General features: G+C 44.0%; 1 pseudogene; it reads right to left on the bottom strand.

The window, feature by feature from the left end:
* Nucleotides 1-56,492: 56,492 nt before the first annotated feature.
* LOC137348460 (Ig heavy chain C region, secreted form-like) lies at nt 56,493-68,192 on the bottom strand (annotated as a pseudogene).
* Nucleotides 68,193-72,089: the final 3,897 nt, after the last annotated feature.

Below are 72,089 nucleotides of genomic sequence, written 5' to 3'. Positions count from 1 at the left end.
TAATAGAGAAAGCGGTTAACAGGTGCACTTCTCTCACTCACTGCGGTTTGAAGGTGGGAAACGTGTGGTTATTGAGAGCGAGCAGTCTTGGGCATTCCGCCTCACCTCCCCGTTACTGATTGGTTGTTACTGGACGAGAAGAAAATACGAACGTATGGCACAGAAATAAGAGGAAATCGTTCACCCGCCCACTCTACACTATAACTTTGTTAAGCACTGCGAGATTGAATCTTTTAATGCAACCTATCGTCAATATATCCGATTTTCCAACAGAACCTTCTAAACTCCTCAACTGACCTGCAATTGAGACTGACTGTGCCGAACCTACCTTTTACGAGCAGGAAATTGATAATCATTTCTCTGTAGTCAGTTTATCACTCTTTCTGTGGATGGCTCTCTCGATCTCTGCCTGTTCCTTCCTGCCTCTGTATTCTGAAGATACATTATTCTTCTATAGACACAGGATTTAGCCATTCATCTTGAACTTGCTCCACCATTGAATGAAACCATTGCTGATCTATCCATCAACTTAATTTACCTACCTTGCATCCAAGTCCCTTACTCTACAAAATAGCAGCAACACTGAATAGCAAGTTAATAGGAGTGGGGCTCGAACCCGCGTAAGTCCAACACTTGCACCACTGCGCCGCGTTGTGATCGCTTGCAGGTCATTCATTTCGCTGTGTCAGTGAACTTGATAGGAAGCAGCCCTGCAGTCAACACGAGTCTGTTTTCGTGAAATGCTCTAAAATTCTCTATTTTCAACAGAATTATGAACATTAATTGCGCCTGGCAAGCCAGATGGCTCAGGACTGTTCGAACTTGGCTTCAGCTCATGAAGCCTGCAGTTCACTGATGCTACATGATGGGCACAGTTTCATGGTGCGGGGAAGACGCCGTGCTGAGAATCTGTGTATTTACCTATGTATAGACATTGCATAGTCAAGAAGATAGAAAGCAGGGAAGAATAAAAAAGGGATACTGAAGGCAGACATAAAAACGGAAATATACATGATGAACGCACATTCTGATCGATCCGGTAGCAACGATGGTTGTGAGCTTGATGTTATTTGTCAATTTTTACTTCAAAATTTAAATATCCACCTTTCAGTTTGGGATGCGGAGGGCAATTCAGTTGCAGAAAACTACTTGGCTTTCCAGCGATTCGCCAGACCTTTCAGTGATGGTGATGACGCTGACAATGTTGACTCAAATGGCGATGAGGCTGATGGTGGTAATGACTATTATTTTGCTAAAACATAAGCACGGTGGATTCCACTTCTGACGGTTGCAGAGGAAAGTAATGCCACACTAACTTGCACATTGAAAGCAAGAAATCGTGGACTTTGTGTGTGCTGTTATAGTCAGCACCGCGGTCAAACTCCACAGTTGCACTCAATGGTAGCCCCACTTGGTCTCTAACAGCGAAACCATTCTCCCTACAAAGACAGTGACAAAGACACTGGCAGCCAGCTCACCACCTACCGGTCTTATGGCACCACTGGGGACGCAAGGAAGTGAGATGAAAGCATTCTGATTATTGCGAATGGGGATTAGAAAAGGTGTCTTTAAATATCCAACCCCCCTTTTACAGAGCGGACAGCGACAATGCGGCTACTCGGCATCTGGAATGAAAACAGAAAGTGCCGGAAATACTCAGCAGGTTAGGCAGCATCGGTGGAGAGAGAAGCAGTGTTAATGTTTCACGTCTGTGACCTTTCATCAAAGCTCTGGGTTTGGGGGGGAAGGGGGGCATTTCTGACAGATAATTGCGATTTAAACACATTTAATCCTTTATTTTCCTAAACATTGTTTGACTCTTCATTCTAAACACCTGCATATCTGATCTTTATTTGTTTTATCATGTTCTTCACATCTCAGTTATGGAGATTCTATCACACAACCGCAGTCCTGGGAAGTTAAATTAGAAGGAAGAGTGATGACTTTATACTGTCTCTATAACAGCGCACGGAGCAGCAATTATTTATTCTGGTACCGCCAACACCCAGATACACAAACCGAGTTTATGCTGATGAAATACATATGAGTATGAAGATAAAGCAGATTTGCAACAACCCGTTTCTCCGCACAGCTCGAAATCGGGACTGATTTCACCAGTGTAACTATCTCGGACTTGCAACTAGCAGGCACTTTATTACTGCTCCCTGAGGCTCACAGTGATGGGAACCAGTTAAACCCTCTGACAGAAACTGCCATCGGTCTGGATGCCTCGGCTGCGCCTGTTGAAGCCGGATATAACGGCGGTCAGATGTTGACACAGCGCCAAATGATGCTGCTGTGAGCTGCCATACACTGTGGTAGATCCAGGAGGCAGTGCCGAGTGATGCTGCTGTGAACTGACACACACAAACACTGAGATGGATCCAGGAGGCAGTCACGTGTGTGAACGGACACACACACACAGAGATAGATCCAGGAGGCAGTCCCTTGTGTGAGCTGGCACACACACAGCGATGGAGTCAGGAAGCAGTCCCTTGTGTGAGCTGGCACACACACTGAGATGGACCCTGGAGGCAGTCACTTGTGTGAACGGACACACACACAGCGATAGATCCAGGAGGCAGTCCCTTGTGTGAACTGACACACATTCTGAGATGGACCCAGGAGGCAGCCCCTTGTGTGAGCTGACGCACACACTAAAATGGACCCAGGAAGCAGCTCCTTGCCTGAACTGACACACACACTGAGAGGGACCCTGGATGCAGTCCCTTGTGTGAACTGACACACATTCTGAGATGGACCCAGGAGGCAGCCCCTTGTGTGAGCTGACGCACACACTAAAATGGACCCAGGAAGCAGCTCCTTGCGTGAACTGACACACACACTGAGAGGGACCCAGGATGTAGTCCCTTGTGTGAATTGACACACATTCTGAGATGGACCCAGGAGGCAGCCCCTTGTGTGAGCTGACGCACACACTAAAATGGACCCAGGAAGCAGCTCCTTGCGTGAACTGACACACACACTGAGAGGGACCCAGGATGCAGTCCCTTGGCTGAACTGACACACATTCTGAGATGGACCCAGGAGGCAGCCCCTTATGTGAGCTGACACACACACACAGAGGGAGTCAGGAGGCAGCCGCTTGTGTCAGCTGAAACACACAATGAGATGGATCCAGGAGGCAGCCCCTTGTGTCAGCTGATACACGCAATGAGATGGACCCAGGAGGCAGCCCCTTGTGTCAGCTGATACACACAATGAGATGGACCCAGGAGGCAGCCGCTTGTGTCAGCTGATACACACAATGAGATGGATCCAGAAGGCAGCCGCCTGCGTGAGCTGATACACACAATGAGATGGACCCAGAAGGCAGCCGCTTGTGTGAACTGATACACACAATGAGATGGATCCAGAAGGCAGCCGCCTGCGTGAGCTGATACACACAATGAGATGGACCCAGTAGGCAGCCGCTTGTGTCAGCTGATACACACAATGAGATGGATCCAGAAGGCAGCCGCTTGTGTGAACTGATACACACAATGAGATGGATCCAGAAGGCAGCCGCCTGCGTGAGCTGATACACACAATGAGATGGATCCAGAAGGCAGCCGCTTGTGTGAACTGATACACACAATGAGATGGACCCAGGAGGCAGCCCCTTGCGTGAGCTGATACACACAATGAGATGGACCCAGGAGGCAGCCCCTTGTGTCAGCTGATACACACAATGAGATGGACTCAGGAGGCAGCCCCTTGTGTGAAGGGCTCACAAAAGACTAATTATGTGATGCTCTGGAAACTGTCCCGTGGAGCGAATCAATCAAGCAGGTTGAGTTCCTCGGTCAGTTCCATAGGGCAGAAGCCGGGCGGTTTCTGGTAAAGCAGGTCCAGGTCACTGTGAGAAACTGAGTGACAGCAATCACTGGCATCGCCTCGGATCTAGAATCATCGAAACCTACAGCGCAGAATGAGGCAATTCGCCCCATCGTTTCTGTGCCGTCTGCTAAACGGAGCCGTCCAATTAGTCCCGCACCTTTTCTCATATCCCTGGAATTGTCTCCCCTTCCAATATTTAATGTCAAAATATGAAATGAAGGGTTTACTCAGAAAGACAACGCAAGTAGTTTCTCCCGTTTCATTCGCCACCATTTCCCACCCCATGAGATTACTTTCAGCACCGGGGAATGGCGCCTCTTATTAGTTTCGGGTCGACATTATTCTAACCGGTTTCAGCAGATATTTGGGGAAGCGGTCTCATGTTCCCCGACAATAAATTAGCAACACAGTCTGTTGATGGCGGTAAGACATTTTCTCAATTTGACAAAGACAGGTGTTGAATGTAGATAAAGATGTTCCGTTTATTTCACTTCCCTTCACTAACCAGACCGAGCTGACTGATGGGAGATCGGGTTTGATGAATCTTCTTCTGAGGATGCACAAACGGAAGATTCCTCCCGGTCTCTCTGTGTTAGTTATTTTAAATTGCGAGCAATGATTCTCCTGATAGCGCACAGAGCGTAAACATGAAATGTACGTGAGAATATTTTTTGTCCTTGGACAGCCGCCATACACGGGGAGAAATTAACAATTAGCCAATAAACTGAGCGATTCAGGCCCCTGAAACAAACCCCCAGAGCTCAGTAGGGCTGCAGTTGACCTCATACCGTAGACTGTGCTCACTGAAATAATGATTCCATCAGCAGATACATTATGCTGTGATTCAAAGGACCGCAGGTGACCCAAGACCCTCATTGGAATCCCATTTGAATATCTGGCGGGTTGACTGGAGGTTGCGCCATTGCAGGGGAACAGTGAAACCAGGAAGTGGCGATGAGCCAACAGGAACCTGTGACGGGGTCTGTTCCGGTCCGTGTTTGGGATTTTAAGGGGACCGAGATGTTCGGGCTTGACAGCAGACATGCGAATATTCAGCACCTGGGTTGTGTTTGTGCTGTTTGCTATCGGTAAGAATGGCTCCAATCGTGTGTATTCAAACTAAAATGTTGATTTTCTTTCACTGAAGGCTTTGAATATTCGATCTTATCTTCTTCCTGCACATTTTACAGATCAGAATGATGGCGATTATATTATTCAGCCCCAGTCTTCAGTGAGTAGAAGAGAAGGTGAAACGCTGACCATAAGATGTACCTATAGCACAACTGAAGATATGTATTATTTATATTGGTTCCAGCAGCAACTAAACAAGGAGCCCCAGTTTGTTGTGTGGAGACGGTCTTGGGATGGAGTGGAATGGAAAAGAGCAGGGTTAGGAATCCGTTTCTCTTCAGAACTCACACCCTCACTCTCCTTCGCAAGTTTAACCATTATCGAATTGCAGCTGACTGACGCTGTCGTGTTTTACTGCTCCTTCAGACGCACAGTGATGGAAAGCAGTCTTACCCCTGCACAAAAACTGCCTTTGGACTGTGGGTAGGAACTCCTATCTGCTGGGTTTGTGTTGAATCGCGGGAAGATACAGCCACAATGTGCAGCGCGCCGTCAGGTGCTCAAACACATATCGAGAGGAAACCAAATTAACCTCGCATCAAACTGTCACCCAACTGTTTGCAGGAGCGGCCGAGCAAACAAAGTGCAGAAGTCAATCGGACGGATACATCCGTCACTGAATCAGTCTACCGGTTAAACCATCCTTGCTTCTAATCAATTGTTGATTCCATTACAATCATAGATCAATGTTCAGACCAGCTCCGAGACAGAGGTTGCTGACACTCAAACATCTCTAAAACCTGCATAGACACGTCAACAGACTGCAGCCTGACGACACACCGACTGCAGCTTGACGTCACACCGCATGCAGCCTGACGTCACACAGACTGCAGCCTGACTTCACAAAGAGAGAGATAGTTCAAGGTGAGACTGAATTCAGTGATGCGGAGAGACACCAACAGATGGAGAGAGATGAAGGTGTACATGGAGACATCAACAAGGGGAGATCGATGCAGGTACTCAAAGTAAACACTTTCATTCGGGTTTTGCTGACTGTTTCTCCACTAGAATGGCCCCCGTGCCATTCAATTAGGGAAAAGGATAGGCACCCATCTGTGTAATACAAATGGATAATGGAAGGGCTGATTTGACACAACCTGACTGAAGTTTGGTGATACACATACAGAATGCAGAAAGTATCGTGTCGTCAAGGGACATGAAAATGTGTGGGAATGTAGGAATTGTAAAGGGAATGGGGGAGATAGGGAGAAACACGCATAACAGGTGTGTGACGTGCCTATACAGGTTTGAGAGACGTTTGAGCGTCTCGGTGCTGGTCTGAACATCGATCCATGATTTTAATGCAATAAGCAGTTGATGAGAAACAAGGACGGTTTAAACGATAGACTGGTTCAGTGACGGATGTGTCCGTCCGATTGGATAATGCAGTTTCTTTTCTCTGCCGCTCCTGGGCACTGTTGGGTGACAGTCTGATCCGAGGTTAATTTGGTTTCCTCTCGGTGTGTGATTGAGCGCCTAACAGGGCGCTGCACGTTGTGGCTGCATCTGCCCGCGATTCTACAGAACTCCAACAGACAGGAGTTCCTACCGACAGTCCAAAGGAATGGGATCAAGATGTTGAACAAACAGGTACGTAATAGAAAAAACAAACCGCAGGTAAAATAAAACAATTTTACATATTAAATAGGAGAATGCAGGTGATTGACTAAAAGGACGATGTGATCAATATCCTTGTGCAGGTGAGTGCGGGTTTTCTCTCTGGATCAGCTCTGTGGCAGCCTACACTCAATGGTTAAAATGATATCCCCTGGGAGCAGCCTGTAGACTCAGATCATTGCGGCGGACGCCCCACACTGGCTCAGGAAGAAACCATTCGGGAGACTGCCACATGACAAAAGCCACTACCTGCCCAATTATCAACACGACCACTATCATTCTGGACACAGATAACTTCCCTTGGACTCTTCCAGACCTGGGGGGAGAGGCGGTTGGGGCGGGGTCTGTGATGCAGAAAGCTGTTACTTGGTAGCTGAGGGGCTCTGGAGTGAGCACAGTGACAAGCCTCTGGTATACCAAGGGAATTCAGAGTCACCGAGCTGCAATCAGGTTCGTAAAGGTCTCTGTGCCTTTAAACTCTCAGTCGCACTGCATAGGAATTCAAAATGTATTGCAGGACAGCGGAATGCAAATAGTGGCATTATCTAGGAACATAGAAGCAGGAGTAGGCCATTCAATCCATCGACACTGCCCTGCCATTCAATATGATCATGGCTGATCATCCAGTTCAATCACTTTTTCCCACACTATCCTCATTTCCCCTTATGCATTTGTATTTAGAAATCTGTCAAACTCCACTTTAAACATACTCAATGACTGCGTTTCCAAAGCCCTCTGATGTAGAGAATTTAAAAGATTCACAGTCCTCTGGGCAAAGAAATTTCTCCTCATCTGTCCTAAGTGGTTTCCCCTTATTTTGAAATTGTGTCCCCTGGTTCTAGACGCTCCACCCAGGGGAAACATCTTAGCTGCATCTACCCTGTCTATCCCTTTAAGTATTTTGTAGGTTTCAATGAGATCACCTCTCATTCTTCGAAACTCTAGAGAATACAGGCCCAGTTTCCCCAATCTTTCTTCATAAGACAGTCCCGTCATCCAGGAACAAGGCTGGAGAATCTTCGTTGTATTCCCTCTATGACAATAATATCCTTCCTAAGGTAAGGGGACCAGAACTGTAAGGGGACTAATACTCCAAGTGCGGTCTAACCAAGGTTCTATATAATTGAAGCAAGACTTCACTACTCTTGTACTCAAGTCTTCTTGCAATAAATGTTAACATACCATTAGCCTTCCTAATTGCTTGCTGCACCTGCATGTTAGCTTTCAGTGATTTATTGACAAGGACACCCAGGAACCTTTGTACATCCGCACTTTCTAATACCATTTAAGAAATACTCTGCACATCTATTCCTCCTACCAAAGTGGATAAGTCCACATTTTTCCTTATTATATTTAAACTACCACGTTCCTGCCCACTCACTAAATCTGTCCAAATCCCCTTGAAGCCGCTTTGCATCTTTCTCACAACACACATCCCCACCTAGTTTTGTGTGATCCGCGAACTTGGAAATACTGCATTTGGTCCCCACATCCAAATCATTGATATATATTGTGAACAACTGAGGCCCAAGCACTGATCCATGCGGTATCCCACTAGTCACAGTCTGCCAACGTGAGAATGATCCGTTTGTTCCTACTCTCTGCTTTCTGCCCGTTAACCAATCCTCAAACCATAGCAGTATATTACGTCCTATCCCATGCGCTTTAATTTTGCTAACCAATCTCCTGTGGGAAACTTTATTAAAAGCCTTCCGAAAATCCAAGCATACCACGGCCACCGACACCCCTTTATCTATTCTGTTAGTAACATCGTCAAAAAACTTCAACAGGTTCGTCAAACATAATTTCCCATTCATAAATCCATGTTGACTATGCCCAGTCAGATCATTATTATCGAGGTGTCCATTTATCACATCCTTTAGAATAGATTCTAGCATTTTCCACGACTGATGTAAGGCCTAGTGAAGTAATAACTGAGATCGGGCCTACAGCGATATAAAAGTTGAAAGGTCCAGTGTCACATAAACAGAGCATGATCCAGTCCAGTAATAACAAAGACAGTACTTAATGTAACATAAGCAGAGGCACGTTCTAGTGCAGTAATAATTTATACAGGACCTTGTGTAATATAAACAAAGAGATGTGGGCGAATGCAGTAATGAAAGAGACATATCTAGTGTAATATAAACTGAGACATCGTCTAGTGTAGTCAGAATTTTTTTTTTTTAGAACATTACAGCGCAGTACAGGCCCTTCGGCCCTCGATGTTGCGCCGACCTGTGAAACCATCTGACCTACACTATTCCATTTTCATCCATGTGTCTATCCAATGTCCACTTAAATGCCCTTAAAGTTGGCGAATCTACTACTGCTGCAGGCAGGGCGTTCCACGCCCTTACTACTCTCTGAGTAAAGAAACTACCTCTCACATCTGTCCGATATCTATCACCCCTCAACTTGAAGCTATGTCCCCTCGTGTTTGCCATCACCATCCGAGGAAAAAGACGCTCACTATCCACCCTATCTAACCCTCTGATTATCTTATATGTCTCTATTAAGTCACCTCTCCTCCTCCTTCTCTCCAACGAAAACAACCTCAAGTCCCTCAGCCTTTCCTCGTAAGACCTTCCCTCCATACCAGGCAACATCCTAGTAAATCTCCTCTGCACCCTTTCCATAGCTTCCACATCCTTCCTATAATGCGGTGACCAGAACTGCACGCAATACTCCAGGTGCGGTCTCACCAGAGTTTTGTACAGCTGCAGCATGACCTCGTGGCTCCGAAACTCGACCCCCCTACTAATAAAAGCTAACACACCATATGCCTTCTTAACAGCCCTATTAACCTGGTTAGCAACCTTCAGGGATTTATGCACCTGGACACCAAGATCTCTCTGTTCTTCTACAGTACCAAGAATCCTCCCATTAGCCCAGTACTCTGCATTCCTGTTACTCCTTCCAAAGTGAATCACCTCACACTTTTCCGCATTAAACTCCATTTGCCATCTCTCAGCCCAGCTCTGCAGCCTATCTATGTCTCTCTGTACCCGACAACATCCTTCGGCACTATCCACAACTCCACCGACCTTAGTGTCATCTGCAAATTTACTAACCCACCCTTCTACACCCTCTTCCAGGTCATTTATAAAAATGACAAACAGCAGTGGCCCCAAAACAGATCCTTGCGGTACACCACTAGTAACTAAACTCCAGGATGAACATTTGCCATCAACCACCACCCTCTGTCTTCTTTCAGCTAGCCAATTTCTGATCCTGATCCTGAGCTGGAACGCACACTATACACGTTCGGTTGCTCTCTTAAACCTGCTCATCCTTCGTTATAGAATAAATGAAATCTAAAATCTGTACTCAGAGCTGTTGGGACCTGTCCTGCGGGAATATTCTATCTGAGTAGTATCTGTCCTATTCAGACATTCACGGGGCGGGTAGTCCGGCCACACATTGTTCTATTTACAAACAGTTTGCTGCAGTTTTATTTTCTGTTGGGCGCAGAACTGTGCAGCCGTGGGTTTCAGAGCACAGTAATACACGGCGCTGTCTGATAGCTCCGCCCCACAAACTCTCAGCTGAACGTGCTCTCTTCTGTGCTCAGCTCGGCTGTAAAACGGTGCTTGGCGAAGTCGGCTGAGAATGTGCCTTATTTGGTAATAAGCAACACGTTTCCCCAAGCCCAATGGGGAAGCTGCCGCCACCAGAAAAGATGTGACAGTATCTGTTGCTGTAAAACTACAATTCAACGTCACCGTTTTCACCTTCCCGCACAATCTATTCTTTTCGGTCGCACTCTATTTGTTGCCAGTCACTTGATCAGTGAGCATTAGCAGTTTATCCAGGGGCATCTCGAGATGGAACCATCGTCATTTCCGATCCACAAGCTCCCAGTGCAGTTGAACGGCGCCGCGCACTTCCTGTCCTTACACAGAGTTTTCAATTCACTCAATTTGTTTCTGCAGTAGCCCCGCCCACAGCTTCCGTTTGTTGTTCTCACTCTGACCCGCCTTGCCTGACATGCGTCACTGGAGAGATTTTTGTCGCTATTTCATGTCTGATGTAGGTTGGCTCAGTAGTGCAATGGGGCGGGGATCTGTATTTCGCTTGGACAGAGTTCCCGCACTGCGGAGTTACAGAACCGTCTCGCACCGCTCCTCATCATTATATCACTTCTCAGTAAATATTCTCAACTGATGCAGTCAGCACCCCGGGCTTCCGCCACAGTTTAGGACTTGATTCTCACGACTTCACAGTTCAGAGGAGATTTCATTGTTCTGAAGGCCTATTCAATAGTTATTGAATGCACCCACTCTGTTCAGTTCATTTCCAGCCAAATGGAGCACGAGGTCTGACTGCGACTTAGACGTAACATGAGAAATAGTTTTGTATTTGTTTTACTAAGTTTAGCATTTATGGTGCCCTGGAAATAAACAGAATTTGTAAGAACAGTCCAATCAGGCATCTTATCATGAAATTAACTTCAAGATTACTTGCATTAATAATAAATATTATTCTTGTGCTGTACTGTTAGTTGGACAGCTGTTGATTTGGCTGCTTTTACATAACACTCTCCTGCGATAAATACTGACACTCCGCGTTTCCTCCCACTCTGCCCGCTGCTCCTTTCAACTTGTCACATTGAAGCAGTGCTTTTGCACGAGGTTTCCTCTGGTTCCTGTCACTGTGTCTCTCATCCCGCAGTAATGCATCGCGCAGTCAGACAGCCGAAGATCGCGGATGGTGAAATTCCCCGCACTTTTCGAAGTGTCGAGAGATGCAGAAAATCGATCGCCCACGGCCTCTGCTCTGAAAACAACTCCGTGGTTAGCGATATAGAGGAGGAAGTAGCAGTGGTCGAATAGCTGCAATTAATGATCAAGTCTTCTTCAAATTGCATCGCTGTAACCGGTCCCTGTGAGACCGAGTCTGCACCCTAACACCTGCAGAAATTTAGAAATACAGAACTTTAAGCTTTTATTATGAATTTATTCTAACTGATATCTCATGTGACGGGACACATTGTAAATAAAGAGAAAGCGCAACTAAAATAATGTGAATGATGCTTGTAAAGAAAGATTGTCTAACTTGTAAACTTCACCAGTTAAGAGAGCTGCAGCTGTGAGGAACGAATACAAAGTAACAAGCAGCAGAGTTATACAGGGCCTTGGTGAGACCACATCTGGAGTATTGTGTGCAGTTTTGGTCTCCTTATTCGAGGAAGGATGTTCGTGCCGTGGAGGGAGTGCAAAGAAGATTTCCTAGGCTGATTCCTGGGATGGCAAGATTGGCGTATGGGGAGAGATTGGGCCGACTAGGCCCATATTCACTAGAGTTTAGAAGAATGAGAGGGGATCTCATAGAAACTTATAAAATTCTAACAGGACCAGACAAGCTAGATGCAGGGAGGATGTTCCCGGTGGCTGGGGAGTCCAGAACCAGGGGTCACAGTCTCAGGATACGAGGTATGCCATTTAGAACCAAGGTGAGGTGAACTTATGGAATTCTCTACCGCAGAAGGCAGTGGAGGCCAACTCTTAAATATATTCAAGAAGGAGATAAATATATTTACTAATCCCAAAGCGATCAAGGGATATGTGGAGAAAGCGGGAGCAGGGTACTGAATTATACGATCAGCCATGATCTTTTTTGAATGGCGGAGCAGGCCCGAAGGGCCGAATGGCCTACTCCTGCTCCTATTCTCTATGTTTCTATGCAACATGTTTGCAGAGTGTTGATGGCGGATTTGAACAGACCGGGTTGAATCTGTAATTGTTTCAGTCGAGTTGGCTAGATGTTCATTAACATCCAGTCTCTCTACCGATTGGTTAATTCCTGAAAGTGTCAACAGGTGACGCCCAATCAGCTCGCAGTCTTTTGTTCTCCACTTCATCCAGTCAGCTCAGGCCCTTTGTTCTCCAATCCATTATGTCAGGGCAGGGACCAGGAAATGAGGGGATTTGTTCTGCTAACAACAGGGAACTGGACGAGGATTAAATCCAATGCTGGCCTTTAACAGGATGGAACAGTGAGGGGTAATAGTTAATGTGGTTTTTCTATCATTGTCGGAGTTTGTCATTAAAATGGCAGCTCAGTGACCATGGCAACCACCCCCAACCGATATTAAGAGGGATATCACACAGAATGGCACAGCGTTTACAACACAGAAATATGTCATTCGGCCAAACTGGACTATAGTTTGGTTTCCCGTTCCATTATCTGTCAACCACCCAGGTCCCAGGTCTGATTCGGTGATTGGAGTTGAGTGTCTTCTGCTGATTTTTTTTACGAGCTGACTGAGCCTCTGTAATAGTGTGGGGCTCAGCGCACAGTGATGCACGGCAGAGTCAGAGAGAAGAACTGCGGTGACTTTTAAAGGAACTGTTTTCTTATCTTTGTCCAAGTCAGCAAAGAATCGATCTGGGAAATCTGGAGACTTTTCCCCTTTCCCCGTGCTGTAATTCCTCAGTAAATATCTCGAAGCTTCCCCGGGATACTGGATGTACCAGAAGAGGTCGGAAATGTTACTTGATGCGGAGTAACTGCAGTTCAGTATTATGATCTGTCTTTCCCGAACCATTGATTCAGGCGGATCCTGAGACACTGGGTCTTTACCATTCGTTGCTGCAGTATGAACACAGAAGATGGCAAAAATTTGGGAATAAATGTATGCCATGGAACACACACTGACAAATTAATCAACCATTGCGACCATTATTATGAGTAAGGAACATGCGGAGCACATGGTGTCTGGATTAGATTTCGACAGAAAATAACAGAATGTTTTATTTCTGTTGACCCAACAGTGAACTCAAATCGGGGAGATATCACTTATTATGGGAATGTGTGTATTTCCCCATTAACAGGATTAGCTGGTCTGTCACTTTGTACGAAGTCCGTTCCAATTGTTGATCACCCTCTATGTGACCAACAATCAGTTGATATCAGTCCTAACAGACTGTTTTTTTCTGTCACCTCACATCACTCAAGCTGAAGAAACAGCCTCCTGGTCGCCTCTGCAGTTCCCCCTTGTTTGAAAACCTCCATTGTTGCTTTGCAGCCAGAAAGAAACACAGTGCCCACGATGTTTCTGACCAGAGCTGTGAACGTTTCAGCCAGAACTCCCTCTGACTTGTGTCTTTGTTGGTTCGATGTTAAACATCTGATTGGTGTTGTTGACTTCTCCATTGCGTTCCCTATCCGTGTGGGACGTGATTTCAATGTCTTTATCGTTACTCTCTCTGTCTCTGAGCATCTCTCTCTGTTTCTCTGTCTCTGTCTGTCTCTCGCTGCCGTGTTCCATTAATGTACAGGGTGCAGAAAATCCAATTTCTCCCAGTCTCTCGGTCCAATCAGCTTCCCACATGACGTACGCCATAAATATTGCCAATAATAATGGATAAATAATAATAACTATAGATCAGAGGCAAGTTTAAAACAGCAGTTGCATTAAAATCCCACAATACATCAGATAGACGTGAATCATGAGTCACTTTTAGAACAAAGAACAAAGAACAAAGATAATTACAGCACAGGAACAGGCCCTTCGGCCCTCCAAGCCTGCGCCGATCCAGATCCTCTCTCTAAACATGTCGCCTATTTTCTAAGCTTCTGTATCTCTTTTCTTCCTGCCCATTCATGTATCTGTCTAGATACATCTTAAAAGACTCCATCGTGCCCGCATCTACCACCTCTGCTGGCAATGCGTTCCAGGTGCCCACCACCCTCTGCGTAAAGAACTTTCCACGCATATCCCCCCTAAACTTTTCCCCTTTCACTTTGAACTCGTGTTCTCTAGTAATTGAAACCCCCACTCTGGGAAAAAGCTTCTTGCTATCCACCCTGTCTATACCTCTCATGATTTTGTACACCTCAATCAGGTCCCCCCTCAACCTCCGTCTTTCTAATGAAAATAATCCTAATCTACTCAACCTCTCTTCATAGCTAGCGCCCTCCATACCAGGCAACATCCTGGTGAACCTCCTCTGCACCCTTTCCAAAGCATCCACATCCTTTTGATAATGTGGCGACCAGAACTGTACGCAGTATTCCAAATGTGGCCGAACCAAAGTCCTATACAACTGTAACATGACCTGCCAACTCTTGTACTCAATGCCCCGTCCGATGAAGGAAAGCATGCCGTATGCCTTCTTGACCACTCTATTTACCTGCGTTGCCACCTTCAGGGAACAGTGGACCTGAACACCCAAATCTCTCTGGACATCAATTTTCCCCAGGACTTTTCCATTTACTGTATAGTTCACTCTTGAATTGGATCTTCCAAAATGCATCACCTCGCATTTGCCCTGATTGAACTCCATCTGCCATTTCTCTGCCCAACTCTCCAATCTATTTATATTCTGCTGTATTCTCTGACAGTCCCCTTCACTATCTGCGACTCCACCAATCTTAGTGTCGTCTGCAAATTTGCTAATCAGTCCACCTATACTTTCCTCCAAATCATTAATGTATATCACAAACAACAGTGGTCCCAGCACGGATCCCTGTGGAACACCACTGGTCACACGTCTCCATTTTGAGAAACTCCCTTCTACTGCTACTCTCTGTCTCCTGTTGCCCAGCCAGTTCTTTATCCATCTAGCTAGTACACCTTGGACCCCAAGCGCCTTCACTTTCTCCATCAGCCTGCCATGGGGAACCTTATCAAACGCCTTACTGAAGTCCATGTATATGACATCGACAGCCCTTCCGTCATCAATCAACTTTGTCACTTCCTCAAAGAATTCTATTAAGTTGGTTAGACATGACCTTCCCTGCACAAAACCATGTTGCCTATCACTGATGAGCCCATTTTCTTCCAAATGGGAATAGATCCTATCCCTCAGTATCTTCTCCAGCAGCTTCCCTACCACTGACGTCAGACTCACCGGTCTATAATTTCCTGGATTATCCCTGCTACCCTTCTTAAACAAGGGGACAACATTAGCAATTCTCCAGTCCTCCGGGACCTCACCCGTGTTTAAGGATGCTGCAAAGATATCTGTTAAGGTCCCAGCTATTTCCTCTCTCGCTTCCCTCAGTAACCTGGGATAGATCCCATCCGGACCTGGGGACTTGTCCACCTTAATGCCCTTTAGAATACCCAACACTTCCTCCCTCCTTATGCCGACTTGACCTAGAGTAATCAAACATCTGTTCCTAACCTCAACATCCGTCATGTCCCTCTCCTCGGTGAATACCGATGCAAAGTACTCGTTTAGAATCTCACCCATTTTCTCTGAGTCCAAGCATAACATTCCTCCTTTGTCCTTTAGTGGGCCAATCCTTTCTCTAGATACCCTCTTTCTCCTTATATATGAATAAAAGGCTTTGGGATTTTCCTTAACCCTATTTGCTAAAGATATTTCATGACCCCTTTTAGCCCTCTTAATTCCTCGTTTCAGATTGGTCCTACATTCCCGATATTCTTTCAAAGCTTCGTCTTTCATCAGCCGCCTAGACCTTATGTATGCTTCCTTTTTCCTCTTAGCTAGTCTCACAATTTCACCTGTCATCCATGGTTCCCTAATCTTGCCATTTCTATCCCTCATTTTCACAGGAACATGTCTCTCCTGCACGCTAATCAACCTCTCTTTAAAAGCCTCCCACATATCACATGTGGATTTACCTTCAAACAGCTGCTCCCAATCTACATTTCCCAGCTCCTGCCGAATTTTGGTATAGTTGGCCTTCCCCCAATTTAGCACTCTTCCTTTAGGACCACTCTCGTCTTTGTCCATGAGTATTTTAAAGCTTACGGAATTGTGATCACTATTCCCAAAGTAGTCCCCTACTGAAACTTCAACAACCTGGCCGGGCTCATTCCCCAACACCAGGTCCAGTATGGCCCCTTCCCGAGTTGGACTATTTACATACTGCTCTAGAAAACCCTCCTGGATGCTCCTTACAAATTCTGCTCCATCTGGACCTCTAACATTAAGCGAATCCCAGTCAATGTTGGGAAAATTAAAATCTCCTATCACCACCACCCTGTTGCTCCTACATCTTTCCATAATCTGTTTACATATTTGTACCTCTATCTCACGCTCGCTGTTGGGAGGCCTGTAGTACAGCCCCAACATTGTTACCGCACCCTTCCTATTTCTGAGTTCTGTCCATATTGCCTCACTGCTCGAGTCCTCCATAGTGCCCTCCTTCAGCACAGCTGTGATATCCTCTTTGACCAGTAATGCAACTCCTCCACCCCTTTTACCTCCCTCTTTATCCCGCCTGAAGCATCGATATCCTGGGATATTTAGTTGCCAATCATGCCCTTCCCTCAACCAAGTCTCAGTAATAGCAATAACATCATACTCCCAGGTACTAATCCAAGCCCTAAGTTCATCTGCCTTACCAACTACACTTCTTGCATTAAAACAAATGCACCTCAGACCACCAGTCCCTTTATATTCATCATGTGTATGTGGCAAAATGATCAATTTTACACCATTATGACTGGATATTAAAAACAAAGGGAATCACCAGGATTTAAACTGAGGTAAGCATTAATCTCCTGTGTATATTGATCTGCATTAAATTGTGTTGACATATCAATAATAATAGAAACATAAATAATGCGACATAATCATGCAACAACATCCTTTTAGTTTAGTTTAGAAATACAGCACTGAAACAGGCCCTTCGGCCCACCGAGGCTGTGCCGACCATCAACCACCCATTTATACTAATCCTACACTAATCCCATGTCCCTACCACATCACCACCTGTCCCTCTATTTCCCTACCTCCTACCTATACTAGTGGCAATTTATAATGGTCAATTAACCTATCAACCTGCAAGACTTTGGCATGTGGGAGGAAACCCACGCAGACATAGGGAGAACTTGCAAACTCCACACAGGCAGTACCCAGATTTGAACGTGGGTCGCTGCAGCTGTGAGGCTGCGGTGCTAACCACTGCGCCACTGTGATTCATCGATTCCCCAGTCAATTATTTCACATCGCCACCGTAGGGAGCTCCCTTACAATGTTATAAAAGCAAAATACTGCGGATGCTGGAAATCTGAAATAAAAACAAGAAATGCTGGAACCACTCAGCAGGTCTGGCAGCATCTGTGGAAAGAGAAGCAGAGTTAACGTTTCGGGTCAGTGACCCATATAATGTTTGCAGGTTCACTGCATCAGATCAATTACTGGATCACAAGGCATTGGGGAACCAGGAAGGCCGTTCTTCCGGTGTTTGTGTGTTGCTGGCAACGCCAGCATTTATTGCCCATCCCTGATTACCCTAGAGCAGGTGGTGTTGAGCCGCCTTCTTGAACGGCTGCAGTCCATGCGGTGCAGGTACACCCACAGTACTGTTAGGGAAGGGACGGGAAGGCGTTCTCAGACAGTATTACTGTTTCGAGTCGAGAAATGAGAAATATGGCCACCAAAGACAGTGTCAGTGAGACGAACACGTCAGCATTGGATTGTTGCCTGGCCCTCAGTGAATATACCTAGCAGAAAATAAAATCTTCAATTACACATCAGAATCATCCCAAATTAATATTCCTATCGACCGAACGCAGAATCCAGGAAAACACAACGAAAGAAATTGTAACTTTCATGTTTATTTTTCATTTTAGGTGTTTGTGTAGAAAAGTGTTCGCCGTTAAAACATTTTTTCTCATTTTTTATTTCCCTGTCTCTTTTGCATCGATAGTTATCGGCGGACAGGCTGTGATCATTCAACCACAGCAGATGTTTGTACAAAAAGGAGAATCGATTGAAATCCAATGCCGTGCAACCAGCAGTGGCAGCGACAGTACACACTGGTACAGAGAACTACCAAGCCGTGGCCCCAAATCCATCCTGTCTGCTATCAGAAACAACATCACTGACGGGTGCTTCAGACCTTTATTGATCCAACAAGAAGTTATAACATTGTCAGCACGGCGATATCAGACGCTGGAGTGTATTACTGTGTAGTGAGGCATTGTGAGACAAATACTGAGCGCACCAATACAATATCTGTTGCAGATCCCTATCAATCTCTCCCATCTACTTTTCTCTCTTGCGTTGACTCCCTTATGGGGTGGAGTTCCACAGCCTCCATCCATCCTGTAAGGAAAGGGATATTCAGACTGTTCTGAATTTGTTGTTTCCTTTGTGAGGTACAGTTGCACAGGCTGTATTCATTCGGTAAGGAAAGCATTTTACTGGATTGGAACACCCTGCGCCATGTCTCTCTCCTTCCAGTCATTATCATAAAGCGATGAGAATTCCGTCCACAAGGAGGAGAGGAAGAAGCTGATCATTGGACAACTGACATGTCCAGATATGAACCGCTGGCGAAGGGAGCTGCGGAACAATAAATTACCTTTTTACATCGGGTGAACAATATCCAGTTCCAGCCAATCAAAGAACACGTGACCGAGTCTTTAACTGGGCGTCTAAACTTTAATATGTCGGCATTTCAATGTGTCCATTCATTTCTTGTTCTTCTGGAGCGAACTGTGTGCCATTTTCTTACTGACATTTCAATTACAAGGATGTGTTACTCGGTGAAAGTGCCCGTGATTCTAGCGTTGCTAACATGTAGGTACAGGAACTGAACTCAATAACCCGCTGTGTTTATATTTTTTATTCACGTTACTCTCATGTTTCATGATCTGAATGCTTTTACAGGTCGATGTCACTCGGACCGAGTTTTCCAGTCTATGGCTGTGAAAATAGTCCAGAGTGGAGATTCAGTGAAGGTAAGCTGCAACGATGACACGTCCAGTATTTACGCCATGCATTGGTACAAACGGAAATCCGGTCACGAACTGGAGTGGGTAATAACGCGAATATTGGCTGGAAAGGAGAGAAGCGGGCCATTGAAACTGGATCTTTCCACTGCGGCCAAACAAGACCAATTAGTAATTGAAAGCACAGAGAGCGCGGATACCGCAGTGCATTACTGTGCGATAGAGCCACACATTGGAGAGCAAGGAGAGGACACGAGAAGTCATTGGCGGATAGGATCAGGGAAAACCTTAAGGCTTTCTATAGGTATATCAGGAATAAAAGAATGACTAGAGTTAGATTAGGGCCAATCAAGGATAGTAGTGGGAAGTTGTGTGTGGAATCAGAGGAGATAGGGGAAGCGTTAAATGAATATTTTTCGTCAGTATTTACAGTAGAGAAAGAAAATGTTGTCGAGGAGAATACTGAGATTCAGGCTACTAGGCTAGATGGGATTGAGGTTCACAAGGAGGAGGTGCTAGCAATTTTGGAAAGTGTGAAAATAGATAAGTCCCCTGGGCCAGATGGGATTTATCCTAGGATTCTCTGGGAAGCCAGGGAGGAGATTGCAGAGCCTTTGTCCTTGATCTTTATGTCGTCATTGTCGACAGGAATAGTGCCGGAAGACTGGAGGATAGCAAATGTTGTCCCCTTGTTCAAGAAGGGGAGTAGAGACAGCCCTGGTAATTATAGACCTGTGAGCCATACTTCGGTTGTGGGTAAAATGTTGGAAAAGGTTATAAGAGACAGGATTTATAATCATCTTGAAAAGAATAAGTTCATTAGCGATAGTCAGCACGGTTTTGTGAAGGGTAGGTCGTGCCTCACAAACCTTATTGAGTTTTTCGAGAAGGTGACCGAAGGTAACGAAGACCGAATCAAAATAATTATTTAGAAAATCTTTCATTGCTTAAAATTCATTTACTTAACCAGCTACATTTTTCTTTTAAGAAGCGCATGTTCCCCTGAGCCATCTGCTTTTTCTGATCTTTCTTTGAAAGCGTTTACAGGTGCTCGCCACCAGAGGGAACTAGGAAGCTAGGTTACAAAAACAGAAAGTGCTGGAAACACTCAGCCCAGTCTGGCAGCATCTGTGGAGAGAAGCAGAATTAACGTTTCAGGTCAATGACTTTTCATCAGAACTCTTGTCACTAATCAGACTGAGGTGATTGACGCAGGGCCGACTTTGATTAACCTTATGCTGCGATACCCAAGGTTTCGTCTGTCTGTGGAAATCTCCCCTGAAAGTTGTTTTAGCATAATCGCAAGCTCATTCTTTTAGAATACGTTTATTATTTCATTAGAAATAGGGACCAGAGGAAATCTATCGTACAACGTGGACATTTCAGTGTAAGTACGAATGTGACAGGAGATTGATTTTAATGCGCTCGATGAGACGTCTTCCAGCAAAAATAAACAAACACTCAGTTTCGGCACCGTTGAATATAATCCCACAATAAAGCAATGTTGAAGCTTTCCTCACAACAAAGACTGCATTCACTGAGCGACTAAGTCCGATACTTTATGCTGTGACCATCAGTATCTCTGATCAAACCGGTATCAAATGCCAATTATAGAGACAGACTCTGCAGTAACACTGCCCACCGTAGCCCTGCTCACAGCCTCCGTTTGATGCTCTCACTCTGACCACCCTTGGCCTCCTGGTGTTATTGGAGAGATTGCTGCCGCTGTTCTTGAACTGTCAACAGGAGGCAGATTTTTGTGCAGTGACTGTCGCGCTTATTCTCAGTTACTCGACACTGCGGTATCCGCGCTCTCTGTGCTTTCAATGACCAATTGGCCGCGTTTGAGCGCACTGGAAAGATCCAATTCGTTGAGAGACAGGGAACAATCCAATACTGACGTGTTAGACTCACTGACACGGCCTATGGTGGCGCTATTTCTCATTTCTTGACTCGAAACAGGAATACAGTGAGAACTGGTACAGAAAATCCCTCCCCAACAGCACTATGGGTGTACCTAGACCACATGAATTGCAATGGTTCAAGAAGGTGGCCTACCACCACCTGGTCAAGGGCAATTAGGGATGGGATATCCTGGCATTGCCAGCGACACGCAATATCCACACCAAGCCCCTTAGTTCTGCTCAGAACCGAAAATTATGGGCAACCGATATGGTTCCTTGCTTTGAACACATCAATGGGAAAGTCAACCTAACACAAGGCACATTTCACTTATCCATGAAAACTACAAGATTACGGACAACGCCGTGTATTACTGTGTCCTGAGACCCACGGTGAATGAGGGTCCCTTGGGCCTAATTAGAAAAGGCTACAGCTCGGTAGCTGAAGAGGTGGAGTTTCCAGAAGCTCAGGAAAATATCAGGATTTAACTCCCAGAGAGATTTTACAGAAAGTAAACGGGAAAGTACAGCCTGATCAAACTGATTTCTCCAGCTGAAATCATTGCTGTCAGTACCGTGATCAGTGAAATTCCTCAATCACTGTCGTTTATGATCAACTTCAGACAGTTCCACCCCCAGTGTTAGCACAGACCTTCACATTTCTTGGATGATTAATAGAATCAATTTCTGCAAGTAAATGGGCTGGTTGTTTGTAGATCTGTCAGGTCACATTTTAAAATTGCATCGCAGAGTGATGTTCACTTAATCATGTCCCTCAGGATAGTGACGAGTAATGGCTGCAGCAGGAATGACAAGGATCGAGGCTGATTTCTATTATTTTCCGCTTCGCGTGTGACTGAGGGAGAGAGCGGAGAGAAAGAGAGCGAGGGGTGGGGGGTGGGGGTGTGAGAGAGGCAGCGAGCTGAACAGACAGAGTGAGGCTGCGTTGAGAAGAGAGACACGTAAAGCGAGACACGGAGAGAGACATGGAGAAAGACGCCGAGTTAAACAAAGTGAGTCAGAGGGACACGCACATAGAGAAGCAAAGAGAAACAGAAACCGAGTTAAACATCGAGTGATGCTGAGACATCGAGCCGTACAGAGAGAGAGAGAAAGAGGAAGAGACAGAAAGAGTGAGAGAGAGACTCACTCACACAGCTTGGCAAGGACAGGGTTTGTTGGGAGAGATGAGCAGTTGGTCCACAGCTCACACTGATTGGCGCACGTCTGTTGTCAGTTCTGAGAGACCAGCCAATCCTGTCAATGGGGAAACCCCGCATTCTCACAGTAAGTGAAATCTGAGTTTACGCTCCAATTTCAGACTTGAAGGGTCAACACATTTAAAACATTCTGTTATTTTCGGCGGAACTCTAAACTAGACACCGGGTGCTCCCCATATTCCTTACTGCTAATAATAGTCTTGCTGCCCGGTGAGTCTGTGATAAAGTGATCAGTGTGTGTTCCATGGGTTATTTTACTCCCCAACTTTTGACATGTTCCGTGTTTATGTTGCAGGAATGAATGACAAAGGCTCAGTGTCCCAGACTGCACCTGAATTAACGGTTCAAGAAGGACAGACTATAATACTGAACTGCAGTTACTCCACATCCAGTAACATTCCCTACCTCTTCTGGTACATCCAGTATCCCGGGGATTCTCCGAGATATTTACTGAGGAAATACAACATGGGGCAGGAAGATATGTCTCCAGATTTCGCAGATCGATTCTCTACAGTTTTGAAAAAGGCAAGAAAACTGTTACTTTAAAAGATGTCGGGTCTCTTGTTTCTGATTCTGCCGTGTATCGCTGTGCACTGAGTCCCACATTGTTCCAGAGGCGCAATCAGTCCATACAAAAACCATAAAAGGACTCTTACCTACTCTCACTGGATCATATCTGGGACCTATAATACAGCGTGATGTATTACTGTGGGCTGAAAGGAATAGTGACAGGAACCAGAGATAGCCACGTACAAAAACACTGCCTCAATGTAGGGGTGAAGGGTAGGGTGAAGGAACCTTGGATGACAAGAGATGTGGAACAGCTAGTCAAGAGGAGGAAGGCAGCTTACTTAAGGTTGAGGAAGCAAAGATCAGACAGGGCTCTAGAGGGTTACAAGGTAGCCAGGAAGGAACTGAAGAATGGACTTAGGAGAGCTAGAAGGGAACATGAAAAAGTCTTGGCGGGTAGGATTAAGGAAAATCCCAAGGCGTTCTCCACTTATGTGAGGAACAAGAAGATGGCCAGAGTGAGGGTAGGGCCGATCAGGGATAGTGGAGCGAACTTGTGCCTGGAGTCGGAGGAGGTAGGGGAGGTCCTAAATGAATACTTTGCTTCACTATTCACTAATGAGAGGGACCTTGTCGTTTGTGAGGACAGCGTGAAACAGACTGATATGCTCGAACAGGTTGATGTTAAGAGGGAGGATATGCTGGAAATTATGAAAGACATGAGGATAGATAAGTCCCCGTGGCCAGACGGGATATACCCAAGGTTGTTACGGGAAGCGAGGGAAGAGATCACCGCGCCTTTGGCGATGATCTTTGCTTCCTCACTGTCCACTGGAGTAGTACCGGATGATTGGAGGGTGGCAAATGTTCCCTTGTTCAAGAAAGGGAATAGGGATAACCCTAGGAATTATGGACCAGTCAGTCTTACGGCGGTGGTGGGCAAATTATTGGAGAGGATTCTGAGAGACAGGATTTATGATTATTTGGAAAAGCATAGTTTGATTAGAGATAGTCAGCATGGCTTTGTGAGGGGCACGTCATGCCTGAAAAGCCTTATTGAATTCTTTGAGGATGTGACAAAACACATTGATGAAGGAAGAGCAGTGGATGTGCTGTATATGGATTTTAGCAAGGCGTTTGATAAGGTTCCCCATGGTAGGCTCATTCAGAAAGTAAGGAGGCATGGGATACAGGGAAAGTTGGCTGTCTGGATACAGAATTGGCTGGCCCATAGAAGACAGAGGGTGGTAGTAGATGGAAAGTATTCAGCCTGGAGCTTGGTGACCAGTGGTGTTCCACAGGGATCTGTTCTGGGACGTCTGCTCTTTGTGATTTTTATAAATGACTTGGATGAGGAAGCTGGGTTAGTAAGTTTGCCGATGACACAAAGGTTGCTGGAGTTGTGGATAGTGTGGAGGGCTGTTGTAGGTTGCAACGGGACATTGACAGGATGCAGGGCTGGGCTGAGAAGTGGCAGATGGAGTTCAACCTGGAAAACTGTGAAGTGATTCATTTTGGAAGGTCGAATTTGAATGCAGAAAACAGGCTTAAAGACAGGATTCTTGGCAGTGTGGAGGAACAGAGGGACCTTGGTGTCCACGTCTATAGATCCCTCAAAGTTGCCACCCAAGTTGATAGGGTTGTTAAGAAAGCATATGGTGCATTGGCTTTCATTAACGGGGGATTGAGTTTAAGAGCCGCGAAGATATGCTGCAGCTCTAGAAAGCCGTGGTTAGACCACACTTGGAATATTGTGTTCAGTTCTGGTCGCCTCATTACAGGAAGGATGTGGAAGCTTTAGAGAGGGCGCAGAGGAGATTTACCAGGATGTTGCATGGACTGGAGGGCATGTCTTATGAAGAAAGGTTGAGGGAGCTCGGGCTTTTCTCATTGGAGCGAAGAAGGATGAGAGGTGACTTGATAGAGGTGTACAAGATGATGAGAGGCATAGATAGAGTGGATAGCCAGAGACTTTTTCCCAGGGCGGAAAGGGCTATCACCAAGGGGCATAATTTTAAGGTGATTGGAGGAAGGTTTAGCGGAGTTATCAGAGGTAGTTTCTTTACACAGAGAGTGGTGGGTGCGTGGAATGCACTGTCAGCGGTGGTAGTAGAAGCAGATACATTAGGGACATTTAAGCGACTCTTGGATAGGTACATGGATGATAGCAGAATGAAGGGTATGTAGGTAGGTTTGATCTTAGAGTAGGTTAAAGGGTCGGCACAACATCGTGGGCCGAAGGGCCTGTACTGTGCTGTGCTGTTCTATGTTCCATGTTCCAATGTGACAAGATCAGTGAAGTAGCGGGAAGAATGGGGTGAAAGGTGGAGAGTGTTCGTGTAAAAACAGCAAAATCAGCAGCTGTACAACTTACAGTATGGCAAAGGAATAATGTTTATTATTAATGCAATAATATTGAAGTTAGATTTCATAATAAGATGTCTGATTGGACTGTTCTTGCAATCTCTATTTATTTCCTGGGCACCTTAAATTTAAACCTTATTGAAACAAATATAAAACTCGTTCTCATTCTGTGCCAGAGTCACAATCAGACCTGGCACTTCAGTTGGCTGGACATGAACTGAAAGGAGGGGTTATATTCAGTAAGGACTTAATATACCATACAGAAAAATCCTTCAGAACAATGAAGTCTCCTCTGAACTGCGACACCGTGAGAATCAGATTCTAAACTGTGGCGGAAGCCCGAGGTGCTGACTGTACCAGTTGAGAATATTTCTTGAGAAGTGATAGTAGAAACAGGGAAATGGCAGATAATTTAAACCAATATTTTGCATCGGTCTTCACGGTGGAGGACACTATAAACATGCCAACAATAATAGATGAGCATGATGTTAATGGGAGGAAGGAACTTGCAACAATCTCTATCACGGGGAACACGATATTGGAAGAACTGATGGATCTAAAGGCAGACAAGTCGTCAGGACCTGATGGCCGGCATCCAAGGGTTTTAAAAGAAGTGGCTGCAGAGAAAGTGGAGGCATTGGTCATAATATACCAAAACTCACTGGTTTCCGGTAGTGTACCAGCGGATTGGAAAACCGTTAATGTGACACCCCTATTCGAGAAAGGAGGGAAACAGAAAGCAGGGAACTACAGACCAGTTAGCTTAACATCAGTCATTGGGAAAATGCTAGAGTCCATTTTTAAGGAAGAATTAGCAGGACATTTAGAAAAACATAATGCAATCAAACAGAGTCAACATGGTTTTATGAAAGGGAAATCATGTTTGACAAATTTGTTAGAATTCTTTGAGGATATAACAAGCAGAGTGGATAAAGGGGAACCGTGGATGTAGTGTATTTGGATTTTCAGAAGGCGTTTGGTAAGATGCCACATCAAAGGTTATTGCAAAATAAGAGCTCAGGATATTGGGGGTAATGTGTTGGCTTGGATTGGCTAACACAGAGAAGGCAGAGAGTCAGGATCAATGGGTCTTTTTCAGGTTCGAAAGCCGTAACCAGTGGGGTGCCATAACGATCGGTCCTAAGGCCTCAACTATTTACTATCTATAGTAATAACTTAGAGGAAGGGACAGAGTGTAGTGTATCCAAATTTGCTGACGATACAAAGATAGGTGGGAGGGCATGTTGTGATGAGGACACAAAGACTCTGCAAAGGGATATAGATAGGTTCTGTGAATGGGCAAAAACTTGGCAGATGGTGTTCAAAGTGTGAAAGTGTGAGGTAGGAAGAATAAAAAGGCAGATTATTATTTAGATGGAGAAAGACTACAAAATACAGCAGTCCAGAGGGATCTGGGTGTTCTAGTGCATGAAACACAAAAGGTTAGCATGCAGGTGCAGCAAGTAATTAGGTAGGCAAATGGAATTTTGGCCTTTATTGCTCGGGGGTTAGAGTTTAGAAATAGGGAAGTCTTGTTACAACTGTACAGGGTGTTGGCGAGGCCACACCTGGATTACTGTGTACAGTTTTGGTCCCCGTATTTAAAGAAGGATATACTAGCATTGGAGGCAGTTCAGAAAAGGTTCACTAGGCTAATTTCTGGGATGAAGGGGTTGTCTTATCAAGAATGGCTAAATAGGTTAGGCCTTTATTCATTGGAGTTTAGAAGAATGAGAGGTGATCATATGGAAACATATAAGATTTTAAGGGGGCTCGACAGGGTAGATGTTGAGAAGATGTTTCCACTAGTGGGGGAATCTCGAACTTGGAGACATAGTTACAGAATAAGGGGGCACACATTTAAAACTGAGATGCGAAGGAATTTCTTCTCTCAGAGGGTGATGAACCTCTGGAATTCTCTGCCTCAGAGAGTTTTGGATTCTGGGTCACTAAATGTATTTAAGGAGGTAGATAGATTTTTGAAATCTCTGGGAGTCGAGGGTTAGGCGGAGCAGGCCCGAAAGAGGAGTTGAGGCCTGTGACAGATCAGTCATGATCTGATTGAATGGCGGGGCAGGCTTGAGGGGCTGAATGGCCTACTCCTGCTCTTATTTCTTATGCTCTTATGTGATATGATGATGAGGAGCGGTGCGAGACAGTTCAGTATGATGCCCCCTGAGTCTGTAACTCCGCAGTGCAGGAGCTCTGTCCGAGCAGAAATACAGATCCCCGCCCCACTGCACTACTTCTCCAACCAATACCAAACAGGGAACAGCTGCAGTGAACTCTCCTGTAACACAGGGCAGGCAAGGCGGGTCAGAATGGGAACAGCAGACGGAAGCTATGGGTGGGGAAACCGCAGAAACAAATGGAGTGAATTGAAAACTCTGTAATGGCAGAAAGTGCGCGGCGCCGCTCAGCTGATGCAGCGGAAATGATGAATTTTTGATGCCCCTGGATTAGCTGCTAACTGGATTCACTGATCAAAAATAGAGTGGGAGCGAAAAAGAGATTGTGCAGGAAGGAGAAACAATGACGCTGCATTGTAGTTTTACAGCAACAAATACTGTTGTTCGTCTATTCTGGAGCCGGCATGTTCCCGATCGTGCTTGGGGAAACGTGTTGCTTATCACCAAATAAGGCACGTTCTCAGCCGACTTCGCCAAGCACAGTTTTGCAACAGAGCTGAGCACAGAGGAGAGCATGGTTAAGGTGAGAGCTTGTGGGGCGGAGCTGTCAGACAGCGCCGTGTATTACTGTGTTCTCATACCCACACCTGCACAGTTCTGTGTCCAATAAAAACAAAACTGCAGCAAACTGTGTGTTAATAGAACAATGTGTGGCGGGACTACCCGCCCTGTGAATGTCTGAATAGTACAAATACTGCTCGGATAGAATATTCCCGCAGGACAGGTCCCAATGGCACTGAGTACAAATTTTAGATTTCATTCATTCTATAACGAGGGATGAGCAAGTCAAACCCGCATAGATTTAAGAGGCCAACTGATCGTGTATAGTGTGAGTTCCAGTTCAAGTTTCTCCTCTTCACTGTCGATGCATTGATTTTCCTGTTTCAGGATACTTGAACCAGCACCGAAGTATCCAGCTTTGCAGAGGGTTGGGATTATATTCAAAGGGCTCTAAAGCGTCCCTTTTCTGAGTGTTTGATTTCTGTGGGTGGGTGACGGATCACCGACAGCATTAATTTCATTCTCCTGCAACGTTGGAGTTTACACTGAACAATCCACTCGGTCAGGTAGATTTACTCTGGTCTCTATAGCTAGCGGAATAGTGAACACATTCTAAAATAATGATAAGCTATTCCACTAAACTAGTCAGCAGATGACATTTCCCATTCAGTTTTGGATGTCACAAATAAAGAGAGACCAGATGAAATCTTCCCCTTGTGTTTCCCCAGCAGGAGGCTAATGAAAGCCGAACCACCGCACCGCGCCCCACATCATCAACCACCCCTCTCCCCACCCCCATCAATCAGTTCATTGTGAAATTGTGATTAGTAAGAGTGAGTGAAATAAATTGAACATCGTCATCTACATTCAACACCTGTCATTGTTTCTTTGAGATGACCTTTCTCAGGTCAAGTAAAAAGCAAACTGTTGCACAGTGCGAATACAGGTCAAACTGTCTCTCAGGTCAATTTGAGATCCAGATGAATATTTTTATTGGTCTTTCTCTCTGATGTTAATTTCCCGGTTCTCTGCAAAAGAAGCACACACTTGCGGTTAAGAAAGTGACATCAGATCAGTCGGAGCCAATCCTCTCAGCTATTTCTATTTGATATCCTGCAGGAAGTGACACCAGGCCAGTATCAGCTCTTTTCTGTTCGATGTTCTGCAGGTTCCCGAGGCACCAAAACGTCCCTCGAATTCCGGAGCAGCAGCAATGCGGCTCCCCATTCTCATTGTGATTTGGGTGACATTCACATTCGGTAAGAAATTTAAATTTTTTGAAAGGGATTAATTTCCAAAGGAATAAATTTGAAAAAAAAAGAAACTTCATGTTAAATTTGTATCGAACCTTGGTTAGACCACACTTAGGTTATTTTGAGCAGTTCTGGTCTTTATATTGCACAAGGAAATAGAGGTACACGAGAACATGCAGAAAAGATTTACACGAATGATACCAGAATTGCGAGATAATCTGTCCGAAACTATTGTACAGCCCGAGGCTCTTTACTTTAGTAAAGAGAAATCTGATAGATATATTTAAAATTATGCAGGAGTTCGATAGGGTTCTACTTGTTAAGGATTCCAAGTCTATGGGTCATAAATGTAAAAGTCACAAAAAGATCCTATAGGGAATTCTGGAGAAGCTTCTTTACCCAGAGGGTGATGAGAATGTGAAACTCGTTACCACAGGAGGGGTTGCGGTGAATAATATAGATACATTAGGGAAGCTGGATAAATAGATGATGCAGAATGGGATGGAAGGATATGTTGATAGAATGAGATGATGAGGGTGGAGGATGCTTATGTGGAGTTTGAATCCTGGCATGTACCAGTTGGGATGAATGCTCTTTTCTGTGCTCGAAATTTGATTCAAATTTATGAAATACTGACAGCGGATTTTCACCGTCAGTTCGGTTCAGTTGAAGTTTATTCGATGATTTCCTCTTTTTCTAACCTTGTGTTCCAGATCTGAGCGATGGAGATTCAGTTACTCAGCGGGAATCCTCGCTCACACGGACAGAGGGAGAAGATGTCACTTTAACCTGCTCCTATACCGGCAGTGGTTATTACTTGTTCTGGTACCGTCAGTACCCAGGCAGACAGCCCGAGTTTGCAGTCCGGAGGCACATGAGCGGCGGTACTGAATTTAAGGCGGATTTCGCTCAAATCCGTTTTTTTGGTAGATTCCAGCAGTCATACAAGTTGTACCGATTGACCATCTCGGAGCTGCGGCTGTCTGACACCGCGGTCTATTACTGTGCACTGAGTCTCACAGTGATGGGAACGAGTTACAGCCTCGTACAATAAGTGCCGCAGGTTTCTGGATCACAGCTGCTGTCTGCTGAGGACTGTTTATAACAGCGGCTCACACACTGACATGTGAATACATTCCTGTGCGGGCAGAGCCCGAGCACAATCCACATCAACATCATCTACAATCATTCACATCGAACACTGATTCCGTCTGATTATCACATTAACTGTGTGAGGGCAGAATTGGCTGCTGTTTATTTGTGTATCTCTGGGAACTCGACAATCCCATTGAGAATACAAACTCCAACAGGTGGCCTGGAACTGGTTATATCCGTGCACCGCTGCTTCTGCTAAAACACGCTGCAAATGAATAAATAATGTTTGTTTTAAACATCAGTCTACAGTGTAGATAGACACGCCAGGTGGGAAAGATCCTAATAATTAAAGTAAATTGCTAAAACATTTTTCAATCTTAAAGACGCTTGCACATATTCAAACTAAGAAGCTGCAATATAATCAGGTTCTAAGTGGTCGCTTTCAGGACAGGATTAGAAGCTGATGAACAATGGTTATTGGATTAATAATCTGCAAGGACAAGTGTAGTGTGCTCTAGGCACTGGCCCAGATAGTCTGAATCCGAAATCCTCATAGAAAAACTGTCGGAAATGTTGCGACAGTGAGGTACAAACCGTATGAAGGACATTGTACATTGAGTAAACTAAATAAATTGGCATAATTTAATTGAAGTATTTTTTATTATTTGGTAATAAAGTGAATAAATTGAAATGCTATGACGCTAGCAAGATGTGAATAAGTCTGTAAAATATGCAACACATAAAATGCATAAAACGTGAAAGATACGATTTTGAGTCAGTACAGATCAAGAGATCAACTCTGCTCCCAATGGGAACGGGCAATGTCACTTCTGCTGTACCTATTGCCTTAGCAGGTAAAAGACTTAACAATCTGACTACTAACTGTGCTTTGTCCTTTACTAATTATTTAGCTATCACAACCGTTTTGGTGTTGTCTCCTTCTCAATGTCTTGCAAAATGAACCTTCGAAACAAAAGTTCTCTGATTGAAGGAAAGATTGCTGGGGAGAAATTCTGATTGATTCCACCAGATGGCAGCACAAAAGCCGATCTCTGCCGGTATTAGATAGATCACACACAGAGTCGGCCGTTAACTGCTGAGCGAAGGTTCCTGGAGATAACTTCACTCATTAACAGATCTGGGACTCGTCAATCATAAATTCCGAGGTTTCTTGTCTTATTTCACTCCTAGAACCACTCGGATTAAATTGGTGGGTTCACCTGTCCTCAACAGAACGGTTACTCCAGCCTCTCTCACGAATTGCTCCTCAACATCCGTGCTGGCTTTCCCTAATTAATCCACATTGGCTCAAGTGACTATTCATTCTGTCCTCAATTATCATTCCCAGAAGTTTCTCCACCACTGACGTTAAACTGTAGTTGCTGGACTTAACTTTACACCCTTCTGTGAACAAGAGTGAAACATTTGCAATTCTCTAGTCCTGTGGAACCAAGCCTGAATCTAAGGAAGACAAGAAAATTGTGGCCAATGCCTCCATAATTCCCATTCACACTTCCCTGTCAATGCTGTCACAATCAGGTTTCAGGTGATCTGGTTAGAAAGGTGAAATCTATTCTCATCATAAGAAGAAGCTTTAGCCCAGTTACATTTCACCGTTGGGTCAGCCTCAGTCATTAATGCGAGAGAAAATATCTGCTTATTTTACACTATATCGTGCGTTAATTATTCCTGAACTAGGGCATGTCTCTGTTCATATTACAGTAGTCTCTGTCTCGGTTAAACTGCACCAGGATATGTCCCTGTTTATATTAAACTCGGCCCTGGTTTACGAATTATTACAGTAGACCATGTTTCTGTTTATAATATACTAGACCCCGTCTGCACTTGTATTGCACCAGACACTGTCTCTGTTTATATTACATTATCAACATCAACATCACAAAAATTAACTCGACTCTGTCTCTGTTTATATTAACCAGACCTTGTCTCTGTTTAAATTACACTCGACAATGTCCTCTGTTTATGATGCGCTAGGCCCTTTCTCTTTGTAACACAGTAAACCCTATCTCAGTTATTACTTCACCAGACCAAGCGTCTCTTTATGATCCGTTATCCTATACTGCAGGGGTCACTATTTAAAAATAAGGAGTCACTCATTTAAGACAGAGATGAGGAGAAATATTTTCTCTCAGAGTCTTTGGAATTCTCTTCCACAAAAGGCGAAGGAAGCAGAGTCTTTGAATATTTTTAAGGCAGAGGTAGATAGATTCTTGATAAGCAAGGGGGTAAAAGGTTATCAGGGGTAGGTGGAAATGTGGAGCAATTAGTTCAGCCATGAACTTATTGAATGGCGGAGCAGGCTCGAAGGGCTGAGTGGCCTACTCCTGCTCCTAATTGGCACATTCGGATGCACATTTTCAATACCTGTGCATTGAATCAGGAAGTTTAAAAATGCAAAGACATTTATCGACCTGACTGCAGATCAGTGATTCTGCTATTCCCTAATATAGTAAAGTCTTGTCACTCAAACCCCGTTCTGCCCAGTCTAGAGCCACTCACCTACCAGGTAACAGCTTCCTGCGTCATAGACCCCGCCGCCCCACCTCCTGCTGTGGAAGAGTCCAAGGCGAGTTGCCTGTATCTAGAGTGATGGTGATGGTGGTGGCGATTGGGTGTGCGATGGCTTCTGCCATGTGCCAGTCTCCCCGATGATTCCTTCTTGGGCCTCTTTGAGGCCTCTGCCGCCGGGACTGAGTCAAAGGGCTGCTATATGGGGAGCTGATCCACGAACAGAACTTGTACTCACCTCCACAGGGACTTTGATCAGATCTTCATTTCATTCAACCACTTGCATTATCCTATTTCATAAGAATAATTGTTTTATTTTAACATGTTCGTTGTTTTTTTCTGTTACCTGTCTGTTTTTTCAACATCTCTTTCAAATGGTTTTCCCCATCTGTTTATGACAATGCGGGTATCCGGGAATTCTGAAGGCAATTAGGGAGATGGCGAGAAAGCAGCAAAAGGAAAAAACAGGAAGATGGGGATAAATAGAGGTTTAAAAAATTCCCAACAGGGAGCAGAACAATAAACAGCGGGTTCAAAGAATGGCGTAGTACAATGAAAGGAAGATCACAGCAAAGTGAGTGAAGCCCCCATGGGGGAATCAGTCCTGTATTTGGAAGCCTTCTACGTTTAAAATCCAAGCAACGTACCTGCATAGGTGAGGCAGGTCCCTTCTGTGCATCAACCAAGATACTGTCTGTATTCAATAGTTAGAATTCGACAAATCTTAACAATGTAACTATGCAGTTGAGTGAGGCTCCCCACGGTAGATCAGCTCATTGTCACTCTATGCTCAGTGGTTAACACTATAAGAAATGTACCTGTGCAATTGAGGGAGGCCCCCACTGTGCAGAAGCTCGGTGCATATATGTACTCATTCTTAAAATTTTTGATCAACGTACCTTTGCAGCTAAGTGAGGCACCGTACGATAGACCAGTTCAATGCCTGCCTGGTAGCTTGAGGGTCACCAATCCTCAAGCGTGGGGCAAGCCTCCATAAACTACCACGGCTGGTACGGGGATTGAACCCGCCCTTTTGCCATCTTTCCTCATCATATACTAGCCGGACAGATAAAAGTGAGACTGAGTACAGTGATGTAACTTGCACTGATGTACCAGCTCATCACCTTCTGCAGGAGTTCCCAACTTATTTAAAGTGCAACCAATTACAGATGAACGTGGCCATTTTGTGCACTAAAACATCAACAATAAAGCATAGTTGTCAATTCCTGTTAATGGAACTTTGTTAATCTTGGTTGAAGAAAGGACTGTTGACCAGGACCCAATGTGGAACCATGGGAGTTTTAATGCCCACCTTAAGAGACAAGGGATGGGGGGGGGGGGGGGTGGGGGCGGGGGTGGGAGGAGCGGATTGCTGTTTCAGATTGTCGCCGGAAAGTTAGTGCCTTTTCAGCATTGCACAGATTGGAAACCGAGTTAATATGTTCAGATTCTGAAGTTGAGGTGAAATCCACAATCTGCTGATTCGGAAATCAGAGTCAAATCACTTTAGCCAAGATGCTACTAAAATGCCTAATGTGTTCAGGTGACATAATTTCAAAACTGTTGATTGATGCAACTGAAATTCATAGAATCATGGAATCTGACAGCACAGCAGGAGGCCGTTCGGCTTATCTTGTCGACTTTTTGAAAGAGCTATCCAATCACTTCCACTCTCCTGGTCTTTCTCTAATGCCCCTAAAATCTTCCCTTGTCAAGTAACTATCCTATCCCCTTCTAAAAATTACTGTTGAATTTGCGTTGTAAACCCTTTCAGGGAATTTATTCCAGTTCATGACAATTCGCTGCATAAAAATGTCGTCTCGTCCCCTCCCCGCTTCCTTTACCATTTATCTGAAATCTGTGTCCTCTGGTTAACAAACATTGCTACCAATGGAAATAGCACCGCATTCGCAACACTCTCAAAACCTTGCATCATTTATAACACCGCTATTAAATGTCCCTATAACCGTCTCTGGTCTAAGGAGAACAAACTCAGTTTCTCTAATCTCTCCACATAACTGAAGTCTTTCATCCCTGATCCAAATCCATTAATCTCCTCTGCAAGCTCCCCAAGGCCTTGACATCCTCCCTGAAGTGTGGATGGAAATAAACTCAACCATTAATTTTCCTTTCGGTTATTTCTAAGGATTCGTGGTCTCTTGAAATTAGGCTGTGCAGTAACCTGAGTATTGTTAATATCAAATATAACCACTCTATTCACGAAAGATGGGGGTGGTGGGCGGTGGGGTGGGGGGCAGGAGAGATATAAAACAAGTACCTATAGGCCAGTTAGCGTGACGTCTGTCGTGCGTAAGGTGTTGGAATCGATCATTCAGGAGGCTATAGATGGGCACTTATACAAACTCAAGGTAATCGGGAATAGTCAGCATGGTTTTGTGAAAGGGAAATCATGTTTAACCAATTTATTGGAGTTCTTTGAAGGAATAACATGCACTGTGGATAAAGGGGAGCCGTTGACGTAGTGTACTTGGATTTCCAGAAGGCGTTTGACAAGGTGCCACATCAAAGATTATTGCTCATGGTATAGGGGGTAACATATTAGCATGGATAGAAGATCGGCTGGCAGGCAGAAAACAGAGAGTATGCATAAATGGGTCCTTCTCTGATTGGAAGGATGTTACGAGAGTCCCGCAAGAGTCTGTGCTGGGACTTCAACTTATTACAACGAACAAAGAACAAAGAAAATTACAGCACAGGAACAGGCCCTTCGGCCCTCCAAGCCTGCGCCGATCCAGATCCTCTATCTAAACATGTCGCCTATTTTCTAAGGGTCTGTATCTCTTTGCTTCCTGCCCATTCATGTATCTGTCTAGATACATCTTAAAAGATGCTATCGTGCCCGCGTCTACCACCTCCGCTGGCAACGCGTTCCAGGCACCCACCACCCTCTGCGTAAAGAACTTTCCACGCATATCCCCCCTAAACTTTTCCCCTCTCACTTTGAACTCGTGACTCCTAGTAATTGAATCCCCTGTCTATACCTCTCATGATTTTGTACACATCAATCAGGTCCCCCCTCAACCTCCGTCTTTCTAATGAAAATAATCCTAATCTACTCAACCTCTCTTCATAGCTAGCGCCCTCCATACCAGGCAACATCCTGGTGAACCTCCTCTGCACCCTCTCCAAAGCATCTACATCCTTTTGGTAATGTGGCGACCAGAACTGCACGCAGTATTCCAAATGTGGCCGAACCAAAGTCTTATACAACTGTAACATGACCTGCCAACTCTTGTACTCAATACCCCGTCCGATGAAGGAAAGCATGCCGTATGCCTTCTTGACCACTCTATTGTCCTGCGTTGCCACCTTCAGGGAACAATGGACCTGAACACCCAAATCTCTCTGTACATCAATTTTCCCCAGGACTTTTCCATTTACTGTATAATTCACTCTTGAATTGGATCTTCCAAAATGCATCACCTCGCATTTGCCCTGATTGAACTCCATCTGCCATTTCTCTGCCCAACTCTCCAATCTATTTATATTCTGCTGTATTCTCTGACAGTCCCCTTCACTATCTGCAACTCCACCAATCTTAGTGTCGTCTGCAAACTTGCTATCAAACCACCTATACTTTCCTCCAAATCATTTATGTATATCACAAACAACAGTGGTCCCAGCACAGATCCTGTGGAACACCACTGGTCACACGTCTCCCTTCCACTGCTACTCTCTGTCTCCTGTTGCCCAGCCAGTTCTTTATCCATCTAGCTAGTACACCCTGGATCCCATGCGACTTCACTTTCTCCATCAGCCTACCATGGGGAACCTTATCAAACGCCTTACTGAAGTCCATGTATATGACATCTACAGCCCTTCCCTCATCAATCAACTTTGTTACTTCCTCAAAGAATTCTATTAAGTTGGTAAGACATGACCTTCCCTGCACAAAGCCATGTTGCCTATGACTGATGAGCCCATTTTCTTCCAAATGGGAATAGATCCTATCCCTCAGTATCTTCTCCAGCAGCTTCCCTACCACTGACGTCAGGCTCACCGGTCTATAATTACCTGGATTTTCCCTGCTACCCTTCTTAAACAAGGGGACAACATTAGCAATTCTCCAGTCCTCCGGGACCTCTCCCGTGCTTAAGGATGCTGCAAAGATATCTGTTAAGGCCCCAGCTATTTCCTCTCTCGCTTCCCTCAGTAACCTGGGATAGATCCCATCCGGACCTGGGGACGTGTCCACCTTAATGCCTTTTAGAATACCCAACACTTCCTCCCTCCTTATGCCGACTTGACCTAGAATAATCAAACATCTGTCCCTAACCTCAACATCCGTCATGTCCCTCTCCTCGGTGAAGACCGATGCAAAGTACTCGTTTAGAATCTCACCCATTTTCTCTGACTCCACGCTTAACTTTCCTCCTTTGTCCTTGAGTGGGCCAATCCTTTCTCTAGTTACCCTCTTGCTCCTTATATATGAATAAAAGGCTTTGGGATTTTCCTTAACCCTGTTTGCTGAAGATATTTCATGACCCCTTTTAGCCCTCTTAATTCCTCGTTCCAGATTGGTCCTACATTCCCGATATTCTTTCAAAGCTCCGTCTTTCTTCAGCCTCCTAGACCTTATGTATGCTTCCTTTTTCCTCTTAGCTATTCTCACAATTTCACCTGTCATCCATGGTTCCCTAATCTTGCCATTTCTATCCCTCATTTTCACAGGAACATGTCTCTCCTGCACGCTAATCAACCTCTCTTTAAAAGCCTCCCACATATCAAATGTGGATTTACCTTCAAACAGCTGCTCCCAATTTACATTCCCCAGCTCCTGCCGAATTTTGGTATCGTTGGCCTTCCCCCAATTTAGCACTCTTCCTTTGGGACCACTCTCGTCTTTGTCCATGAGTATTCTAAAACTTACGGAATTGTGATCACTATTCCCAAAGTAGTCCCCTACTGAAACTTCAACCACCTGGCCCGGCTCATTCCCCAACACCAGGTCCAGTATGGCCCCTTCCCGAGTTGGACTATTTACATACTGCTCTAGAAAACCCTCCTGGATGCTCCTTATAAATTCTGCTCCATCTGGACCTCTAACACTAAGTGAATCCCAGTCAATGTTGGGAAAATTAAAATCTCCTATCACCACCACCCTGTTGCTCCTCCATCTTTCCATAATCTGTTTACATATTTGTACCTCTATCTCACGCTCGCTGTTGGGAAGCCTGTAGTACAGCCCCAACATTGTTACCGCACCCTTCCTATTTCTGAATTCTGCCCATATTGTCTCACTGCTCGAGTCCTCCATAGTGCCCTCCTTCAGCACAGCTGTGACATCCTCTTTGACCAGTACTGCAACTCCTCCACCCCTTTTACCTCCCTCTCTATCCCGCCGGAAGCATCGATATCCTGGGATATTTAGTTGCCAATCATGCCCTTCCCTCAACCAAGTCTCAGTAATAGCAATAACATCATACTCCCAGGTACTAATCCAGGCCCTAAGTTCATCTGCCTTACCTACTACACTTCTTGCATTAAAACAAATGCACCTCAGACCACCAGTCCCTTTGCGTTCATCATCTGCTCCCTGTCTACTCTTTCCCTTAGTCACGCTGACTTCATTATCTCGTTCCTTACAGGCTTTAGTTACTACCTCCTTACTGTCCACTGTCCTCATCATTTGGTTCCCATCCCCCTGCCACATTAGTTTAAACCCTCCCCAACAGCGTTCGCAAAGGCACCCCCAAGGACATTGGTTCAATTACAATTTATATCAATGACTTAGATGAGGGGAGTGATGGCTTGGTAGCTAAATTTATAGATGACACAAAGATATGTAGGAAAGAATGTTGTGAATGGGACATAAGGAGATTGCAGGCCGATAATAATAGGTTGAATGAGTGGGCAAAAATCTAGCAGATGGAGTATAATGTGGGAAAATGTGAAGTTGTTCACTTTGGCAGGAAAATGAAAAAAACAGAGTAGTTCTTAAATGGAGAATGACTGCAGAACTCCCAGGTGCAGAGAGATCTCGGTGTTCTAGTGCATGAGTCACAAAAAGCGGGTATGCAGGTAAAACAAGTAATAAAGAAGACTAATAGAATGCTATCCTTTATTCCGAGAGGAATGGAAAATAAACGTAAGGATGTTATGCTTCAGTTATACAGCGCATTGGTGAGACCACATCTCGAATACTGTGTGCAGCTTTTGGTCTCCTTATTTAAAGAAGGATGTAAATGCGTTGGAGGCGGTTCAGAGGAGGTTTACTAGATTGATACCTGGAATGAGCGGGTTGTCTTATGAGGAAAGGTTGGACAGCCAGGGCTTTTGTTTTCACTGGAGGTTGGAAGAGTGAGGGGAGACTTGATTGAAGTATATAAGTTCCTGAACGGTCTTGACATGGTCAATGTGGAAAGGGTGTTTCCTCTTGTGGGTGAGTGCAGAACGAGGGGCACTGTTTAAAATTAGGGGTCGCCCTTTTAGGACAGAGATGAGGAGATTTTTTTTTTCTCAGAGGTTTCTGCGACTTTGGAACTCTCTGCCACTGAAGGTGGTGGAGTCGGGGTCATTGAATATTTTTAAGGCCGAGGTGGATAGATTCTTGTTAGGCAAGGTAATCAAATATTATCGGGGATAGATGGGAGTGTGCAATTCGGGACAGAAACAGATCCGGCATGACCTTATTGAATAGTGGAGCAGGCTCGAGGGGCCGAATGGCCTACTTCTGCTCCTAATTCGTAGGGTCCCAATGTTGATTAAATATAATATTCCTTGTTATGACAATGCAGTCGGTGACTTATGGCTCCAAAACATCGGTATCAGCAGGATTCATGTTTCAGTAACATCACGGACGCTACCAGCTGATGGGACGTTTCATTATATTAACAGCGGTAGATAAATATAAGTTGTTGTTGTAGACATGAGACATATTTTTATGCAATGAACTGTTATGATCTGGAATATACTGCCTGACAGGCCAGTAGAAGCAGGTTTAATATCATATTCAAGAGCATAAGGGAATTGGATTAATAATTGATGTGTAAAAATAAGCATAAAGCAAGCAGCTTGTCTGTGCACTTTCAAGTTGTTTCGATCAAGCAGATGAGAGTTATGTACCTACGTGAACATTAGGACCTTACATCACCCACCCGGCGGTGCTGTCAGGCCGCTTAAACCATTGTCCTTGTCAGTTACTGTCTGATATTCACCATCACAAGCTCTCCCTACCATGCTGGTGAATGAGTTGCTGATTTTTTTAAAAATTCTTTCCTGAGATGTGAACGTCGCTGGCAAGGCCAGAATTTTTTGTCCATCCTTAATGGAATGAAAATTTAATGCACTGAAGGAATTGGCAGTTTTGCAAAGCTACCGTTTGAACGACAAATGCGTGAAATATGAAACTGCGGAATGTAGGGCACACCCATGGAGATATGATTGTAACCCGGGTTTGGACTTCATGGGGGAGACGGTGACGTAATGGTATTAATAACGCGAGTAATCCAGAGACTCAAGATGATGGCCTAGGGACCTGAGTTCAGATCCCTCCACCACAGCTGGTGAATGAATTGAATGAATTAAAAATATGGAATTGAAAACTTGTCTCAGCAATGGTGCCAGAAAGGCTATCAGCAATTGTCATTAAAAACATTTGGTTCACTGATGCCCTTTTGGGGAAGGAAATCTGCCGTCTTTATTTGGTCTGGCCTACATGTGACTCCAGACCCACAACAATGTGATTGGCTCTTAACTGCCCTGTGAACTCATTTCGTGGGCAATTTGGGATGGGAAACAAGTGCTGGCCCGTCAGCCACAGCCACATCCCATGTAAGAATTTTTTTAAAAAACTCTTCTCAATGGCATTATCCACCATAATCCCAAACCTGATTAATTTCAGCACAATGGGATGGCGCCTCTTGTTAGTTTCACTCAGACATTATTCGAACGGATCCAGCAGATATTTGCGGAACTGGCTCATATTCCCCTCCGATAAATTAGCAACACTGCCAGATGATGGCGGTAAGATATTATCTCAAAGTGACAAAGATAGGGTTTGAATGTAGGTGAAGTTGTTCAGTTTATTTCACTCACTGTCTGTAATCTGACTGAGGTGGTTGACGGGGGCCTGGTTTGATGAAACTTCTGCTGGGGACACACAAGGAGAATATATGCTTTGGTCGTTCTGTGGAAATCGTCAATGAAAGCTGTTTAAAAGAAACCGCAAGCTCATTCTTTCCAAAGGCGATCAATGTTTTGCTAGAGATAGCGACCAAGGGAAATCTACCCGATAATGGGGATAGTGTAATGTAAACAGGGAATGTGCATAATAATGAAGTTGATGCTGGCGTTGAGTATTCACACACCGGCACAAACATAGACAAACACTCAGTGTGACTGATTCCTGTCACTTAAAAAAAAAACCTTAGCAAATCCAATGTTTCCCTCACATCACAGACTGCACTCACTGAGTGACTGACTCCACCATCAGATTCTTCATTCTGTGACTGTTCCCTGGCCGTCATTTGAATCTCATTTCAATATGTGGCGGTTGGTCTGGAGATTGTTTCGAGGGGAACAATGAGACCAGGAAGTGACGTTAGCCAATAGGAGCCTCTGACGGGGTCTGTTCCGGTCCTGGATTGGCCTTTTAAAGAGACCAACAGGTTTGGGATTATCAGCGGCCATGCGGCTCTTCAGCGCCTGGGTTCTGTTTTCTGTGTTTATTCTTGGTAAGGATGACTTTAATTATGTTGCGTCCAAACTACTGTGTTAATATTATTTCGGTAACACCTTTTAATTCTCGATCTTTTCTTCCTGAACACGCGTTATAGATCAGAGTGATGGAGATTCTGTTACTCAGTCCCAGTCTTCAGAGAGCCGGAGAGAAGGTGAAGCGGTGACTATAAGATGTACCTATAGTACCACAGAAAGCGACTATTAATTGTGTTGGTACCGGCAACATGCAGAAAAAAAGCCCCAGTTTGTTGTGTGGAGAAGGTCTTGGGATACAAAGCAACAGAGAGGAGAAGGTGTCGGAATCCGTTTCTCTGCTGATCTCCAGACCGCGACTAAATTCACCAGTTTAACCATCTCGCGTCTGCAGCTGGCTGACTCTGCCGTGTATTACTGCGCCTTCAGACTCACAGTGATGGAAAACGGTCTCACCCCTGTACAAAAACTGCCTTTGGACTGTGGGTGGGAGCTCCTGTCTGTTGGGGTTTGTGTAGAATCGTGGGCAGTTGCGGCCACAATGTGCAGCGTGCTGTCAGGCGCTCAAACACACACCGAGAGGAAACCAAATTAACCTCGGATCAAACTGTCACCCAACTGTTTCCAGGAGCGGCCGGGCAAACAAACTGCAGAATCGAATCGGACACACAGTTCTAGCAGAGAATCAATCTACCGGTTTTACTTTCCTTGCTGCTTTCATCTGTTCCATTGTTATCTGGACTCGATGTTCAGATCAGAGGTTGCTGTCACACAAACGTCCCTCAACTCTGGCCGGCAGCGCCTCAGAGCCTGTCGACTGCAGGGTGTCACGTGGGTATATGACAACACCAACATAGGGTTATAGATAAAAGTGAAACTGAGTACAATGAGTGATACAGAGAGACGCAAACAGAGGGTTACAGTTACCGTGTTCTGTAACATCAGTTAACAGGAGGTTCATTAAAGACGGCCACCAGTTGGCGTATCAGGCCGTGGATTCCCAACGCTTGTCATGTTGCATCAGTCATTGTGACTGGCTCTTTCTCAATATAACTTCAGGTGAAATTGCGCTTGTTCTCATATTGATGCTCATAAATGTCGCATTCACTTACAGTTCCATAATAGCAAAAGTTAGGTAAGTGTTAATGAACTGTTCACCTCCAGAACCTGAGGATAGGTTCCCCATTTGTTCTGATAACCACCAAGAGATTCAGCTCCTTGGTTTAACCCCTTTCAGCGATGAAAGATTTTATGACTATAAAACAGCATAATTCTGAAATGCCTGTCTCGAGGTTGCTTGCTCCGAATTTGCAATGCAAGTAACGCGTCCTTATAGAGATGCAGAATTAAATAATTTCCACTGTATCATTGAATTCAGTTCAATGCAAATCGATTTCACATGTGACGGCACTGCCCACGGCAGCCCCTCCTGCAGCTTCCGTTTGCTTTTGTCGCTCTGACCCCCTGTGTTGTTGGAGAGATTGCTATGTTATTCCCTGTTATTGGTTGAATCAGCAGTGCAGTGGGGCTGGGATCTGTATTGATGTCCTGATAGATGATTCCCCGGACTGCAGAGTTACAGACTCAGGCAGAATTGTACGGAACCGTCTCGCGCAGCTCGTCATCATTTTATCATGTCTCAGTGTTTCCTTTCCTGTAAAAATCCATCCTCACCGTAACTGCTGTAATCCCGGTGTTATAGTGGGGATGCTACTGACAATTATGGTGATGATGGTTATGGTGACAACGGCGAACATCCCGACTGCTTTGTGATAGAATGGAGACGCCAAGGCAAAGTGGCGGAGTCTGTTGCTTAAATGCTGGCCGAAGGGAAAAGTAACACTGCACTGAAATGTATGTTCAAAACAAGCCACCGTAACCTTTAAATAAAAGCAAAATACTGCGGATGTTGGAAATCTGAAATAAAAACAGAAATTGGTGGAGATATACAGCATGTCGAGTAGCGTCTGTAGAGAGTGAAATAGAGTTAACGTTTCAACTCTGAGACCTTTAACCGTAACGTTTATGTGTCTGGTGCAGTCAACACCCAGGCAACCTCCGTCCACAGTTCGTGATTCGTTATTGAAGCGAATATAAAGAGGACAATGAAAACCTCTGGCAGGGCAGAGACTTGATGTTCCCCTCAGGGTGTGTGTGAATTGTAGTTCTTTGGATTTTGGTTCATCACAGAATTGTTACAGCACAAAAGGCCCGTCGTGTCTGCGCTAGCTCACCAAAGGAACAATTTACTTAGAGCTACTCCCTACTTTTTCCCTGCAGCCCTTCACATTCTGCATTTTCAGATAACAATACAATCCCGCTTGAATGCCTCGCTTGAAACTGCCCCCTCCACCAAACTCGCAGACAGAATATTCCAGAGTCTAACCACTCGCTGCGTGAGAAACTATTTCCTCATTTCGCCATTGTTTCTTTTGCCAATTAACTTAAATCTGCGCCCTCTTGTTCTCGATCCTTCCACCAATGAGAACACATTTTCCCTATCCACTCTGTCCAGACCCCTTATGATTTTGAAAACGGTACTAAATCTCCTCTCTCCCTTCGCTTCTCCAAGTAAAACAGTCCCAACTTATAGAATCATAGGACCATCGAATTGTACAGCATAGAAGGAGGCTATTCGACCCGTTGTGTCTGTACCAGCTCTCTGGAAGATCAACTCAACCAGTCTCACTCTCCTTGACCCCTTAGCCCTGCAAATTGGTTCTCTATCTTGAAAATTGCAATCAAAGCACCCTGAACCGTCTAAATTCCAGGAAATACAACATTAGTTTTTGCAATCTCTTAGTTTAACCCTTGGAGTCCAGATATCATCTGGTAAATCTGTGCTGCTCTCCCCCCAAAGCCAATACATACTTCCTAAGGTGTCCAATCTATGAACGTAACTAAAGTTTCTCATTCCTGGAACCATTCTCATGAATCTCTATCGTACTCCGTCTAATGCTTTCACATTTTTCCTAAAGTGTGGCGCCCCGTACTGGATGCAAAACTCCAGCTGAGGCCGAACTTGTGTTCTGTACAAGTTTAAGATAACTTTCTCGCTTTTGTACTCTATGCCCATATTTATAAACTCTTTATTAACCGTTCTTTCAGCCTGTCCTGCCCACTTTAATGATTAGTATACATACACACCCAGGTTCCTCTGCTCCTGCACCCCCTTTGGAATCCCCCCCCCCCCCCCCCCGCATTCGTCCTATCAAAATGAATCACTTCTCACTTCTCTGCATTAAATTTTGTCTGCTATTTGACGGCCCATTCCACCAACCCATCTTTTGAAGTTCTACACTATCCTCGTCACAGTTCACAATTCTGTCAAGTTTCATATCAGCCTCAAATTCTGAAATTGTGCGCTGCACACCAAGGTCTAGGTCATTAACCTATATCAGGAACAGCAAGGGTCCTAACACCGATCCCTGGGGAGCTCCACTGCAAACCTTCGTCCAGTCCGAAAAATATCCATCAACCACTACTCTCTGTTTCCTGTCACACAGCCAATTTTGTATCCATGTTGCTACTGTCCATTTTATTCCATAAGCTATAACTTTGCTCACACGTCTATTGTGTGGCACTTATCAAATGCGTAATGGAAGTCCACGTACACCACATCAACAGCATTACCTTCATCAACCCTCCAGCAATCTTTTAAGCATGATTTACCGTTAATAAATCCGTGGTGGTTTTCCTTAGTTAACCCATATTTACCCAAGTGATTATTAATTTTGTCCAGCATTATCCTTTCTAGAAGCTTTCCCGTCACCGAGGTTAAACAGAGTGGCCTGTAGTTCCTAGACTTATCTCTACACTGTTTTTTGAACATTCGCAATCCTCCAGTCTTCTGACACCACACCCGAGTCTAAGGAGGACTTGGAAATTTCCACTCTTCCTTCCTTCCGTATCCTTGAATGCATCTGATCCGGTCCTGGTGGTTTACCAACTTTAGTTACAGACAGCCCATCCAATACCACCTCCTTAGAAAATGTCAACCCTTCAAGCAGCTGAATTACCTTCTCTTTCACTATGACTTGCGCATTGGTTTCTTCCTTGATAGAGACTGAAGCAAAATATTCATTTAATTCTTCAGCTATGTCCATTGCCTCCATATGTAAATCCACGTTTTGCTCCCTAATCAGACTCATTCCTCCTTTTGCCACCCTGTTACTCTTTATATGCCAAAAGACAACTATTGAATTCCCTTTTTTGCTAGCTGCCAGTCTTTTTGCTTCTTATTTGCTTTTCCTCTTCCCCACTAAACCTTCCATATTCAGCCTGGTTCTCAGTTGTATTATTCATCTGACATCTGTCATAAACACATTTTTCTTCCTCATCTTAATCTCTATCTCTTCCGTCATCGAGGGAGCTCTGGATTGTTTGCCCTACGTGGCCCCTTCGGGGGAATATACCATGACAGTGTCCAAACTATCTCTTCTTTCAAGGTAGCACATGTTCATTTACAATTTTGCCTGCCAACCTTTGATTCCAATTTATCCAGGTCAGATCCATTTTTACCCCATTGAAGTTGATTTCCCCCCAGTTAATTATTCTTACTCTGTATTGTTCCTTGTCATTCTCGTAACCAACCTAAACCTTATGATGCAATGATCACTGTCCCTTAAATGTTCCCCTACTAACACATTATCTACTTGGTCCTTCTCTTTCCCAAGAAGCAGGTCTAGCAGTGTATCCTTTCTCCTTGGACTGGAAACATACTGCTGGAGAAGATTTTCATGGGCACTCTTTGGGAACTTCTGCCTCTCTTTGCCATTTACACTACAACTATTTCAGTCTACATTCGGATAATTAAAGTTCCCCATGCTGACTGCTTTATAATTCTTGCATCTCTCTATAATTTCCTTGCAAATTTGTCCCTCTACATCTTTCCCACTAGTTGGTGGCCTGCAGACAACACTGAGCAATGTAATTGCACATTTTTGTTCCTTAGCTGTAGTCTAAATAAATGCTGTCCTTGACGCCTCTCGAACAACATCTCGCTCCAGCGCTGCAGTGTTCTCCTCAATCAATACTTCTGCCCCTCGTCCGTTCTTTCCTTTCCTATCTTTCCTGAACACCTTGTATCCAGGAATATGAAATACCCAGTTCTGCCCTTCTTTGAACTAGGTCTCTGTTATCGCCATGACATCATACTTCTACTGGCAAACCGTGCCTGTAACTCACCAATTCTATTTACCACATTCTGCGCATTCATACCCATGCAGAACGACCCTAATTTAGATGTTATCATGTTGTCCTTTCCTCCTTTATTGCTGGCTATATTTCTTAGTATTCTGTGCACCTTGGTATTCCTCTCTGATGTTTCCTCCTGGTTCTCACACCCCTGACAAGTTAAGTTTAAATCTTCCCCAATAGCACTACAATGGCGCCCCACAAGGAAATTGGTCCTGGCTCTGTTTAGCTGCAACCTGTGCAGCCTTTACAGGTTCCATCTCCCCGTGAGTTGGTCCCAAACTCCCAAGAATCGAAAGCCCTCCCTCACACACCATCTTTCCAGCCAATTATTCATCTGCTTTATCCTCCTATTTCTATACTTACGTGCGCGTGATACTAAGAGAAAACTGTAGATAACTTCTTTTCAGGCCCTGCTTGCTAATTTTCTACCTAGTCCCCTAAATTCAGATTGCTGGACCACATCCCTCTTTCTGCCTATGTCGTGATACGAATGTGGACCACGGCTGCTGGCTGTTTACGATCCTCACTCCCCCGCCCCACCCCCCAACACCATCACTCCTCAGGGAGAGCTGCAGCCGTTCAGTGGCATGCTTGACCTTGGCACCGGGGAAGCAAGGCACTATCCTGCATTCACGTCTGTGGCCACAGAACGCCTGTCTATCCCCCTAACTATCGAATCCCCTATCACTATTGCTCTTGCAATCTTCTTAGTGCCCTCTGTGCAACTGAGCCAACCGTGGTCCCATGGACGTGGATCTGACTGCACTCCCCAGATGAACTATCACTTTTATTAGTATTCGGAACTGAATACTGATTGGAGAGTGAGGTACACTCGGGTTGCAGATCCTTCATTCTTGTCTTTTGCACTGAGGTGCTGGGCTCCCACGGCATTGCGGATGAGGATGGATTTGGAACCTCTTTCTCCTGTTATTTGTTTAATTGTCCACAATCGTTTAGGACTATATGTGGCACACTGCAGAGCTTTGATCTGATCCGTTGGTTGTTGGACTGCATAGCCCTCTCTTTTGCATGCTGCTTCCACTATAAAGCGTGTATGTAGTTCGGTGTTGTAGTTTCCCAAGGTTGGCACCTCATTTTTAAGTCTATGGGGACTAACAACCCGAGCAGTCCCCGGCTTGAAGGAGGTTGTGTTTATATTCACTGAATAACTGAGGGGAGACATGATAGACAAAATGTACAAAATTATGAAGGGCATAGATAGGGCAGATGTGAAGAAACCTTTTCCCTTAGCGGAGGGGCCAATAACCAGTGGGCATAGATTTAAGGTAAGGGGCAGATTTAGAGGGGATTAGAGGAAAACATTTTTCACCCAGAGGGTGCTTGGAATCTGGAACACACTGCGTGAAGGGGTGGTAGAGGCAGGAACCCTTACAATATTTAAGAAGTATTTAGATGAGCACTTGAAACGCCATAGCATACAAGGCTACGGGCCAAGTGCTGGAAAATAGGATTAGATTAGATGGGTTTGATGGCCGGCGCGGATACGGTGGGCCGAAGGGCCTGTGCCTGTGCTGGATAACTCTCTGACTCTGGGCAATGGGGGGCACTGGCTCCCACAATTCACAGCGGCTGGGAAATTCCCCTCTCTGTGGCACGGGCCACGTTGCATTCTGAGAGAACGGGCTGCCAATGGGCACATCCACAACACGTTTAACCAAAGCTTTTTATTTTCCCGCGTGGACCAAACTGTCACTTTTGTAGATTAAAACCGAGCCGCCATTTTGATCGAAACTGAAGTCGATTTTCCTTTCAATCGAGTTGCTCTTTTAAATACACGGCAGACATTAGCACTATGTGGCATTTCACAAACACGGCGGACGTCGGTTTGACTTGCAGTGGTTGACGTCACAATGCTTTCCCACGTCACAGCAGTGAGGATCCCATTGATTCGGGATCAGGGGTCACGAACCGTCTCCAGCCTCCTCTCAGCACCTGTGATTCCGAACCCAGAGCTGTAACCCCGAAGGGATGAGTCTTTGAATCTTAAAGGGGAGCGTCACCAATGAGACTGCCCCTGCCTGGGGAAAGGACAGAGATACCGAGAGTCACAGCAAGAGCGGCTAAAGATAAATGTTGGTGGTGCGGGATGCGGGGAGGAGAGATTGAGGCAAAGAGTTTAAGCATCAACGCCACCCATGCCCAAATATCATTCCGAACCCTTCAGAAGGGCTGTTAATTGTTCCCTCCCTTAACCTGATATGGTATTGAAACACAGGAGATCTCGTGCCTGAATGTCAGGAGTTTAGAGAAAAATGTCGGAAGATACTGGTGTCTGAACAGAAACCTCTGATGATGATCCCGTGGCCGGCAGACATCGAAAGAATGTGATGAGACAGTGACGAATGAGGAAACAAGCCTCAGGGAGTGAAAGTGTGAAGTTCACTGGCGGATCCCTGGGCTGGTTTTCAGGGAGATGGTATCAGAGAGAATGGAGCAGGGAGAGAAGATCCCTTGGGTGAAGATCAGTGAGTTCAGCGAGACGGTATTAGAGGGAATGGAACAAGGAGGGAGGATCCCTGAGGTGATGTTCAGTGAGTTCATGCAGATCTATTCAGACCCCTAGTGTAATTAGTATTTTTTAAAGGGAGTAACTAAATTAATTTAAAGGTAAGTCATGGCAGGAGAGCTCGCAGCCGTGGTATGCTCCTTCTGTGCTATGTGGGAAATCAGGGATGCTTCCAGTGTCCCTAACAACCATGTTAACAATATTCCAGGGTACAGAATCTTTGGGCGCGACAGGGGTGGGGATAAAAGAGGAGGTGGCATTGCACTGTTGATCAAGGAGTCAATGACTGCAGTAAGGAGGGATGATATCTTAGAAGGTTCCTCAAATGAGTCCATTTGGGTAGAACTTAAGAACAAAAAAGGGGGCAATTACTTGGCTGGGTGTGTACTACAGGCCTCCAAACAGTCAGCAAGAGACAGGGAAGCAGAAATGTAGGCACAGTGGCGCAGTGGTTAGCATCGCAGCCTCACAGCTCCAGTGACTCGCGTTCACTTCTGGGTGCTGCCTGTGCGGAGTTGGCAAGTTCTCCCTGTGACCGTGTGGGTTTTCTCCGGATGCTCCTGTTTCCTCCCACAGCCAAAGACTTGCAGGTTGATAGGTAAATTGGCTATTGTAAATTGCCCTCAGTGCAGGTAGGTGGTCGGAGAATGGTGGGGATGTGGTAGGGAATATAGGGTTAATGTAGGATTAGTATAAATGGGTGGTTGTTGGTCGGCACAGACTCGGTGGGCCGAAGGGCCTGTTTCAGTGCTGTATATCTAAATAAATAAAGTAAAATCTCAGAGAGGTAAAAAAAATAAAATGTTAATAATAGTAGGGGATTTCAACATCCCCTATATTAACTGGGCTAGTCTTAGTGTAAAAGGGGCAGAATTCTTAAAATGCATGCAAGAGAGATTTTTGAGCCAGTATGCAGAAAGTTCTACAAGAGAAGGGGCAGTACTGGACCTAATCCGAGGGAATAAAGCTGGTCAGTGGGGGAGCATTTCGGGGATTGGAACCAAAACTGTAAGATTGAAGGTAGTTATGGAAAAGGACAAAGATGAACCTAAAAGAAAGGTACTAAATATGAGGAAGACCCATTTCAATATGATAAAACAGAATCTCGCCAAAGTGGACTGGGAGCAGCGACTTGTAGGAAAGTCGACATCACATCAGTGGGAGTCATTCAAAGAGGAAATTGTGAGAGTTCAGAGCCAACATGTACCCGTTAAGGTGAAGGGTAGGACTAACAGGTCCAGGTAACCCTGGATGTCAATGGATATAGAGGATTAGATCAGGATAAAAAGGAGGCTTATGGCAGATCCCAAGCGCTAAAAACAGCAGAGGCACTGGAGGAGTAAAGAAAGAGTAGGGTGGCACTTAAAAAAGTAATTAGGGGAGCGAAGAGGGGACATAAAAACACTGGTGGGCAAGATAAAGGAAAATCCCAAGGCATTTTATAAGCATATTAAGGGTAAGAGAATAACCAGGGAAAGAGTAGGTCCTATTGGGGACCAACGTGGCAATCATTGTGTGGAGCCAGAAGACATAGGTTACTTTTCATCGGTGTTCACTATGGAGAAGGGCAATGAAGGTGTAGAGATCAGGGAGTGGGATTGTGATATACTTGAACATATTAGCATTGAAAGGGAGGAAATATTAGCTGTCTTAGCGGGCTTGATAGTGGATAAATTCTCAGGCCCAGGTGCGATGTATCCCAGGCTGTTATGTGAGGCCAGGGAGGAGGTAGCAGGGGCTTTGACACAAATTTTCAAATCCTCTCTGGCCACAGGAGAGGTTATGATGCAGCTGTATAAAATGCTAGTTAGGCCACAGCTGGAGTATTGTGTACAGTTCTGGTTACCACGCTATAGGAAGGATGTGATTGCACTGGAGAGCGTGCAGAGGAGATTCACCAGGATGTCGCCTGGGCTGGAGCATTTCAACTATTAAGAGGGACTGAAAAGGCTAGGGTTGTTTTCCTTGGGGCAGAGAAGGCTGAGGGGGGATATGATTGAAATGTACAAAATCATGAGGGGCAGTGACAGGTTAGATAGGAAGAAACGTTTTTTTCCCTTAGCGGAGGGGTCAAGAACCAAGTGGCATAGATTTAGGGTAAGAGGCTGGCGGTTTGGGGGGTTTTAAGGAAAAATATTTTCACCCAACGGGTGGTTGGAATCTGGAACACACTGTCTGAAGAGGTGGTGAAGGCAGGAACTCTCACAACATTTAAGAAGTATTTAGATGAGCACTTGAAACGCCACAGCATACAAGGCTATGGGCCAAGTGCAGGAATATGGGATTATTATAGTTGGGTGCTAGATGGCCGGCACAGACACGATGGGCCGAAGGGCCTGTTTCTGTGCTGTATAACTCCATGACTATCAGACGGAATGGAGCAGAACATAGAGAAAGGTCATCGGGAAACCTGTGACAGAGGGGCAAGGGTAACGGGTAGAGCGGAAAAGGTGGAGGCAAAGAGTTGGCGTGTACATAGCAGAAAAGTGGAGTGTGTGCGTATGTGACAGAAGAACTGGAATATGTGGGTTTTGTGTATAACAGAAAATGTGAAAACAGAGTCGCTGTATCAGATAGGCGTCAGCCTCCTGGAATCATTCTCACAATTTGTGCTCTCTTTTGTGTCAGATGAGGCCCAGGCTCTGGGAATAAACTCAGGAATTGTGCTTCCTTCTTTGTCAGATCGGCTTCAGGCTTTGGAAATTATTCCCAGGAGTTATACTCCCCTGTTTGTCACATAGGTTTCGTACATTGGAAATCATTATCAGGGGTTGTCCTCTCTGGTGCATTACATAGGCCCAAGGCTATGGGATCATTCCTCGGGATTCTCCTTCCTGTCTTGTCAGATAGACCCTGGCTCTTGGAATAATTCCCAGCATTTGTGTTCGATGGTATATTTTGTCAGATATGCACCAGTCTCTAGCAATCATGCCCAGGGTTGCTGTTCTCTCATGTATCATATATTTAACCTCTGCTGTGCCTGCCCTGGGAGTGTTTAATGGGACAGTGTGGAGCGAGCTCCACTCTGTAACTAACCTGTGCTGTACCTGTCCTGGAGTGTTTGATGGAACAGTATTATTCCATATATCAGACTGCGATGGAGCTACTCTTTAATATAACCTGGCATTTGACGGTGACAGGGCATAAGATGGGAGAAGTCAGCGAGGTGCTCCTGGTCACTGTGTAGTCATTCTTTCTGTGTGGATTGGCGTAATACGGCAGAAGGAAATGCGTCTTTACTCTTGAAGTGACTCTGGATGGCACAGCATCTCCTTCACCAAAGGACTTTGGGTTTAAGCACAACCCAGACAGGACTGGTGAAAAATAGCCGTCTGGAAAGGGGGAAACTGTGTAATATGGAAAAGGGAGCTATGTACAGGGTCATAGGGGAAAGGAATTCAGCCAAGTCCAAGTTAGTCCATTTATTACTCAACATTTATTAACAATTTCAAAAAGAATATTTTACAGGGAGAATTTTAGAAAGGTCCAAAATGAATAAAACAACTATGCGTCTCGTTGAGAGCAGAACACGTGCGATCTGAGCTGCCAGCTGTCTGTAAAACTGTAACAGACCAGAGAGAGAAAACAGGGTTCAACATTAAAAAGGGAACACTTGTGAATAAGGAGCAGTTACTTATATACATATGAAATTGAGACAAGAGTGGAAGTCGAAGATACATTTACATTACAGCCACGGTTATCTCACACATTTCAAACAGAAAAACGGAAATATTACTTATGATTTTTTCAGCTGCTGATTCAGAACCATAAAATGAAGGCATTTTGCTTTTAGAGCTTTTTCGTAATGCAGAGATGTTTTTAAAAAAGAGGAAAATCCAGGACGCCCGAAATTCGGTCGATCACTTGACCTGTAAAAGAGAGATTTAAAAAATGAAGCAGAAATTTGGTGGTCTGGGACATTCATCTCGGTTTTTTTTATTTATGACACTTTTCTTGATTTATTGAAAAGCGTCAGTCAAATTGTAATGTAAATGGATTGAATATTCTCACCTTCACCAGAGTTACGGCAGCGCTGTAGAAAATGCTCAGGAAGAACAGGATGATGAATGTGGAAGCGGTTGTCCAGATGTTGCCGCCCTCTTCCTCATTGTCTTCGATCCAGATGTGGTCTGATGAATCTACAAGAATGTAGAGAAGGAAATATATTCTAATCGTTTAGTAATCCTGTATAATTTGCATTCGCATTTCTCTTCCTTAAGCTATTATTTTGTTCCCTAAATAAATTGTCAATATGTGGCTATTAAGTTAGTCATGCTCAGCAATCTATTTCTGTTACTAACTTCACAACCGTTCTTCCGTTATGATCCTCCTCCAGGCCGTGTTTGTAAATATGTCAGCTTTTACTTCGGTGTCAGGTGCTATTTTATTTTAGGATCGATTCCGGTCCATCATGAGAGATATCGAAGAGAGTTTACTGATCAATAACAATTATTTTGAAGATAAATTCAGATGGCTACTTATTTGGAGATTGTCAGTGGTTCTGGGTAAGAGAGCGGATACGAGTTCCAATCTTGTTTGTTTGTTTGTGATGGAAGTGGTTGGCAAATCATTTACTTTTCTCCGTTTCTCTGTAAGAACTTTGCTCCGTGATGTGTGTAGGTCCAGCATGCGTTCGGGAAATTGTTGGAGATGGTGTCCATTCAAATTGTGCATTTGAATTCTACTCTCGTCTACAGCCTGGCGGTTTTGTTTGTGCATGAAAGTGTTTCTACAAATGTGTACGAGTATCTCTTCCTTTGCATCACTCTTTGTTTGTGTATCCATGTGTATGTGGATGTATGAGTGTTAATATTTGTGACAATGTGTTTATTTGTGTGCCCACGTGTGTGTCAATGTGCGTGTTTATATGTTGATGCCTGTGTGTATGTGTCCATGTATGTTAATGTGCCAATGTGTGTTGATCTGTGTAGTCAAGTACCGTATGTGTGTGTGTATCTGTGTATGTGTGTCTGTGTGTGTTGTGTTTATCTGTTAACCTGTGTTTATGAGAATGTTAATGTTTGTTTATGTGTGTGTTTGTATCCCTGTGTGTTAATGTGTGTGTTTCTGTGTTGATGGATGTGTTTATGTTTCCCTGTGTGCCAATGTGTGTTTATATGTCCATGTATGTGTATAAGTGTGTTAATGTGTTTGTTTCTGTCTGCTTGTGTCCTCATGAGTGTGATAATGTGCTTTATGTGTTTATGTCTACGTTTATGTATTAATGCGTGTGTTAGGGTGTGTCTATGTGTACATGTGTGTTAATGTACGTATTTATGTGCATGCTTGTGTATCCATGTTAATGTTGGTGTCTGTTTGTGAGTGAGTGTGTTAATGTGTTAATATGTCTGCTTAACTGTGTGTTGGTGTGCACATGTGTGTGAGTCTGTTAATGTGCGATTGTATGTGTCCATCTATGTGCTCTAATGTGTATGATAATGTGTGCTTTTCGATCTAAGTTTCTGCTTTCGTGAGACTGTACTTAGGTGTGCGTTTATGTTCATATTTGGGTGTGTGGCTATCAGCGTTTGGGCTTGTTCGTGCGAATAGGTGCATGCGTGTGGTGGTGTATGTGAGTGTGTGCTTGTGTCCGTTTGCTTGTACATTTTTACTATTGTTTGAAGTTTCACAGCGTACAAAAAACCGGGTCTGGCAACTGACGGTGTGCATTATAGAGAATATTCTTCACTATTCTGTGCAGAAATGTATTCTGTTCGCGATGCAATGTGACATCAGCTGGATGAATGCAACAATGAAACTGATGGGCCTCGTACATATCAGGATTAGGGGATGATTAAATCACCAGTTGGATTTAGACTATTAGAATGTAATCTGTCAGGGAACATGATTAACAGGGACAATTTTAAAGATATTATGGTGTATAAATATATACTTTGCAAAATGGTTCCCATGTGGAACGTTTAAAACCATAGCACAGTGAGCTAGAAGCCAAATTTGTACTGATGGCAATTAATTCCTATAATAGAGAGCATTTGCCTTCAGTATCTCTGCAGGAAGGGTGGAAGTATAGTGGGTTAACAAATGCCCTTGTTCCTTTATCTGTTAGAAGAATTGTGTGTGGGCGGGGGGGTGGGGGGTTGTTTGTTACAGTCGTTCCATAATTACCTTTGCTCTCTCTCTCTCGATTGGAGTTGTGGGGTTACAGTGGATTAACAATTGCCTTTCCCCCTCTCTATTTAGGAAGTGGATCTACATAGGTTAATAAATTGTCCATTCCCCTCTTTCTGATTGAGAATTGTGAGCACAGTTTGTATTTGAGTGTGGCCCTCATTTCAGTTCCCAGTGCGTGCAATGCTGCAACTACAAACTGACCTCAATTCTGAAGGGATGGAGAACACGAGAAGCAGGGACACCGACATTTAAATCCGCTTCGTTTGTTTGTTAGAAATGGGCAATTTTCAGATTTTTACCCAACGGGACGATCACTCTACTGAATCCGATGGTCAATCAGTTTTACTCGGTCGCTAAATGCGTTATTTTAGCTAGGGGCAATGATTGTATAAGACATAGGCCCGCCACCTGGAAATATCTTATATTAGATCAACTGACCTACCCTTAGCAAGTGCAGGAAGCAAAATTAATTGAATGATCGTGTATTGGAAGAATTTGGAAGAGATTGTTTTTATTGTTTTTTATTTAAGAATTGAAATGCACTCGAGAGATTCTCATTGACATGAATTAACAGTATCCATCAGTGCAAGGGAAATGTTCACAAAACTCGGTTTACCGCTGGATTTATTAACTGTTCTGTTGATGATCTTCAAGGGGATCGCTTCATGTCCCACCACACAGGAGTAAGAAGCGCCGCTGGCCCACTCCTCCGCTGCAATGGATAACAGGCTGTAGATGAAGAAGGAGCTGTTGTCGTTCTCCGCCATCACCTCGGTGTTCTTGTAGTTTCCGGGATTCACCGACTTGTCATTGATTAGATTAGATTAGATTAGAGATACAGCACTGAAACAGGCCCTTCGGCCCACCGAGTCTGTGCCGAACATCAACCACCCATTTATACTAATCCTACACTAATCCCATATTCCTACCAAACATCCCCACCTGTCCCTATATTTCCCTACCACCTACCTATACTAGTGACAATTTATAATGGCCAATTTACCTATCAACCTGCAAGTCTTTTGGCTTGTGGGAGGAAACCGGAGCACCCGGAGAAAACCCACGCAGACACAGGGAGAACTTGCAAACTCCACACAGGCAGTACCCGGAATTGAACCCGGGTCCCTGGAGCTGTGAGGCTGCGGTGCTAACCACTGCGCCACTGGACGAAGATCTCTCGGGGGAAGAAACCTCTCACTAAGCAGGTGAGGGAGAGGAACCTCTGAGCGGAGACATCTTCTGCCGGGGAAAGAAGGACAGAAACGAACGGTTCCCGCAGATCTTTAGCTGCAGAAAATTTAAGTATATATCAATAAACAGGAAAATTCCAGAGACAACGAAACCGGTAGTTAGATGTGAGAGAAATGGGATTTGTGCTGAATTTTAAACGTTTTCATTTTCCCCTCTGGGGCCTGGCCTGTGTTCCAGCCTGGAGCAGAGGCGGAGGCAATCCTTCTCGCTGAGAATTTAAAGAATTAGACTGGAAAATTACATAGAAGTTACAGCACAGGAACAGGCCATACGGCCGAACTAGTCTGTGCTGTTGCTTACGCACCTCACGAACCTCCTCCCACCTTACTTCGTCTCTTTCTATTCCTTTCTCCCTCATCCATTTATCTATGCATTACCTCTGGTTTCAAAGTGTTTCGTTAGTGAATTACAATTAGGTTGTCAGCGTAATCCGTTGTAACACTTAATAGGACGAATGGTTCCTTGTACAAACTCGGAAATAGGCACAACCTCTCACTTATTGCTTCAATCTCACCGCTCACCTTCTTCCTTGCGGATGGAATCTCTGAGAGGCGTCGGCAGATCCTGATGGCTCACCACACAGTCGAACTCATCCCCACTCAGCCAGGCTTGTGTCGAGATGTTTACGGTGCTGATCACGCTGTCGGGATCCTCTCCGGTTTGGACCGCAATCTCTGATTTCAAAAGCTTCTTTTCTTGAGTCCAGGACACGTTGACACCATAAGGAGCATTAGACACGACGCAGGTTAAGGTCACCGTCGCCTCCAGTAAGACCTGTTCTATTGATGGTGGCAGTAGTTTAATTACTGGATCATTGCAGGAACAAGGAACTGTAAAACAGATATGAAAGTCAAACAAAGATTCATCTTTAAAATCAAACACCAATATTCAGCCTTCCTTGTCACTCGGAAAATAAATCAATTTCGAGATATCAACCTCAAGCTGTTGCTTAAATAACATGGTTTATTGGAAGGAGAACAACCTGAAAAAACTTACGGGAGTTCCTACAACATATACTGTGTACTTGGACCCTGAGAAGCCTGTAATGTGCTTGGAAGCAACTACCCGGCTTGTTCTGCACTAAAGAACTTGCTTCCTGACATCCCTGCGGAGCAGGCTCATGGGGTCAAGTGGCACACTACTGCTCCTAATTCGTATGTTCGTATTTCCGCCCGTCTATCGATCCTTACACCAGATCACATCACCGCTGAATACAAAGGCTCTGTCACCCAAGGCCACGAGCTGTACATGTAATTCACACTGGCTCAAAACGAGTGTCAAATGAAATTCCGAATGTTAGGCCCAACAGGAAGCAAAGTTAATTTTCTGACGCCTTGTCACGATTTTTGGGATGCTAAAAATATGTAGGAACCAATCGGAGGAGGGGAGAAAGGTCGGGTAAATGCAGTTCCAAGGAGTCTTCTTGAGGTGGAGACTAGTTTTCAATAACGATGGAAGTCAGTTTGCTGATATCTGTCAGGAGTGAGAACTCCTCATATGTCACTCTGAAGTGAGAAGGCGATCTGACCAGAGGGCAGCATAGAAACAGAAGAAAAAGAGGAAGCCATTAGCCCCCAGAGCCTGTTCTGCCATCAGTCAGACAATGGCTGATCTGTATCTTAATACCATCTATTCATATGTCAAGCTTAATACCCTTGCATAGCTTCAATCTATCAATCTCAACATGGAACCTTTCAATTGATGCCAAATTTCAAGATCGAGTTGAGGGAGAGAATTCCAGATTTCCACTACCTACCGTGTGACTAGCTTTCCTGCTATCATCCTGAATGACCTTGGTCTAATTTAAAGGTTATGCCCCCTTGTTCTGGAGTCTCCCACCAGATGAAATATTCTTCTCCATCGACTCCATCAATTACAGTAAACGTCTTAAACATCTCAAGTAGATCATTCTTTAATCTTCAATACTCAAAGCAATGCCAGTTTGGTCTGTGAAACCTGTCCTCTGAATTTAACCCGTTCAGCCCCGTGATCATTATAGTCAATCTGTGTTGCACCACTCCCAAGGCCAATAAATTCTTCCTGTGCTCCGGCAACCAGAATTGAATACAGTTTTCTAAATAGGGTAGATGCTCTTCCTGGCGCTTGACCCCGAGGCTGTTTCCAGGAAAGTGTTCAGGACACCTATTACTACTCCGAATATGATCAGCCAACTCACGGTAAACCTGATATCAAGGCCTCCTCACTCATTATATGACATGAAAGCAGAGGGAAACATTCTTGGGTGATGTGATGACGTACTGAACCGTGAGCGATCCTAATTCAACACTCACAGCGGAATGAGGCAAAAAAAACTACATGATGGTGAATTTGAAAATTAATTTGTGCTATGTACTGATACCAATAAATTGTTGAGTTTGATTATCGTTGGAGCACAGAATGATTTGAGGCTTCCTGGGATTGTGTCTCTTACCCTGAGATCCGGTGATGTTTCGGCTTTGGGTGACCCCTTGATGGGAGACCTGGCAGGTATAGACCGTGTTGGTGAACCATTCCCCAGCGGGGACTGTCAGCCGACTGGTCGCTGAGTAGTTCCCGTTCGCTTCACCGGCGGGAGAGGTGACGAAGCCCGAATTCATGGGTTGTCCATCCTTCAACCAACTCACGGTTATTGACTCTGGATGGAAATCGATGATTGAACACACGACAGTTGCAAATCTGCTGCTTGTGATTTCTTCACTGGAAGTCTGGGTGAGGAGAACAGTTGGATGGACGATGTCACCTTTACAGTCTTCAAGAAAAACATGTTACACATTTCTGGAAGAAATTAATAACTAATGCAAACTGTTCTGATATTTTAACAGGTTCGTTGCTGTCAAGCAGACACTAACTGGAGTTTCCAGGGGTCTGAACTGCGCATAATGCTCTAAATGTGATATAGCCAAAGCTCTGCGCAAGATCATTCTAGCTTTTCAGTTTTTCACAGTTTCCACAACACTAACCTGGAATTTCCTTGATCCAAACCGACTCTCCGCGTCGAACCTCGCAGTAGATTTTGCTACTTCCCACCTCTGACTCGGTGATGGTTAACTGGCTGCTCAGGGTGTAGGTTCCCTTCTTGTTCAGCACTGACGGGTAAGTCTTCAAACCAGTGGTGATCGGTTCTTTACCTTTCTTCCAGGAAACGCTGGTGATTTGGGGGATGTAGTCCATCGCCAAACAGCCGTAGGCCATGGAGCCGTCAGTGTTGGGTTGTCCACAGGAGCACAGCCGTAAAGGGTTGGGGGAGACGGAGTCGCTAGGAAAGAATGGCAGATTGAACACGTTAGACTCTGTGAATCATGATTATTAAGTAACCAGAGAACTCGGAATTTAACTCCAGCTAGAAACGGATTCCAAAATTTTCCGATTGAAACTTTCATCCACATTTGAACTTCTATCAGTTCCATCATTTGGAGATCATCACCTGTCGATCCCCTGGTCAGGAACACACCTCTCTTTCAGGTCCTGTCACATTACAAAAGTAAGAATCTTTTGAAACAAAAACAAGAAATGCTGGATTCACTCAGCAGGTCTGGCAGCATCTGTGGAAAGAGAAGCAGAGTTAACGTTTCGGGTCAGTGACCCTTCTTCGGAACTGACAAATATTAGAAAAGTCACAGATTATAAACAAGTGAGGTGGGGGTTGGGCAAGAGATAACAAAGGAGAAGGTGCAGATTGGACCAGGCCACATAGCTGACCAAAAGGTCACAGAGCAAAGGCAAACAATATGTTAATGGTGTTTTGAAAGACAAAGCATTAGTACAGATTAGGTGTGAATATACTGAATATAGAACATCAGCAAGTGCAAACCTGAAGAAAAACAACCTGAAAAAAACAGTGGGTAAGCAAACTGAACAAACTAAGATGAAATGAAATAAATGCAAAAAATGTAAAAAGGAATGCAAAAAAAAGGAAGAAAAAAAAGGAAGAAAAAATAACTAAAAATGAAAGTAAAGTGGGGGGCTGTCATGCTCTGAAATTATTGAACTCAATGTTCAGTCCGGCAGTCTGTAGTGTGCCTAATCGGTAGATGAGATGCTGTTCCTCGAGCTTGCGTTGATGTTCACTGGAACACTGCAGCAATCCCAGGACAGAGATGTGAGCATGAGAGCAGGGGGGAGTGTTGAATCTTTTGAAGTTATTTCAATAAAGTACCTTTCATTGGATGAAAATGGAGGAGGAGTTTCAGCGAGTATTTATTTCTAAACAACAGCACTTTGTCATAGAAAGTTCTCGGCACTTATTAATTGCAGTTTCTGGAAATTTGCTCTCTGTAATTTGAATGCTGGGTTCCCCACCCCTCCACCCCCTCCCCACAATAGGGTCTACTCTTAAAAAGTGTCATCGCACTGCGTGCTTATAAAATGATCTTAAAACTCGAAACCAGGCAAAGTAATTCCATTATTTCCCCATAAAAAACTACAGTGGCATTTGAGCTTCGTTGCGTTGTTCCTGGCCCAGGATGATAAATTCATAGAAATGATAGCAGAGAAGGAGGCCATTCGGTCCATCAGGCTTGTGAAAGATCACTCCAGCGATCCCGCTGACATTCCAACTCCTAATCTTCTTTTCAAATGTTCCATTTTATCCAGCTATTTTAGATTCTGTTTCCAGCCCTCTTTCTGATAGGACATCTCAGATCGTAACAACCCCCTGTGTAGAAGAGTAGATTCATACCCTCTTCCTTCATTCTTTTGATGCTGATTTTAAATCACTGCCCTCTACAGACCAACTCACTGATCTGGGCAAATTAGTTTCTGAATTTCTGTATAAAACATTCATTATTCAAAACACCTCTCCCAGACTTTATTTTAATCTTCTATGTTGCGATGACAATAAAGGACTTTTAACATAAATAGTTGACGTATCTTTTAAAATATTAACTGAATCATTTAGTGCACAGATTTCAGAGGGGAATTTTTACACAACCTAGTTTCTGAAATTAAAACTTTAGATGACTCGGCATTGACTCTCGGCTATCACTTTCCTTCTCAGTACTTGAAGATTGTGATTTGTCTTGTATCTTATTCTACTGAATGGATCTCTCCTGAGTTTGCTTCCCCCTCCAACTCAATTAATAATCCGCATTAAATCCGATTCCTAAAAATCGGTCATTTGGAACGATGTTCTTTAAATGGTCCATCTAATTTCCCAAAGAATCTTCCCACCTCCCACCAGTGAGAAGTGGTGTTGCTGACTGTATCATAACAGTCACCTCTTGTTGCTGCTTGCACCGACCATAATGTGAACATCAGGGCAGGTTTCCTCTATAAATATCTGATATTGACATCACCCAAACATTATACATCGAGTGAATGTCAGTAGGTTCCAGGCTAGGAAGGCCAGAAATTCCTGAAGTGTTATTGCTGACATGGTCAACTCTCGCTTCTGGATTGTGTGGGTAATTCAAACACCTGAGGCTTATTGTTCTGATACTGAAATCCGGTCACCAATATGATGGAAAAGATTGTCGGTGTTGGTGGCGCAAAAGCTGGACATATGGGCTTTCAAATGGCATTAGAAAACATACCACATGAGGGAACATTCGGAAAATAGAAGCGCATGGATTAAAGGGATGGCGGTAACATGTTAAGGTGCAGGAAGCAGAGAGTGACGGTGAACCAAAGCTTCTTCTGACTGGAAACAATTAAGTATTGTGATCCCCCTTGGGTCGGTCGTAGGGTCACTGCTATTTTTGTTATGCACAATGACGTGTACTTGGGTAAGGGGAGTAGAATTTCGTAATTCGAGGATGATACAAAACAAATAGTGAGCAAGATAATAAAATAATTCAGGAGGATATAGACAGATTGGTGAAATGTTCAGGGACACTGGAGATACAATTTAATGCGAATAAGTATGAAGTGCTGTACTTTTTGAGGAATAACATGGAAGGTTAATGTAATCTAAACGGTCCTATTTTGAAGCGGGTAAAAAAGTGAAGGAAACTGTGGTGCATATTCACAATGTTTTGAAGGTAGTTAAGAAAGTGAATGGAATACTTGGTCTTCCAAAATGTAATATTGAATATAAAAAAATAAGGAAGTCTTATTAAAGCTTTACAAATCACTGATTAGGATAGAATATGTGTACATCACTGGCCATCACACTTTGGGAAAGATGTTGGGGAGAGTGCAGAGGGGGTTTACCAGTATCATATCAGAAATGAGGGGGTTCAGTTATGTAGATAGATTATACAAGCCGAATTGTTCTCCTTCGTTGGTTATCGAATAGGTATGTTCAAAATTAGGGGATGTTTTGATGCAGCAGATAAGGAAAAACTGTTTCCCTTGGGCAGTAGCAAAATAAATAATTGGCAAAACATTTGGAGCCTGGGCGGGTGATGTTTGCGGCAGGAGATTTCTTTCCAGACAGACGGTGCTTTCAATGAACCATAGAATGGCTGCAGCACAAAAGCAGGCCTTTCTATCCGTCGTGTCCGTGCAGGCTCTCCGCAGGCGCATCTGCAATGCATAATACAACCGGACATGTCCTCGAAGGGGACTAATTTGCATGGGTGTAAAGAGGAAGTTGGCTTGCAGGATTAGATTTTAGAGTTGTTTGAGAGCGAACACAGGCATGACGGGCTGATTGGCACATTACGTGCGAGAAGATTCCATGAATTAATTAGTTAATCAGTGGAATTAATTCTTCCCAATTTAATGGGAGGAAAGACTTCATAAATTTGAACATCTCTGTGAGATATATTTTATCGATTTTTTGTAATGAAAGGGGGTTTTTTAAATAAGAGGAACTTGCGAATGACATATAAATGAGTCATTCAGATACTGTCAAATACTTAAAGCTTATTGTGATTGATATTGATTGCAGGTTAACTGCATCACTTCAAAAGTTTCACAAAAGCTTACTTCAGTAGCTTTGTGCCCTCTGCTGTGACACAGCCCAATAACTACATCTCACCAGAGTTTATCACTGCCTGTTACCTTTTGAAAATACTTGAATGAAATACTGGTTTAAACATGAGAATATCATGATGATCATTGGGAGCGGGAGTCTCGACTGTCTCCATTTAAATCGCTGAAAGAACTTCCAGCCTCCCATCAGATCAGAACAGGCGCTGCTCTCTGGAGCTTTTCAGTCACTTCCTGAATCTGTTCGTTGTGAAGGTGCACTCAAAATCAGGCCAATCTCATTCAATAATTATCTGATACTTAACATGTTTAAATATTATTAATTCATTAAAATTTGAGCTTGAATGAATGTGAAAATCAATTATTGCGCGTTGTTTCTTCTGGGTAATGGAACAATTTATTGTCATATATCCGGGTCGAGAACTTACAACTTATTAGTTAGATGCAGATTGATGTCCCTTGAACACTGCGGGGTAACACGAAAGTTAAGCTGTAAGGTACAGATCCCCCTGTACGGTCCTTTCATGAGCTGCAAGGTCAGACATCACAAGTGTTATATTCCGTGGAAAGCCACCTCGATATTGCACTGTCACTCTAAGTCTGGTACAGCACTGTTTTGATACAAAATAAAGCTCCCTCTACACTGTCCCATCAAATATATGCAAGACAGGTTCAACCCGGTTTAGACACAGAGTAATTTCTCCCTCTACCTTGTCCCCATCACACAGGCCCAGGACAGTTACAGCATGGATTAAATACACAGTAAAGCTTCCTCTACATTGCCGAAGGGAGGTACATTACTGATTATAAACTGAGCAATTTTTCTTCTACATTCTGTCTGTCGTGTCTCTGAACTGTTGTTTCTGATTGTCACAGATACTGGTCTCATTGCTGAGGCGCCTCATTTAACTTAACGTCCAAACTTGAATTTCTCACAGATACCACTTCCTGAAATAAATGGAGCAAATTGCGCTCCTTGAAATGCAAGAGAACGAACTAGACCCACTGGTTAGATTTACGATCATAATTTTCAAAAAGGAATTACACCAATACACAAAGTTAATTAATTAAAATCTGCGGTGACACCTTATCGGGCTGAGAACAGCTGACTAAGAAATGTATTGTTCACAAAGTTATTTTTAGACATAATTCATAATCATGCCAAAGATTTGCTGGTTGATAGGTAAATTGGCCATTATAAATTGCCCATAGTGTAGGTAGGTGGTAGGGAAATATAGGGACAGGTGGGGATGTGGTAGGGATATGGAATTAGTGTATGATTAGTATAAATGGGTGGTTGATGATCGGCACAGACTCTGTGGGCCGAAGAGCCTGTTTCAGTGCTGTATCTCTAAACTAAACTAAACTAAACTAAAATTCTCTCTCGCCCTTGAGATTTTGCACTTATTGGAATCCTGGCAAATATACTATTCAATTGTGGGAGGTCATTTCTGTTTAATGAATTAACTTTGTTCTATTCTTGGTTAATATTCACGTTAGCTGATTTATATCGTATTTTTTAAAAATAGTTAATATTAATTCAAGACCTGTTTCTGCCTGGCACCTTATGAAATAATGGGGTTTTAATCAAATTATGACGACTCTTCATCAATATTAAATAATAAACATCGTATTAACAGATGAAAACATTCAGACAAATATATTACTTTTACTGAGTTGGAATCACAGTGTAATAATTTAAAATGGACAATAATTTCTACTCCTGCCCTGCTTTCTATCTACAAACTTGTAAACTGCGTATGTATCTGAATGCACTGATATATCATAAACTCCGTTAATTCTCAGCGAGTACTTCACAAGATGAATTTAAGAGTGGAATATTTTAAATAGTTCCAAGCCTGAACGGGGTAACATCTCACTAACTGTCCATCGGCTGTAACTTCGCCTGTTCGTGAAAGCAAGACTCTCGTGTTTTAAGTCTTGTCATAAATCTTAACTACTTAAGAAAAAATCAAAAACATCCGGGCAGTTTGCGATCAGTAACTGTGCTATTTAATCACGCAATATTTTTATATTTTACTCCTGTATTTCACACAATCCCTGTAAATTATTTGTTAAATACATTGTTTTTTTTTTGGTTGAAAGAAGTTTCAAAATGTCACTGAATAACGGGACGAGAACAATTCTTTCAGATCATCTGCGACACTGAAACTTAATGAGCAAATGTAACCGAGATTTTGTTGTCCAAGTCAATAGTTAATAAGAATTAAGTATAACTCTCAGGTATAATCAGTTCTTTGCCTATAATTCTATCCTGTGTGCAACACAGCTATGAGGGACAGGATGTTGCTATTGAATTCAAAACTAACATTAACTTTTATAATTAATTGAATCTCCTTGAAGTTCGGGGTGTTATTTGTTTGTCTTTAGCCTTACCCTGTCTGCACGTTTCTTCAATTTAACTAAAATTATATGAACAATTCTTTGACTGTCAGCGACTTCTTGTCTCAGGAAAATGGTTAATATTAGATTACTGATAATTATCTCGTCATCCAATAACAAATGACATTGAAGGAAGAGCATTGAAGAACATAAACGCAAAAGATGTAATAACCGGACAGATATATTACATTGACAAACTGCAATTTACAACTGCTATTGAAGTTGTAAGTAAATACAAGCTGACATTCACCTGTTTTAATCAGGAATATAACAATTAATTCAAAAGCGCTCATTAACCTGAAAACAGCACTGGAATAAGTACACTCTTATTGAAATAGTATCAAACATTACGAAAAATTGTCTCCAGGCCATAACATTTTCTGATCACGATAATTGTGCGCTTGGCACACCAGAATTATGAAAGGCAATTAATTAATAACGAATCGATGCTAATATCAAGCATTTTTGGTTTATATGAGGATATATTGCCGCATTATATTTGTTTAAATTACATTAATTTCACTCTCCGATCTGAAAACTTGTTACTTATCCAGTTTGTAATTGCAGTAACATTTCATGTACTGAAGGAGCGTCGTAAACCAGGTTTAATAGTTTAATCTGCAATTATCACTTACATTTTTAAAAATGCCTTGAAATATATTACTTTTTTTCTAATTTCTGAAGCTGGCCAATTTTCCGGTTAAAATCGTCTTTCAGTTTTAAACAAGTAGAATGTTTCCGTTCCATCAGAAAACCTGCAGCCGCTCGATGTCACCGAGGTTAAACGAAGCAGAAGCGCCAGTTTCACAAGTTTTACTTTGTAATCCAGACGCACGCTCTCGTCAGCAAATAAACACAAACTCACATTACTGAGGGGCTTTTTCATGTTTCATGGAGAAGCAGCTTGATTCCATAAACACTTTCAGCAGAATCAAACGTAACAGTGCAAAAAAATCTCAATACAGAATCCACCGAGCCCGCCTGTCTCTGAATTATCAGATATATAAAATAATGGCAGGAGAATTTTTTTTAGCACAGAGAGCATGTTTAACAAAGTAATCTTGGTACTACAGCATATTTCACTGATATTGGCTGATATCACAGCATTATAATAAGTGAGGTTATATTAATGTAAATCTGGCCAAAGCTGCCAATTTGTCATTCATGTAGTTCTCAAGTACATCAAAATTTATCGTATTACATATGAGCATTCGTGAGCAGTAGATTAACAGATGGCAATTTAATCACCGCAAATAAGAATTGATTAAAATATCATAAGGCTATTTTTGACCACTGAAACTTTCTGCATAATTTTATTTCAAACCTATTTAAACATTTATTGTTTGTATTAGATCAGAAAGCCTGCAGCAACTAGATGTCACCGAGATTAAACATTGTAGAAACGTCTAAAAGTTCAACACACAGTTAGGTATTTAAAGTCGCCCAGACACACTGTTCCATTAGCAAATAAACACCAAATCAGATCAATCTGGATCTGTTACCCTCAACAGCTCCGATTGTGAAGAAGCCATTAAATTATTGAATCGCTCTGCAGCAGAATCGCATAAAACATTTTGCAACAAATTCTCAATATAGAATCGACCAAATCCACATTTCAGTCAACCAATGTATCATTAAAATAAACAGGAATATAAAATAAAACCATCAATTAAACAGTTACTGAATAAATGCATGTTTCTTACCTGCAGTCACCGTCACCATGGTCCTTTGTCCCCAATAGTCCATGTAACTGCTGTCTTCTCTTGCACAGGAATAGATGGCGGTGTCTTCAGTCTTCAGGCTCTTCATGTCCAAAGCGAAGATGTTGTTTGAAGTCTCTTTGGACGCAGTAAATCGATCTTTAATCTCTGGGGCGTAAGCACTGTCGGATGAACTATAGTAGTAAACTATCAACTCCAGCCCCTGCCCGGGAACCTGTCGGACCCAGTACATATTGTAACTGCCAAGATTGAACCCGCTGGTTTTACAGGTCAGTCTCAGGGATCCTCCGGGTTTCCCGGTCTCTGCCTCTGGCTGACTCAACACGATATCCGAATGGACACCTGCACAAAATACAAAAAACCCCGAGGATTAATCCTGGTGAACTGATTCCTACTCTGTAACATTCCAGAGAGAGACTAACACTGTGACAGTAACAGGGAGAGACTCGAACAATAAAACTACTCACGGGATAAGAAAACCAGCAACAGACTGAGAGAAATCGCCGACCTCATCCTTCTGGCAATTCGGGGAAAATGGTTCTGGTAAGAACTCACTGAGCAAACCGGCTCCCGGACTGTTGTATTGCGGTCCCAGTGACCGGCATTTAAATACCCGGCAGAAAGGGACGAGGTTACAGGCGCCGCCTATAGATTCCCTGATAGAGGCGGTTACTGGATCCACGTCCCACCTTCCACATCATCAACAGAATGGACTCATATCATTACACTGAGTTATTATTGGATATGAACTTTTAATCTGTATCCAGGGATAGTTATTTGGCTGTGTGGTTTCAATACAAAGTGTTACTTGGTACTAAACCGCGATATTACAGTTGAAAATGTGTCCAGTAAAAAATAATCACATCGTGGACTGAATTAAACTCCTTTATTTCCTCAACACTACACCGAGGAAGTCAATGCCATAGATTAAATTACGTTATCAGGGTCTAAAGTGACTGCTAGTTGCTCTGTCTCTCGCTATCCATCCCTTCGATCAATACCAATAAAGTATCCGCGATAATATGATTTTTTTAAATCAATGTATACAACTAAATGTGGGATATTAGTAAAGTGATTCTATTTGCAGTGTGAATGGCCGTAGTTACACCATTTAGGACCAAAGTGAACAGAAACGCTTCACGTTATAGAAGTATCTCTCTCTCTCTCTCTCTTTCCGTCTCTCTATTTCCCGAATTGCACCTTATTCTATGACCCTAAGCCAGCCCTTTGGAAATTAATTGTAAAAGAGTCCGCTTGCCTGATAATTAAGGAGCGACACGTCAAATTCAGATCAGCTTTTGAAAAACAGGAGCGAGTGAATCAGAACCGATACGGCCATCAGCAAATCTATCCCCCGGCACCCAAATCATTGCACCTAACTTTGATAGCGACAGACTGTGTAACATCTTCCACACACTGTTCTCAGGAACACAGTATATCAGGAATTAACGTCATGCGACAGAATATCACAAGAATAAACGTTTTATCTGCTGTGAAAACGGATCGCAAAACTGGGCATTTATCTATTGGTAGCCTGGCAATGGGAGGGCTTGTTAAACAATCCAAATCATCATAAATTAAACTTGATACTACGCAGCTGTTATCAGAAACAAGAAGTCTTTAGCTTGAATGTGATTCACAGCTCTGTGAGAAAATTCAAGGAAATGCAATGGGTTCAAGGCAATTCCACCTGTTTATTTATTTATTTTGCCATTCCCACTTATCTCAATACGGTGTGGGTATGGGGTTATTAAAATCTCTCTCTAGAACTTCATGCAGTACGAAACAAATGGTCTTAATTATCTAGAATTATATTTAGTTGTCATTTGGGTCAATTTATTATTTTGCGCTCCCATTTTATCAGGACATGAGCATTGAATTTAACAAAAATCATTCTTTAGATGTGATATCGTGTAAAATGTTTTTTTTTTGTGAGAGCGCTGCGAAATAAGTTAGGGTTAGGGTTAGGGTTAGGTATGTGTAAAGAACTTGCCTCGCACATCCCCTCTAAACTTTGCCCCTCTCACCTTAAACCTATGTCCCCGATGTCCACCCTGGGAAAAAGCTTCCGACCATCCACTCTGTCCATGCCACTCATAACTTTGTAAACCTCTATCATGTCGCCCCTCCACCTCCGTAGTTCCAGTGAAAACAATTCGAGTTTATCCAACCTCTCCTCATAGCTAATGCCCTCCAGACCAGGCAACATCCTGGTAAACTTCTTCTGTACCCTCTCCAGAGCCTCCACGTCCTACTGGTAGTGTGGCGACCAGAATTGCATGCAATATTCCAAGTGTGGCCTAACTAAAGTTCTGTACAGCTGCAGCATGAGTTGCCAATTTTTATACTCTATGCCCTGACCTATGAAGGCAAGCATGCCGTATGCCTTCTTGACTACCTTATCCACCTGCGTTGCCATTTTCAGTGACCTGTGGACCTGTACGCCCAGATCTCTCTGCCTGTCAATACTCCTAAGGGTTCTGCCATTTACTGTATACTTCCCATCTGCATGAGACCGTCCAAAATGCATTACCTCACATTTGACCGGATTAAACTCCATCGGCCATTTCTCCGCCCAAGTCTCCAACCGATCTATATCCTACTGTATCCTCTGACAATCCTCATCACCATCCGCAACTCCACCAACCTTTGTGTCGTCCGCAAACTTACTAATCAGACCAGCTACATTTTCCTCCAAATAATTTATATATACTACAAAGAGCAAAGGTCCCAGCACTGAACCCTGCAGAACACCACTAGTCACATCCCTCCATTCAGAAAAGCACACTTCCACTGCTACCCTCTGTCTTCTATGACTGAGCCAGTTCTGTATCCATCTTGCCAGCTCATCTCTAACACCATGTGACTTCACCTTTTGTAACAGTCTGCCATTAGGGACCTTGTCAAAGGCTTTACTGAGGTCCATATAGATAACATCCACCGCCCTTCCTTCATCAATCATCTTTGTCCCGTGCACAAAAAACTCAATCAAATTAGAGAGACAAGACCTCCCCTTCACAGAACCATGCTGCCTCTCGCTAATAAGTTCGTTTGTTTCCAAATGGGAGTAAATCCTGTCCCGAAGAATCCTCTCTAATAATTTCTCTACCACTGACGTAAGGCTCACCGGCCTATATTTTCCTGGATTATCCTTGCCACCCTTCTTAAACAAAGGCACAACATTGGCTAGTCTCCAGTCCTCTGGGACCTCACCTGCAGCCAATGAGGATCCAAAGATTTCTGTCAAGGCCCCAGCAATTTCTTCCCTTGCCTCACTTAGTATTCTGGGGTAGATCCCATCAGGCCCTGGGGACTTATCTACCTTAATGTTTTACAAGATACCCAACACCTCCTCCTTTTTGATAATGAGATGACTGAGACTATCTACACACCCTTCCCTAGGCTCATCATCCACCAAGTCCTTCTCTTGGGTGAATACTGATGCAAAGTACTCATTTAGTACCTCTCCCATTTCCTCTGGCTCCACACATAGATTCCCTTCTCAGTCCTTGAGTGGGCCAACCCTTTCCCTGTTTGTTTTTTTTAATTTCCAAAATATACTTTATTCATAAAAATGTGTAAAAAAATACATTTGCCAAACAGTTTTAAAGAGCACCAAAAAATACAAACATTGCAAGGGAGATCAGTTTCCTTCAATACAATCATAAATTGCTCCACAACCCTTCCATTTCACATATGTCATGCCAATCACATTTTTACATTTACAGCAAATGAAAATTTTCCCGATACAGTTCGAGGGGTTTCCCATGGATACAGCTCCTCAGTTCAGCTTGGTGGAGGGACCTTACTCTGTGGTCTTTCCCCATTGAGCCTTTGCTGCGGCTGCCCCAAGCTTCAGTGCGTCCCTCAGCACGTAGTCCTGGACCTTGGAATGAGCCAGTCGACAACATTCGGTGGTGAACAACTCTTTGCGCTGGAAGACCAGCAAGTTTCGGGCAGACCAAAGGGCGTCTTTCACCGAATTGATAGTCCTCCAGCAGCAGTTGATGTCTGTCTCGGTGTGCGTCCCTGGGAACAGCCCGAAGAGCACAGACATCTGTGTTACAGAGCTGCTTGGGATGAACGTCGACAAAAACCACTACATCTCTTTCCACACCTGCTTTGCAATGACACATTCAGGAGGAGGTGGACAGCTGCTCTTCCCCACCACAGCCAACGCAGGGGCATTGTGCGGAGGGGGCGAGACTTCGGGCATGCAGGAAGGATCTGACGGGGAGGGCCCTTCTCACCAACAGCCAAGCTACATCTTGCTGCTTGTTTGAAAGTTCTGGTGATGAGGCATTCCGCCAAATGACTTTGACGGTCTGCTCGGGGAACCATCCGACAGGATCCACGTCCTTTTTTCCCGTTGGGCCTTGAGGACATTCTGTGCAGACCACTGCCTGATGGATCAGTGGTCAAAGGTGTTTTCCCGCAGATACGGCACAGTCCAATAGCATGGAGCGTTCCGCGGCAATGTGACCAGGCCCATCCTT

Source organism: Heterodontus francisci, chromosome 34 (genome assembly GCF_036365525.1).
Source record: "Heterodontus francisci isolate sHetFra1 chromosome 34, sHetFra1.hap1, whole genome shotgun sequence".
Taxonomy (NCBI): Eukaryota; Metazoa; Chordata; class Chondrichthyes; order Heterodontiformes; family Heterodontidae; genus Heterodontus; species Heterodontus francisci.
Note: the sequence above shows the minus strand (reverse complement) of the source record. Positions and strands in the feature narration are given on the sequence as shown.